Source organism: Amia ocellicauda, unplaced genomic scaffold (assembly GCF_036373705.1).
Source record: "Amia ocellicauda isolate fAmiCal2 unplaced genomic scaffold, fAmiCal2.hap1 HAP1_SCAFFOLD_32, whole genome shotgun sequence".
In the NCBI taxonomy this organism is placed as follows: domain Eukaryota; kingdom Metazoa; phylum Chordata; class Actinopteri; order Amiiformes; family Amiidae; genus Amia; species Amia ocellicauda.
This window is the reverse complement of record NW_027102887.1, coordinates 164,964-235,961: the sequence shown is the minus strand read 5'-3', so window position 1 is coordinate 235,961 and position 70,998 is coordinate 164,964. Positions and strand designations below refer to the sequence as shown.

Below are 70,998 nucleotides of genomic sequence, written 5' to 3'. Positions count from 1 at the left end.
AATTGCATTTTGAAATGGTAATACTTTGACGTTAAGTTGTATCATTTTAGTTCAATGAACAAATGATCTGAGGTTGATGTGTATTGTATCCAAGCAATTGAAAAATGTGCATTTTGATCATCGGGTGTGAGTTTTGTGTCTAGAGTTTTGAAAAATGACATCAAGGTTCTGAAATGAGTGCCAAAGTGATTGTAAAAAAGTGTAATATCAGGGGACAGTGGCTATTACTGATCTGGCCTTCCGTGGCCTCTGTATTAATGTAACAGGTCACATTGTATGTGTACACTGATACTTGATAGTATAATATAGTACAAGTAAAAAACATACATAGGTATCATAGAAGTATTTTGCAGAAATGATTATGGATACTTATCAAAATGGAGAGGAAATGCTAAATCCAGTCTCCCCAGGCTGAGCTTCTATTGCTACACCTGCTAAGTGGCTGCTGGCCCCACTATATGGATAGAGCCACACCAAGTACAAGAGTCTCCCCATTGCTATTTATATCTCCCTATCCAGTCTTCTATACGTGTCAGGTATACAAGTGTGTGTGTGTGTGTGTGTGTGTGTGTGTGTGTGTCTGTCTGTCTGTCTGTGAAAGTGTGTGTGTGTGTGTGTGTGTGTGAAAGTGTGTGTGAGTGTCTGTCTGTCTGTCTGTCATGTAACTTGCACATCTGTTAGGGCACCATTAATGCAGAGATGTACACATATTGTTTATTTTCCATATATATGTATGTATGTATGTATGCATGTCCAATTGCTTTGACAATACAAATGCACTGAATTGAGACAGAGAGAGAGAGAGAGAGAGAGAGAGAGGTGCTAAGGCACATTTGTAACATAAATTAGGGAACATTTGAAACATGCTTAGGGAACATTCATAAGAACATAAGAACATAAGAACATAAGAAAGTTTACAAACGAGAGGAGGCCATTCGACCCATCATGCTCGTTTGGTGTCCATTAATATCTAAGTGATCCATGGATCCTATCCAGTCTATTTTTAAATGTTCCCAAACTTTCAGCTTCTACCACTTTCCATCTTGAATGCCTTGAAGCCCAATTTCCATTTGTTGTCCCCTGGTGCGTGTGTCCCTGCTGATCTGGAAAAGCTCCTCTGGTTTGAGGAACCTTTCATGATTTTGAAGACTTGGATCAAGTCCCCACGTAATCTCCTCTGTTCCAGGGTGAAAAGGTTCAGTTCCCTCAGTCTCTCCGAGTAGGACTTTCCCTTCAGACCTGGAATAAGTCTGGTTGCTCTCCTCTGAACTGTCTCTAAAGCAGCAATATCCTTCTTGAAGTGTGGTGCCCAGAACTGTACACAGTATTCCAGATGAGGTCTAGCGCATTGTACAGTCTTAACATTACTTCCCTTGTTTTAAATTCTACACTTTTGACGATATACCCTAGCATTCTGTATGCCTTTTGTATTGCTTCCTCACATTGTTTGGATGGAGAAAGTGAATCCACATAGATTCCTAGGTCTTTCTCATGCATTACTTCATCTAGATCTGTACCTCCCATAGTGTAATTATAGTGGACATTTTTGTTTCCTGCATGTATTACCTTGCACTTGTCCACATTGAATTTCATTTGCCAGGTGTCAGCCCACAACTGAATTTATCTAAGTTCCTCTGAATAGCATGTGCTGCCAAGATTGTATCTGCTAAGCCACCTATTTTAGTATCATCTGCAAATTTGACAAGGTTGCTAAGTATCCCAGAGTCCAGATCATTAATATAGATTAGAAAAAGCAAAGGCCCTAGTACTGATCCCTGTGGAACTCCACTAACAACCTCACTCCAGTTAGAAGTGACTCCTCTAATCTGTTTCCTATACATCAACCAGTTCATAATCCATCTACTTACATGACCCTGAATGCCTAAAGCTTCCAATTTGAGGATCAGTCTTTGGTGTGGAACCTTATCAAAAGCTTTTTGGAAATCTAAGTATATCATATCATATGCTTTCACGTGATCTACAGCTGCAGTTGCATGTTCAAAAAAATGTATTAAGTTAGTAAGACATGATCTGCCTCGTCTAAACCCATGTTGACTATCTCCAAGAATATGGTTTTCATTGAGATGCTCCTCTATTTTCTGTCTAATCATTTTTTCCAACATTTTACAGGTGATGCAGGTGAGACTGATTGGTCTGTAATTTCCTGGCTCAGTTTTGTCCCCTTTCTTGTGGATTGGTATGAAATTTGCTGTCTTCCAGTCAGTGGGAACATCCCCTGTTCTAAGTGTCATTTGAAATAATCGAGTTAACGGCCTATACATAATTTCCCTCATTTCTTTAAGTACTGTTGGAAATATCCCATCTGGCCCAGGTGATTTGTTTGATTTTAATTCTGCTAGTCCCTTTAGTACCTCCTCCTCATTTATCCTGATCTCTCTTAGGGTTTGACTGGATTGATTGTCAACCTGTGGCATGTCATCTGTTTTTTCTTTTGTACAAACCTCTGTGAAATACTCATTTAGAATATTTGCCACATCTTGTTCGTTTTCCAAGATACCTCCATTTTTGCCCTTTATCTGTTTCACCTCCTCCTTAATTGACCGCTTGCTGTTGTAATTTTGAAAAAAGCTCATTGCATTGGTTGTAGCTCCAAGAGCTATGTTTCTTTCTATTTCCCTCTTTGCTTTCCTGATCCCTCTCTTAAGATCTCTTTGCAGCTCAACATATTCTATGTATTTTGTTTCATCACCATCCCTTTTGTATGTGCTATACAACATTTTCTTCCTCTTTATATTTTTTTGCATGCCTCTGGTTTGTATGTATGTATGTATGTATGTATGTATGTATGTGTGGAAGGAAAGTTAGAAATTCTTTTCTCACAACTGTTTTTCTCTCTTGTATACTTAAGAAAGATAAGGTCAAGCTAGAAGGTCAGGAGGCCATAAGGTAGTTTGATTTGTCTTTGTTATTTACAATGAGAACCTTGGAGACAATGTCAAACAGAATGACCTACGTGCCTGTTCCCTAATACCATGTATAGACCTATGAACTCTGTTCGATAATGATATATGTTCTGCTTAGTTAGCCTTTAAGATAACATAGTAATGACTTTCTAGCATGTATGTATGTATGTATATATATATATATATATATATATGTATGAATGTATGTATGTCCAATTGCTTTTGACAATACAAATGAATTGAGAGGGAGAGAGAGACAGACAGACAGACTGACAAACAGAAAAACAGACACACACACAAACACACACACACACAGAGCCAGCCAGCCCGCCAGCCAGCCAGCCAGCTCAGCGATGACATCACGAGCCTCTCTCAGCTGACTGCTATGACATCACAGAGCACGTACATTCCGTTGCTTGCCGTCTGTCAACCACTCAGTCACTGCCAGCCAGACTGGCTGGCTGGCTGGATGTGGGGGCTGCTTGCTGCTGCTGCGTACCTTAGCAAGCTTATTTGCTTGACCGGCCTTCCTACTCCTCTGCCCACATGCCCACCTATGCCTCTACTCCAAGATACTTATACAATAGAAAAACTATGGTAATAATAATATAGCCCAAGACAAAAAATATTAATCTTTCTAGACTGTATTAAAGTTCAGCACTTCGGAAAAATAGAATTATTTTGTATTTCAATAAAACACACACCCAACCAATGTAAATGTCACGGACGGTGTTAATTAGCTCCTTAATCACCATTACTTATTATATTTATATTTCACTTCACTTTATGCAATATGGCTTGTGTATTTTGTTTGGTTCTATATTGCCATTATTTTGTGTGTTGATTATCTTTCACTTTATTGTTTAATTTGTTATTCACTTAGTATTATTTTGATTGTTTGCACGCGTGCCTTATTATTTTTGTTTCTTCTTTCTTTCACAACTCACCTGGGTCCACCTGCACTCTTCACACGCGTCCCCACTTAATCACCCTGCCCTGGGAGAGGAGAGGATTATCTGCTGTAGTCCACTTTCCAATGTGGGAGGTCTCTGCGGCTCATATCTCATTCAATTATTTATTCATTTATCCTACATCAAGTTTATTTATTTTCCCACGTTTCATTCAATCACCATCAGAAGCTCTCTGTGCTAAAAGTGGCAGCACATTTGTCTCACACACATCAAACTCACCTTTTCCTGCTTCCCAAGCCTTATCAACTTACTCAGACCCTCGTCAACTTACTCAAACCCTCTTCAACTTTGGTTAACATTGCTCTGCATTCTAACAGCTATTCTTTCTCCTATTCTTAATTTCTTACAAGAAATGTATTCAGGTTTTTTTATCAATATGTTTTATTTATATTTATACAGATGTCACTCCATTATTCGTTTATTGAAGTCATATATGTACCTAACAAAATATTAGCCAATAGGCCATTGATCTCAATAATGATTCCCATAATCCTAGGACACCTTCTCTTTTACTCTCCCTTTCCATTCTTACTTTTCTCCTGTAAAGCATTTTATATTACTTGAGCTTACTTATTCTATAGTTGTAATCTTATACTTCTGCGGTATCTTACCCTTTTCCTACATCACTCATCTTAAAACCATGGTCTACTTTGACTTTCATTTCAGGTATTATATGCTAGGCACCAATAACCAAACATTTTCTGAAAGACTGTAACATGTCACCAGACTGTTTACATTCTCCTGCTTTCACAGGCTGTCAGGGCTGCACCAGGCTCTCTTCTAGCCTTTCGTTTCCTTGAATTTGACTTTTGACAGAGCTTGTCCATAACATGATGTTTAACAAACAAATTCTGGTTCTTCTTGTGGAGACACCATGACTATTTATGTATTACTATTATTATCCATCTGTTTATTCAATGTATATTTTGGATTACTTTTCTTATAATAGTCTTTCTTTCTGATTTCTGATGCTTGAGGCACTCTGTATAGAGCCAAAGATCCTCATGAATATGATAAATCTGTTGTTACATTTTTAAATATAATTCTAAAATGATTGCCAAAACATAGACATTTACCTTATATCACCTTCAAACTATACATATACATAAACACACAAAGCACATACACATTGATATCTAAAGATAATTCAGATATCCGATCTGTGGCATGTTTTATTGACCCTGCAGTGTCTCAAACAGCCCTTATAACTTATTATTTAAGCTTATGATTATTTAGAATAAAATGTCAAATAATCCCACTCGATTATTTCATTATTTCACTATCTCAGTTTTCTTGATCCATTGTGAAAAAGTTCTGTTATTTCCTCCTCATCTGTAGAGGCTACATTAGCCCACTCCCCGGTCTGATATTCTCGTAGTAACTGTATCCAAATGTTGGGCGGACATTTAGCCTTCACGATGATGTGTACATCGTGCGGGTGAAGGAGGTGAATAACCATCTTTTCATCTAGAATATCCCAAAAAGTTGTGTTACCCTGGTTTGGTTTTAATTTTGGGAGGGACGCCCATATCATTTCTTTTTCTCCTGGGGAGAAGGGGACATGGGTTTTAGTCGTATAGACTATTGATTGACCTTCCTCTTTACTCTGTCTAGTTTTGACTTGCATGGGTGCAGCTGGGACCGTTTTCAGAGCGGTCAGATCTGGATACAATGTATTATTATAACCAAAATCAGTGATTGATTTATATTCCGGATTATATGGGGGAGGAGCGCTAGCAAAACCTCCTTTTTCATATTCCCATGCTTTGCGATCTAAATCATCCCAATCGGGCCTGTCGTCCTCGGAGTGATCTGTGTCGCGACGCGCTCCTAACACGGCAGCACATCGCGCACCTACACCTTCACCTTTTCTGACCACTTTTCTTGCCCTTCTAATTTGCCTTGTAGTTCTATTAATTCTATCGTATTTTTCACAACTTCTTCTCTCAATTCACATTACTGTTTATGATGATCTTCCATTTCTGTTATTTTCTTTTCTTGATTCTCACCAACCTGACACAATATCACAATTCCTTTCTCTGTCTTATCTGGTTGTTGTTGCTTCCACCAGTCCCGGTGCTCCTTCGGAGACCAGTCTTTCTCCCAACTTCCTTCCAACATTTTCTTCTCTACATTCTGTTTTTTTATTTCTCAAAAAACCAATAATGCTGGTGTCACTCACTGTGACGATTTATCTGAAATATTACATTATTATATATTATATTATGTATATATATTATAATAAAAACAAACACTCCAGTAAGGTACGGACACCCGTACATGACACTGGCTAAGGTAAGGGAACCCATAAACAACCATAAGCACCTAGGACCTAGGACAGACTGTAACTTGCTAAATTGCTAACTGTTTTGTTTGCTTCACATCGTTTGCTGCTAGTTGCATGCCAAATGAGTTCGTTCTGTCCAAAATATAAGCTTTTTTCTTCTAATAAACTCAATAAAAATACAGTGCACTAGCAACTATTTCCCTTTCAAAAGTTGTAGTCCCGTTTCAGTTAAAACAAAATGTGTTCTTCAAACAAAGAAAATACTTGTGTTTCTTTTCCCTCTTTACCTGCTCTTATCACAAAGCTTCTCAACACAATCTCAGGTGCTGGTGCACTCTGCGCTATCCTTTGCCCGAGCTTTGTCCAGGAAAACTCACTGTAGCCATCTTAGTTCAACACGGGCTCTCCTTACCTGCGAGTCACACGGGTCCAGTTCACTTTGCAAGTGAACAGTCTCTTCTCAGAAACAATAAGGAAACTTGGAAAGAAACACAATCCCAGGTCGGTGTTAAAAAAAAGTTCTTTGTTTTCATATTAAAAGAAAACATTTGTATTTTCTCTGCACACTTCACAGCTCCAATTAGCACACTCAACTAATCCCTGCCCCCCTCAGAACCGTCACTAAAGAAAGGTACTCACAGTCATTTTAAATATGACATCCTGTAGTGTTTGTTTTCAAAATATGATCTTATTATCACTTGAACCAAATAAATCCTTTGACCCACTAATACCAAATTACAGTTATGGGGGCCACAGATGTGATTTGAAAATACGATCTTCCATGTCTTTCTGTTGTGTTTTGACCTGGGGATCTGTAATTGTCCAAGTGGCTACTGCACATGTACTTATTTAATATTAAATGTGTTATTTAATTAGGCTTGGTTCTGGTGAGCATGTACAAGACGTCAGCTTTTTAAATAACTGTGTGTATTGGATCATACACATTTTAGAAATACTCTCTCAAACTTCCCGCATTGGTACCTCACCAGGGAGGTAGAAAACAGCAATAGCATTGAAAAAGTGTGATTGTAGTTCTGCTCTTCTGCAATATATTTCTACAATATCTTTAACATCTTCTTTAACATTGTTTTAAAGGCTGGGACCAATATGGTGGAATATCTCCAACACACGGACATTGAGAGACTCGACCCCTTTGTGCTGCTGCTCAGAGACCAACTCTCAGTTGTCTCTGAGTAGGCTATGGATCAACTTCCTTTCCTAATATGAAGGAGACCATGGATACAAAACCTATGAAAAACAGGTGATTATTGTTATTCTTCTCATTATAAACTACTTAATACATCTCTCCCATAAAGTACAACAGGATAGTGGTGACGTCATTCAGGATTGGATTGCCATTGGTCAAAAGCCCTCTGAGAGAAATTGTGTGGCGACACTCCACACTCTTAGAAGAAATTGTTCTGCACAGAACCATAAAGGGTTCCTCGAGTAATCGCTCTGGTGGATCCCTTTATGGTTCTATGTAGAACCCCTTCAAAGGGGTTACATGAAGAACCCCCAAACATAGCGTTCTACACAGAACCATTCGTTTTAAAATGTTATATATAGAACCCATTCAAAAGGGGGACACGTGCTATACCTGAATTTGTTTTCCAAATACAATCTTTAAAAAATGTATGAGTTCATATATACAAACACACATACACAACGTAGAAATCGCACTACTAGTGAAGTAACTTCATTTACATTATATGCCACAACTCCTCAATTTGGAACGCAAAAACAAGACATCTGATGTAAAAGTGTAAACTAATTACGAACAGCACTTTTGATTTTTATCTTCAATTCAGGGGCTACTTATTCGAACAGTAAACTGTATTCTCTCTTCAGAGTGACTGGAATGTTTTTGCCTACATTCAACTTAAATATGAAAGTTTCCAAAAACGGCATAGTTTTCTTTAAGGCTATTCAATGCCAAACACAAAATTCTCTCTGCTTTCAGTGCTTGTCCTTCAGCACAATTACACAGGTTCATGATGTTCTCATTTCAATACATTGTTTTCTTATTTAAACTATTTGACTTTGAGCTTACATTGAGAATAAAATCACTTTTGCAAGTAAAACCTGGCCAAGAAAGGAAGCAGCACTACAATAAAACAATACACAGAATACAAAGCAGTTCCTTCAAAAGTGAAAGTGATAAAGAGTGATGTCTGTCAGTAAATTACGTTGAGATACATATTGGTTATTTTGAATTAGGAGTCCAACTTCAATAACTTCTATTAACAAGCCAAAATACAGATCAGAATTACGGGTAATTGAAAATAATATGTAGCGCCTAGGTAAGCTTGGATGTGTTCAGAGAAACACTAAAAACGGACCTTCCTCACACCCGTCTTGTTGAGGTGGACGTGGTCATACAGGTGATGTGGCTGGATGTCTCAGTGGTGTGCCAGGTGGACGTTGGGGAGGAGGGCACATCTTCGGGATACTTCTGCGTTGATGGCCTGGATGATGTGCAGGGGCACGTCTGTGCGGGGCAGCAGTGTGGAGATGGTGATTTTGGCAGTTTGGAATTCCTCTGTGGCTTTCTTTGCCACCTGTCTCAGGGCTGAGGCCACATCGCCCCTGCGGGCACTCAGGTCGTTAGTGCCGGTGTGGATGAGGATGTGTTTGACCTGGCACAGCCTCCTCTTGGAGAGCAGCTCCAGGGCTCTCTGTGCTGTCGGGCACCAAAGCTTTTTCACTTTTCGCCCAGGGAAGAGGCGCCTCTCATCCAGGAACTTCCCATTGGAGTCGCTCAGAATGACCACCTCTGTGTTGACCTGCCACTCCGGGTTTTGCGTCGGGAGTGGTGGGGGCAGCGGGTGTGTTTTAGGGGAGTGGCGTTTCAGGGGTTTGTGTATTAGTGGCAGGTCTGGTGATAGTGGGGGTGTCAGGAGTGGTGGGGAGTGTGGGTGGATCAGTGGGTGCGTCAGTGGGTGCGTCAGGGGTTGTAGGTGTTGTGGGGTCAGTGCAGTGCAGTCTCTGTGCTCCTCTCTTAGCTTCTCCAGCTGGCTCTGCAGGCTCCTCAGCTGGCTGTGCTGGGGTGTCCTGGTCAGCTCCTCCCTCGCTCTGTGCAGCTCCGTCCTCAGGGTTTGGCTCTGCTCCTCCTGGTCTCTCACTGCTGCTCTCAGCTTATGGATCTCAGCCTTGTGGTGCATCTTTAGTCCCTGAACTCCGCAAACTTCAGCTCCAGCACTGATAGGCATTCCTTTAGTGTTTTAATGTTGCTGGAGAGTTTGGGTAGACAGGGGGGCAGTCTGTGGGAGATGGGGCACTGTCTGGCTCCGTGTGGCTGGGGGCAGACTGCAGGGTGGCTGGCTCTGGCTTGTGTTTCTCTACCTCAGTCTGCTGCTTTGAGGTGTGGAAGCCGAGAGATAATTGGTCCAGGCTGCTCTCGCTGTCCTGCACCATGATGGTCCCGTTGTGGTATACATTAAAAGTGAGCATCACACTGTCTGTGTCTTTCTCTACCAGCACTGAGATCTGCCTGCCTCTGCTAATGCCCCTCTTGTTGTTATTGGGGTATGTCTGGCACAGGGTTTTGTGAAAGGCGGTGTAGAACAGTAGATTGTTCTTGACCCTGTTTTCTCCTTTACCGGTGTAGTCTAGGATGAGGGTCTCAGGAGATGCTCTCATCACAGCTTGTTTGTAGTCCTTCTTAGCCTGTGCAGAGCGAATGTCTTCAGGGTATCGGATTTCAAAAGGCAGCTCTGCAGTCAGACTGCTGTTCGATAGATTTCTATCAGTCTCAGTGGCAGTTGGGCTCTCTCCTACTGTCACTCTATTCAAATCGGAGCTCTGCATTTTCATTGGCTGAGTCAACTACTGAGAATGCTTATTTATTTTATTAATACATATTTTTTTGTTTAATTATTTGTCTCTATAGGTGAAAGGTCTTACCTCCAATTCTTGTCTTCAGCTTTTCTTTTCTGACTTTTCTTCCTGAACTGTCTCTCTGCTTTCTTCTTTTTGTGTTTCTCTTAAAATTATTATTTTTTGAATACTTTTTCTTCTGAATTTCTATTCCATGTCTTCTGTGTATGTTTATAGTGCTATATATTCATTTGTAAATGACAAATTAAATCCGCTTATGTATAAAAACAAATGTTTTTTAGGAGCTCATATTCCTCTCTCTCTCTCTCTCTCTCTCTCTCTTTCTCTCTCTCCCTCTCAATTCAATTCATTTGTATTGTCAAAGCAATTGGACATACATACATATACATACATACATACATACATACATACATACATACATACATACATCTACACGGAAAATAAATAATAGAATTATGAATCACAATAAGATGTAATGAAGTACAGAAAATGAAAATGTAAAAAAATGTGATCTTTAATACATACAAATAAAGAAAATAGGTTTACTATTTCCAGATTCCTTTTTTGAAATACAATGACATGCATAACAAACAAGTATTTACATTATATTTACAGCCGGTGCTCGTGTGTCACTGTGTCCCTCAGGCTGTGGTAGGCGCTGACATATTGGGCAGCCAGGGTGGCTGTGTGTCCCTCCCCCAGGAGGACTGGCGTTTTTCTTTTTTCTCAGTTTTGTCACAGGTTGGGTGGGCATCCATTATGTTGTTACAGAATTTGTCCCTTATTTTGGGCTAAAGCTTTCCGTGGAGGGGAACGTGGATCAGTTCGTACCATTTTTGGGAGAATCTGCCTTGTTGGGGCGGAGCTGTGACCAGGTGAACAGCAGATCGGGCATAGGTGGGCATGTGGGCAGAGGAGTTGGAAGGCCGGTCAAGCAAATAAGCTTGCTAAGGTACGCAGCAGCAGCAAGCATCCCCCACATCCAGCCAGCCAGCCAGTCTGGCTGGCAGTGACTGAGTGGTTGTCAGACGGCAAGCAACGGAATGTACGTGCTCTGTGATGTCATAGCAGTCAGCTGAGAGAGGCTCGTGATGTCATCGCTGAGCTGGCTGGCTGGCTGGCTCTGTGTGTGTGTGTGTATGTCTGTGTGTGTGTGTGTGTGTCTGTTTGTCTGTTTTTCAGTCTGTCTGTCTCTCTCTCTCTCTCTCTCTCTCTCTCTCTCTCTCCCTCTCAATTCAATTCATTTGTATTGTCAAAGCAATTGGACATACATACATGCATACATGCTAGAAAGTCATTACTATGTTATCTTAAAGGCTAACTAAGCAGAACATATATCATTATAGAACAGAGTCCATAGGTCTACACATGGTTTTAGGGAACAGGCACGTAGGTCATACCGTTTGACATTGTTTCCAAGGTTCTCATCGTAAATAACAAACAGAAATCAAACTAGCTTCTGGCCTGACCTTCTAGCTTGACTCTATCTTTCCGCCTTATATACTTGGTGAATAATTGAGGAAGTAGCACCAAGTGACCACATTAGGCTGCCTGAGGGTTTCTGGGGAGTGTAGTTGTCTAGGGTCGGTTTTCTTCCCTAGAGTGCAGACCTTGCAGCAGACCTGGCCTGACATGTCTGCCATGTATGACCCTGCCCCTTGGTTTGTCCCACATCCTCCCCCCCAGCTGCGACCCCATAGGTCGAGCGACAGCCGCAAAAAAGCATGCACCCGGGACAGCCCATCAACATTCCCCATGGCCTTCCCTGGCCTGTGCTGCAGGGTGAAATGAAAATGTTGGAGACTCAAAAACCACCTCATCACACGGGCATTCCTGTCTTTCGAACGATGCATCCAAGTGAGGGGGGCATGGTCAGTGAACAGGGTGAAGTGCCTGCCCAACAAATAGTATCGAAGACTGTCCAAAGCCCACTTCACTGCCAAACATTCTTCTTCAACTACCAAATAATTTATTTCATTGGATTCCAACTTTCTGCTAAGGAACAACACCGGGTGTTCGTGATCACCCATTCTTTGGGACAAAACCACTCCGATCCCCACCTCAGAGGCGTCCGTCTGGACTATAAATTCTTTCTGAAAGTCAGGTACCATTAAAACGGGGTTGCGGCAGAGCGCCTCCTGTAGGCTCCGGAAAGCCCGGTTTGCTGTATCACCCCATCTAACCATATTGGGTTCTGTAGCCTTAGTCATATCAGTCAGAGGGGCCGCTAAGGTAGCATAGTTGGGAATAAACCTCCGGTAATACCCAGTTAACCCTAAAAATGCCCTAACCTGCTTTTTATTGACAGGCCTAGGCCAAGAGTTTATGGCTTCAACCTTGGATATTTGGGGTTTCACCATACCCCTCCCTACTGTATAGCCCAAGTATTTGGCCTCTTCCAACCCCAAATTGCATTTGGTTGGATTAGCCATCAGGCCTGCTGCATGTATTGAATCCAATACCGCTTGGAGCTGAGACAAATGTGATTCCCAATCTGGACTGTGAATGACCACATCATCTAAATATGCTGCCGCATACGTCCTGTGTGGTCTAAGTATGTGGTCCATCAACCTTTGAAAGGTGGCAGGAGCACCATGCAGGCCAAAGGGCATCACTGTGTAGTGAAACAGACCATCTGGGGTTGCAAAGGCTGTTTTTTCTTTGGCACCCGGGGTCAAGGGAATCTGCCAGTAGCCCTTGGCTAAGTCAATAGTTGAAATATAGCGAGCATTCCCAATATTCTCTAACAATTCATCTACTCGGGGCATTGGGTATGCATCAAACTTTGAAATTTCATTAACCTTTCTAAAATCATTACAGAATCTCCAGGAGCCATCAGGTTTGGAAACCATGACTATAGGGCTGGACCACTCACTGTGGGATTCTTCAATAACCCCTGCCTCCAGCATTTCCTTAACCTCATTTCTAATAGTGTTCCTGCGAGCTTCTGGTACCCTGTAAGGCCTCATATTTACCTTCTTTCCTGGGAGAGACACAATGTTGTGAGAGACTAAATGGGTACGCCCCGGTATGCCTGAGAAAACTTCCCTATTACGTATTATCAAGTCGTTCACCTCCTTCAACTGGTCAGGTGACAAGGCAGCTGCAATATTCACCTTCGGTGTCCCTAGTGGCTGAGGGGGGTAAGTCAACATCAACACTTCCCTGTCCTTCCAGGCTTTTATTAAGTTGACATGATATATTTGTTCTGGGGGTCGGCGGCCGGGTTGCTGAACCTTATAGTTCACTTCCCGTATTCGCTCTATAATCTCATAAGGTCCCATCCACGTAGCCAGAAATTTACATTCTACAGTGGGAACCAACACCAACACCCTATCACCAGGCTGGAACACCCTCAGTGTAGCCTGACGATTATAGGCGAATTGTTGGTGTTCCTGTGCCTGCCTTAGGTGCTCTCTCACAATGGGAGTGACTGTGGCTATTCTCTCTTGCATAGCATTGATGTGCTCGACTACACTCCGGAAAGGAGTGGACTCGTGTTCCCACGTTTCACGGGCTATGTCTAATATCCCCCTGGGGTGCCTCCCATATAACAGTTCAAAAGGCGAAAAGCCCAGGGAAGCCTGTGGGACTTCCCTAATGGCAGACATCAAGTAGGGCAGCATGAATTCCCAATTTTTCCCATCCTTATCGATTACCTTTCTTAGCATGGACTTCAGGGTCCTATTAAATCTCTCAACCAACCCATCTGTTTGTGGGTGGTAGACTGATGTTCTCAACTGCTTAACCTGCAACAATTTACACAGATCGGTCATAACCTTAGACATAAAGGGTGTGCCCTGATCTGTTAATATCTCCCTCGGTATCCCCACCCTACTACACATCAACATTAGCTCTTTTGCAATACCTTTTGAAGCCATGGTCCGCAGTGGAATGGCTTCTGGGTACCTGGTGGCATAATCCAAAATAACCAGTATATACTGATGCCCTCTGGCTGATTTTGGGAGAGGTCCCACCACATCCATAGCTATCCTAGCAAAGGGGGTCTCTATGATGGGCAAAGGGACCAGTGGGCTTCTGAAGGCTGGTTTAGGAGCATGTAGTTGACATTCAGGACATGAGCTACAATGTTCTGTCACGTCTGCATGTACGCCTGGCCAGTAAAACCTCCTCAGGAGTCTATCCTTGGTTTTGTCCATCCCCAGATGTCCCCCGAGGATATGCCCATGTGCCAGATTGAGAACTGTTCGTCTGAATGGGGTGGGAACTAGCAATTGCTCCACAATGTCCACCCCTATCTTATTTACACGGTACAATAGGTCATTTTTTACCATAAAATAAGGATAAGCTGTTGGCGGGTCTGCAGTAGTCATAGGGGTCCCATTTACTACCTTCACATTTTCTTTAGCATAGTGTAGAGTGAGATCTCGCACCTGTGCGCTGCCAAAATCAGTGGGGAGTCCCTCTAACACTGACACTTCTACATTGTCAGCTTCAGGGGTCTCTATGAATGGATTCTCACCCACCCTGCTAGTGCTGGGTTCCTCACCCTCCATAGGGTCATCTACGTCACTACATTCCACCCTTATGTTTTCAGTTTAATTTTCCCCAACCAAAACCTTCACTGTCGACTCAACTGGAACCAGGTCTACTTTTAGCTCTAGTTGTGGGATCGAGGCAACTTCTGGCTTACAGTTTTCAGTGTGCATTTCCAATTTACTATGTTTTCTATCTAGTTTTCCAAAATTAGGAAAATATCGTCCCAGTATCACATCATATGGCATGTTGGGTACCACACCGACTTCGTAATCTAGTTTCCCGGCCTCTGTCTGTATGTTTACAAGGGCTGTGGGATAGGGGCGTGTGTCACCATGTGTGCATGTGATACTGAGCTCCTGATGTCTATCCAGCTTGTTGGTCGCTACTAATTTTTCTGTGACCAGTGTAACCATACTGCCAGAGTCGAGTTAGAGCAGCCACTTCTTTCTCATCGACTATCACTGTACACATGTGTTTTGGATTAGGTACTCCGCCTATGAAAACATCCGTCCCAACAGGGCAGGCATAAAATACCGGTTTCTCTTTCCCCATATCACACACATTACATTGCATTGGTTCCTCTCTACCTGGGCAGTGGGCCGGAATATGTCCTACTTTGTCACAATTGTAGCAGACAATTGGTTGTGATGGTGACCCCCTATAACCCTTAGTCTCGGCTTTAGGCCCCACCTTTGCCCCCCCCAGTCTTGCTCTTTTCTTCCAATCCAGCGCGTCATGTTTCCCAGAGTACTTTGGAACCATCTTACCCGGTCCGCTGGTTCGTCATGGCCTGGGGAACGAGTTTTTAACCTCCGGTACATGCTCTGCTGCTCCGGCTGTATAGAACCGCTCTACAATGGCCACCAAGGTGTCAGCGGACAGCACCTCATTCTGGCCAACCCAGCGTCGAACGTCCTTGGGCAAACAGCGTTGGTAGTTGTCAAGGACTATGGCCTCCACCACCTCGGCTGATGAATGGACCTCTGGCTGTAGCCATTTCCTGGCCAGATGGATCAGATCAAACATCTGCGTTCGGATTGGTTGTCCTGGTTGGTAGGCCCACTGCTGAAACCGATGTGCCCTCACTGCGGTGGTCACGCCCAATCGGGTCATTATCTCCGCTTTCAATTTATCATAGTCCTGGGCGTCCTTCAGCTCCAGATCAAAGTACGCTTTCTGTGCATCCCCTGCCAGATAAGGTGCCACAAGCCCTGCCCAGGAATCTTTTGGCCATCCCTCTCTCTGCTGTCCTCTCAAAGGTCATAAGGAAGGCCTCAACATCGTCCTGTTTTGTCATTTTCTGCAGAAAGTGATTGGTGCGGGGAGTGGAATGGGTTGCAGCCCCCTGTGGCCCAATCCTGGTTGCAAGTGCTTCAACACTCTCTTTCAGCTCTTTAGTCACCTTTTCCTGCTCTTCTCTAAACATTTTATTTGTATCATGCTGGACCTGCAGTGCTTCCTGATGCATCCGCATAGCATCCTGGTGAGCCACCTGCTGCACCCTGGTCGCTTCCTGTTGGGCTATTACAGCCTGTAGTTTTTTTTTTTTTGGATAAAAAAATTCACTCAGCCAGTCTGGGTTTCATGAGGTGCTGCCCGCATTCTACACCAAATGTGACAAAACGCCTTGGCTGTACACATGTGCGGGTCTTCTCTGTGATCTTCTTAGGAGTAAAAACCAGTCATGACCCAGGGAGGAGGTTGCAAATACAGGGCTGTGCCTGTATGTTTACTTCAAACAAAACAAATCTGAAAACAAAACCTAACTCACACTGGAGTTGTAACTAATCTTACATAATCATTCTATTTTAAACAAAGTCTGGAATAAATAAGTCTTGGCTTTCTCCTTATGAGCTACCTCTGTTTTCCAGATAACTCACCCTATTGTCTCTCACGTCTCTCTCTCTCAGGCCCGCCTTATATACCTGGTGAATAATTGAGGAAGTAACACCAAGTGACCACATTAGGTGCTAGAATGGCTGCCTGAGGGTTTCTGGGGAGTGTAGTTGCCTAGGGTCGGTATTCTACCCTAGAGTACACACCTTGCAGCAGACCTGGCCTGACATATCTGCCATGTATGACCCTGCCCCTTGGTTTGTCACAATACATACATACATACATATACACGGAAAATAAATAATAGAATTATGAATCACAATAAGATGTAATGAAGTACAGAAAAAGAAAATGTAATAAAATGTGATCTTTAATACATACAAATAAAGAAAATAGGTATACCATTTCCAGATTCCTTTTTTGAAATACAATGACATGCATTACAAACGAGTATTTACATTATATTTACAGCCGGTGCTCGTGTGTCACTGTGTCCCTCAGGCTGTGGTTGGCGCTGACATATTGGGCAGAATGTGTCCCTTATTTTGGGCTAAAGCTTTCTGTGGAGGGGAACGTGGATCAGTTTGTACCATTTTTGGGAGGATCTGCCTTGTTGGGGCGGAGCTGTGATCCAGGTGAACAGCAGATCGGGCATAGGTGGGCATGTGGGCAGAGGAGTAGGAAGGCCGGTCAAGCAAATAAGCTTGCTAAGGTACGCAGCAGCAGCAAGCAGCCCCCCCATCCAGCCAGCCAGCCAGTCTGGCTAGCAGTGACTGAGTGGTTGACAGACGGCAAGCAACGGAATGTTCATGCTCTGTGATGTCATAGCAGTCAGCTGAGAGAGGCTTGTGATGTCATCGCTGAGCTGGCTGGCTGGCTGGCTGGCTGGCTGTGTGTGTGTCTGTGTGTGTGTGTGTGTGTGTGTGTGTGTGTGTGTGTGTGTGTCTGTTTGTGTTTGTCAGTCTGTCTGTCTGTCTGTCTCTCTCTCTCTCTCTCTCTCTCTCTCTCTCTCTCTCTCTCTCTCCCTCTCAATTCAATTCATTTGTATTGTCAAAGCAATTGGACATACATACATACATACATACATGCTAGAAAATCATTACTATGTTATCTTAAAGGCTAACTAAGCAGAACATATTTAATTATAGAACAGAGTTCATAGATCTACACATGGTTTTAAGGAACAGGCACGTAGGTCATACCGTTTGACATTGTCTCCAAGGTTCTCATCGTAAATAACAAACAGAAATCAAACTACCTTATGGCCTCCTGACCTTCTAGCTTGACCTTATCTTTCTTAAGTATACAAGAGAGAAAAACAGGTTTGTGAAAATCATTTCTAACTTTCCTTCCATACAATAATACATACATACATACATACGGAAAATAAATAATAGAATTATGAATCTCAATATAATGTAATGAAGTACAGAAAAAGAAAATGTAATAAAATGTGATCTTTAATACATTCAAATAAAGAAAATAGGTTTACTATTTCCAGATTCCTTTTTGAAATACAATGACATGCATTACAAACGAGGCTTAGGTGGGCATTTGGGCATAGGAGTAGGAAGGCCGGTCAGGCAAATTAGCTTGCTAAGATACGCAGCAGCAGCAAGCAGCCCCCCCATCCAGCCAGCCAGCCAGTCTGGCTGGCAGTGACTGAGTGGTTGACAGACGGCAAGCAACGGAATGTACGTGCTCTGTGATGTCATAGCAGTCAGCTGAGAGAGGCTCGTGATGTCATGGCTGAGCTGGCTGGCTGTCTGGCTGGCTGGCTCTGTGTGTGTGTGTGTGTGTGTGTGTGTGTGTGTGTGCGTGTGTCTGTCTGTCTGTCAATTCATTTCAATTCAATTCAAAGGTGCTTTATTGGCATGATCTATCACAATATTGCCAAAGCAGATACAAATGTTCTATCAATCAAGACAAAACATTGCAATACAAGATTCAGTGGAACAAATATAGTACACATTGAAATAAAATTAAGTAGGATATAAACCATATTTGTTGTTTGTATCAAAATTTGTGTCATGACATCAGAAAAATCACTGTTTTTATTTTGTTTTGCAAATGGATTGCCACAGGCTGGTGTCTACACACTGTCTCGCAGGCTGTGGCAGGTGGATACATATTGCGCTGCTAAGAAGGCAGTGCGCTCCTCCTCTCCCAGCAGGACGGGGAGTTTGCAGCAATCGGGGATCATGCTGAACTCAGGGATATGCATTTTTAATATTTTAAAGTATGTCTCCCTGATTTTTGTGTATTTAGGGCAGGACAGCAGGAAATGCGCCTGTGTTTCGACCTCCCCTAGGTCACACTGGCTGCACAGCCGCTCTTCTCTGGCAACCCAGAATTTTCTGTAGCGGCCTTTTTCAATGGCGAGGCTGTGGTCACTGAGCCTGTATTTAGTTAGATTTTGTCTCTCTTTTATATTTTGGATTTTTAAGTATTCAGCCAATGTAATGTTTCTATTCAGGGCCCGGTAGCATTCCAATTTGTTTTGTAATTCTAATTCGTGTCTCTAATCTTTTGTGTATTTGCTTTTCAGGTACATGTCAATTTTCCCAATTGTAGTTGTTTTGGTCATTGTGTGTTCGGGCTCTGTGAGCCTCAGAGCCGTGGGGGCGTTTCTGTGTACGTGTAAGATGTTTTTATTAAATTCTAGGTGGAATATTTCCATGGGGCTTTTGTCCCAATTGCTGTTATTGAGGTTCATGAGGGGACCCCACACTTCGCTCCCATATAGCAGGATTGGTTGGATGATGGAGTTTAATATTTTAATCCAAATAGTTATTGGTATTGTTGTTTTCCCAAATTGTGTCTTTATGGCATAAAATGCCCGGCGTGCCTTGTCTTTTAATGCGTTTATAGCCAGGCTGAAGCTCCCTGACGCACTGATGGTCAGGCCAAGGTAGTTGTATCTGGTGCAGTGCTCTAATCCAGTGCTGCCCAGAGTGAAGCGGTACCTGTTTCCCTGAGATGGGGCTTTTTTCTGGAAAACCATAACTCTGGTCTTGTCCAGATTGACTGCCAGGGCCCATTTCTGACAGTACTGCTCTAGCAGCGCCAGGTTCTGCTGAAGCCCCTGCTCTGTGGGCGACAGCAGCACCAGGTCGTCTGCATAGAGCAGGAACTTGATCTCTGTGTCATGGAGAGTTAGGCTGCGGGCGTCAGACTGCTCCAACACTGTGGCCAACTCGATGATGTAGATGTTGAACAGTGTTGGACTCAGACTGCAGCCCTGTCTCACTCCCCGCCCCTGAGTGAAGAACTCTGTTCTTGAGTTGCCAATTTGAACTCCGCATTTGTTTTCAGAATACATTGATTTAATGATGTCATAAACTTTACCCCCTACACCACTCTGTAGAAGTTTATAAAATAATCCCTTGTGCCAGATTGAGTCAAATGCCTTTCTAAAGTCTACAAAACAGGCAAATATTTTTCCTTTATTGTTTTGGGTATATTTATTTATGAGGGTGTGTAGAGTGTAAATATGATCGGTTGTGCTGTGTTTTGGTAGGAAGCCAATCTGACTCTTATTCAGGACACTGTGCTTGGTAAGGAAGGCCAGTATCTGGGCGTTGATGATACTGCAGAACACCTTCCCCAGGTTACTGCTCACACAGCTGCCCCAGTAGTTATTGGGGTCTAATTTGTCTCCACTTTTAAAAATCGGGGTGATCAATCCTTGATTCCCGACCTCAGGGAAACACCCGGCTCTCAGCACCAGGTTAAAGAGTTTGAGCAGAGCCTCCTGCAGCTGCGGGCTGCTGTGCTTCAGCATCTCAGGGCTGATGCTGTCGGGGCCGCTGGCTTTCCTGGGTTTGAGGATTTTGAGTTGATGTTTTAGTTCCTGTATTGTAAATGGGTTATCTAAGGGATTTTGGTTATTCTTAATGATTTCTTCCAATTTATTTAGGTTTTTTAATATTTTAACCTGTTCTGGCTTTGGATTGTTTTCAACATTTTGGTAAAGTTTTTCAAAGTGTGTTTTCCAGATTTCTCCATTTTGAATTGGTATTTCATTTTTTGTTTTTGGGGTATTTATTCTGCCCATATAGTGGTCTTTTTTCTTACTGAGGAGTTGCTTGTAGTGCCGCAGGGCCTGGCAGTAGCTGAGGCGAGCCTCCTGGTTGTCGGGCTCTCTGTGTTTAGTGTTGGAGAGATGTCTCAGGTGTTTCCTAGAAGTTTCACACTCCTGGTCACACCACTGTTCTTTTTTTCTTTTAGACGATTTCATATTTTGGTTTTTAATTGTTTTAATGTTTGATTTTAAAGCCAGTCTCTCAAATATTTCATTCAGTGTTTTGGTGGCTGAGTTTATTCCGTTTTGGTTTATTTGATAGTGTGAGGATTGATATCTGTCTAACATGTTTTCAATCTCATCACTATTCAGGGCTCCTGTGTAGTTCTCTGTGCTGGGCTCTGACCATCTCTAACTGGGTGGCAGGGAGACCAGTTTTGTGGGAAGTTTGGCTCTGACTTGTGGCTGCGCTGATCTTTTTAGGTAAAGTGTTATTTGGCTGTGGTCTGATAGTGGAGATTGTTGTCTGACTATAAACGCATTGTTGGCTTGTGGGTCCAGGTCAGTTATGGCGTAGTCCACCACACTGCTGCCCAGAGCCGAGCAGTATGTGAATCTCCCCAGAGAGTACCCCCTGGTCCTGCCATTGATGATATATAGACCCAGGCTTTTACATAGGCGCACTACCTGCTTCCTGCTCTTGTTTACCACGCTGTCGTGGCTGTGTCAGTGTGGAGGTGTGTGTGTGGCACAGCGGGGAGTCTCCGAACAGGTGTGTGTTCCCCTCTGTATTGATGTAGTCCATCTCTCTGCCAGTCCTGGCATTGAGATCGCCACACAGCAGTACAGAGCCCAGGGTCTGGAAGTGGCAGATTTCGTTTTGAAGCTCATGAAAGCCTTCCTCATTATAGTAGGGGGAGTCTGCGGGTGGCATATAAATTGCACATAGGTATATATCTGTGTTATTTTGTAGGGTGTCTTTTCTGATTTTCATCCACAGGTGTGTGTCTCCTCTCTGTACTGGGCATAGGGCTGCTCGGAGCTCCTCCCTGTACCACACGATAATCCCCCACGAGGCCCTGCCACACCTGACTTTGGGTTTTTTATAGGAGGGCACAATCAGCTCCCTGTATCCATTGTATCCATCCAGTGTATAGACATATCTGCACAGCACCAAGTCTCTACAAGAATGAAAACATCTGAACTATTTACAGTGTTGATCAGTTCAGGGCCTGTGCTCTTCATTCCAAAAGTTGAGGAGCGTAAACCCTGCATATTCCAACTGCTTATTTTAAAGGACATGTTCATATATTTTATTATACTTGTCTCTTCTACATAAGAAAGTTTAATTTGTGGTCTACAACTGATATTATATTACTATTAATAATTATATATGGATATACATAATAATCACTCAAAGATTTTATCTTTGCATCAAAATATCAGAATAATTAAATCACATTTTTTCTTACTCTCCATCTCCACAACCATATATATGTGTGTTGAGGCTCAGTTAACTCAGCAGTGTGGTACAGATGACACTGAGGAGTTGCCTTATCTGGGCCAGCTGGGCAGCATCGGGCCTCCAGGCTCTGGAAGCCGCTGCTGCGTGGCTGTGTGGCTGTGCTGGTCCCCGGCTGTCCGCTCTGCTGTGCTGGACGGGCCCTCTGGGGATGGGGGGGTGGGGAATGGGGCCGCGGGGTCTCAGGGGCTGGGGCTGGGGTGGAGCCGGTGGCTGGGGATGTGGCCGGGGGCTGGGGGGTTTGCTCCTGGTCTCGAGGTGGGGGTGTGTGGGGTTTCGGCCCAGGGTTGTGTCCTTGAGGACCTTTGAGATGATCCTCACACCCGTCTTGTTGAGGTGGACGTGGTCATACAGGTGATGTGGCTGGATGTCTCAGTGGTGTGCCAGGTGGACGTTGGGGAGGAGGGCACATCTTCGGGACACTTCTGCGTTGATGGCCTGGATGATGTGCAGGGGCACGTCTGTGCGGGGCAGCAGTGTGGAGATGGAAATTTTGGCAGTTGGGAATTCCTCTGTGGCTTTCGTTGCTACCTGTCTCAGGGCTGAGGCCACATCGCCCCTGCGGGCACTCAGGTCGTTAGTGCCGGTGTGGATGAGGATGTGTTTGACTTGGCAAAGCCTCCTCTTGGAGAGCAGCTCCAGGGCTCTCTGTGCTGTGGAGCACCAAAGCTTTTTCACTTTTCGCCCAGGGAAGAGGCGCCTCTCAACCAGGAACTTCCCATTGGATTCGCTCAGAATGACCACCTCTGCGTTGACCTGCCACTCCGGGTTTGCGTCGGGAGTGGTGGGGGCAGCGGGTGTGTTTTGGGGGAGTGGCGTTTCAGGGGGTTGTGTATTAGTGGCAGGTCTGGTGATAGTGGGTGTGTCAGGAGTGGTGGGGAGTGTGGGTGGATCAGTGGGTGCGTCAGGGGTTGGAGGTGTTGTGGGGTCAGTGCAGTGCAGTCTCTGTGCTCCAGTGATGTGTAGCTCCTCTCTTAGCTCCTCCAGCTGGCTCTGCAGGCTCCTTAGCTGGCTGTGCTGGGGTGTCCTGGTCAGCTCCTCCCTCGCTCTGCGCAGCTCCGTCCTCAGGGTTTGGCTCTGCTCCTCCAGGTCTCTCACTGCTGCTCTCAGCTCATGGATCTCAGCCTTGTGCTGCATCTTTAGTCTGTGCATCTCATCCCGGAGCTGATCGCACAAGGAGGTCTGGGCCAGGGTGCTCAAGGTCTGCTCCCTGAACTCCGCAAACTCCAGCTCCAGCACTGATAGGCATTCCTTTAGTGTTTTAATGTTGCTGGAGAGTTTTGGGGAGACAGGGGGGCAGTCTGTGGGAGATGGGGCACTGTCTGGCTCCGTGTGGCTGGGGGCAGACTGCAGGGTGGCCGGCTCTGGCTCTTGTTTCTCTACCTCAGTCTGCTGCTTTGAGGTGTGGAAGCCGAGAGCTAATTGGTCCAGGCTGCTCTCGCTGCCCTGCACCATGATGGTCCCGTTGTGGTATACATTAAAAGTGAGCATCACACTGTCTGTGTCTTTCTCTACCAGCACTGAGATCTGCCTGCCTCTGCTAATGCCCCTCTTGTTGTTATTGGGGTATGTCTGGCACAGGGTTTTGTGAAAGGCGGTGTAGAACAGTAGATTGTTCTTGACCCTGTTTTCTCCTTTACCGGTGTAGTCTAGAATGAGGGTCTCAGGAGATGCTCTCATCACAGCTTGTTTGTAGTCCTTCTTAGCCTGTGCAGAGCGAATGTCTTCAGGGTATCGGATTTCAAAAGGCAGCTCTGCAGTCAGACTGCTGTTCGATAGATTTCTATCAGTCTCAGTGGCAGTTGGGCTCTCTCCTACTGTCACTCTATTCAAATCGGAGCTCTGCATTTTCATTGGCTGAGTCAACTACTGAGAATGCTTATTTATTTTATTAATACATATTTTTTTGTTTAATTATTTGTCTCTTACCTCCAATTCTTGTCTTCAGCTTTTCTTTTCTGACTTTTCTTCCTGAACTGTCTCTCTGCTTTCTTCTTTTTGTGTTTCTCTTAAAATTATTATTTTTTGAATACTTTTTCTTCTGAATTTCTATTCCATGTCTTCTGTGTATGTTTATAGTGCTATATATTCATTTGTAAATCACAAATTAAATCCGCTTATGTATAAAAACAAATGTTTTTTAGGAGCTCATATTCCTCTCTCTCTCTCTCTCTCTCTCTTTCTCTCTCTCCCTCTCAATTCAATTCATTTGTATTGTCAAAGCAATTGGACATACATACATATACATACATACATACATACATACATACATACATACATACATCTACACGGAAAATAAATAATAGAATTATGAATCACAATAAGATGTAATGAAGTACAGAAAATTAAAATGTAAAAAAATGTGATCTTTAATACATACAAATAAAGAAAATAGGTTTACTATTTCCAGATTCCTTTTTTGAAATACAATGACATGCATAACAAACAAGTATTTACATTATATTTACAGCCGGTGCTCGTGTGTCACTGTGTCCCTCAGGCTGTGGTAGGTGCTGACATATTGGGCAGCCAGGGTGGCTGTGTGTCCCTCCCCCAGGAGGACTGGTGTTTTTCTTTTTTCTCAGTTTTGTCACAGGTTGGGTGGGCATCCATTATGTTGTTACAGAATTTGTCCCTTATTTTGGGCTAAAGCTTTCCGTGGAGGGGAACGTGGATCAGTTTGTACCATTTTTGGGAGAATCTGCCTTGTTGGGGCGGAGCTGTGACCAGGTGAACAGCAGATCGGGCATAGGTGGGCATGTGGGCAGAGGAGTTGGAAGGCCGGTCAAGCAAATAAGCTTGCTAAGGTACGCAGCAGCAGCAAGCATCCCCCACATCCAGCCAGCCAGCCAGTCTGGCTGGCAGTGACTGAGTGGTTGTCAGACGGCAAGCAACGGAATGTACGTGCTCTGTGATGTCATAGCAGTCAGCTGAGAGAGGCTCGTGATGTCATCGCTGAGCTGGCTGGCTGGCTGGCTCTGTGTGTGTGTGTGTATGTCTGTGTGTGTGTGTGTGTGTCTGTTTGTCTGTTTTTCAGTCTGTCTGTCTCTCTCTCTCTCTCTCTCTCTCTCTCTCTCTCTCCCTCTCAATTCAATTCATTTCTATTGTCAAAGCAATTGGACATACATACATTCATACATACATATATATATATATATATATATATATATATATATATATATATATATATATATATATATATATATATATACATACATACATGCATACATGCTAGAAAGTTATTACTATGTTGTCTTAAAGGCTAACTAAGCAGAACATATATCATTATAGAACAGAGTCCATAGGTCTACACATGGTTTTAGGGAACAGGCACGTAGGTCATACCGTTTGACATTGTTTCCAAGGTTCTCATCGTAAATAACAAACAGAAATCAAACTAGCTTCTGGCCTGACCTTCTAGCTTGACTCTATCTTTCCGCCTTATATACTTGGTGAATAATTGAGGAAGTAGCACCAAGTGACCACATTAGGCTGCCTGAGGGTTTCTGGGGAGTGTAGTTGTCTAGGGTCGGTTTTCTTCCCTAGAGTGCAGACCTTGCAGCAGACCTGGCCTGACATGTCTGCCATGTATGACCCTGCCCCTTGGTTTGTCCCACATCCTCCCCCCCAGCTGCGACCCCATAGGTCGAGCGACAGCCGCAAAAAAGCATGCACCCGGGACAGCCCATCAACATTCCCCATGGCCTTCCCTGGCCTGTGCTGCAGGGTGAAATGAAAATGTTGGAGACTCAAAAACCACCTCATCACACGGGCATTCCTGTCTTTCGAACGATGCATCCAAGTGAGGGGGGCATGGTCAGTGATCAGGGTGAAGTGCCTGCCCAACAAATAGTATCGAAGACTGTCCAAAGCCCACTTCACTGCCAAACATTCTTCTTCAACTACCAAATAATTTATTTCATTGGATTCCAACTTTCTGCTAAGGAACAACACCGGGTGTTCATGATCACCCATTCTTTGGGACAAAACCACTCCGATCCCCACCTCAGAGGCGTCCGTCTGGACTATAAATTCTTTCTGAAAGTCAGGTACCATTAAAACGGGGTTGCGGCAGAGCGCCTCCTGTAGGCTCCGGAAAGCCCGGTTTGCTGTATCACCCCATCTAACCATATTGGGTTCTGTAGCCTTAGTCATATCAGTCAGAGGGGCCGCTAAGGTAGCATAGTTGGGAATAAACCTCCGGTAATACCCAGTTAACCCTAAAAATGCCCTAACCTGCTTTTTATTGACAGGCCTAGGCCAAGAGTTTATGGCTTCAACCTTGGATATTTGGGGTTTCACCATACCCCTCCCTACTGTATAGCCCAAGTATTTGGCCTCTTCCAACCCCAAATTGCATTTGGTTGGATTAGCCATCAGGCCTGCTGCATGTATTGAATCCAATACCGCTTGGAGCTGAGACAAATGTGATTCCCAATCTGGACTGTGAATGACCACATCATCTAAATATGCTGCCGCATACGTCCTGTGTGGTCTAAGTATGTGGTCCATCAACCTTTGAAAGGTGGCAGGAGCACCATGCAGGCCAAAGGGCATCACTGTGTAGTGAAACAGACCATCTGGGGTTGCAAAGGCTGTTTTTTCTTTGGCACCCGGGGTCAAGGGAATCTGCCAGTAGCCCTTGGCTAAGTCAATAGTTGAAATATAGCGAGCATTCCCAATATTCTCTAACAATTCATCTACTTGGGGCATTGGGTATGCATCAAACTTTGAAATTTCATTAACCTTTCTAAAATCATTACAGAATCTCCAGGAGCCATCAGGTTTGGAAACCATGACTATAGGGCTGGACCACTCACTGTGGGATTCTTCAATAACCCCTGCCTCCAGCATTTCCTTAACCTCATTTCTAATAGTGTTCCTGCGAGCTTCTGGTACCCTGTAAGGCCTCATATTTACCTTCTTTCCTGGGAGAGACACAATGTTGTGAGAGACTAAATGGGTACGCCCCGGTATGCCTGAGAAAACTTCCCTATTACGTATTATCAAGTCGTTCACCTCCTTCAACTGGTCAGGTGACAAGGCAGCTGCAATATTCACCTTCGGTGTCCCTAGTGGCTGAGGGGGGTAAGTCAACATCAACACTTCCCTGTCCTTCCAGGCTTTTATTAAGTTGACATGATATATTTGTTCTGGGGGTCGGCGGCCGGGTTGCTGAACCTTATAGTTCACTTCCCGTATTCGCTCTATAATCTCATAAGGTCCCATCCACGTAGCCAGAAATTTACATTCTACAGTGGGAACCAACACCAACACCCTATCACCAGGCTGGAACACCCTCAGTGTAGCCTGACGATTATAGGCGAATTGTTGGTGTTCCTGTGCCTGCCTTAGGTGCTCTCTCACAATGGGAGTGACTGTGGCTATTCTCTCTTGCATAGCATTGATGTGCTCGACTACACTCCGGAAAGGAGTGGACTCGTGTTCCCACGTTTCACGGGCTATGTCTAATATCCCCCTGGGGTGCCTCCCATATAACAGTTCAAAAGGCGAAAAGCCCAGGGAAGCCTGTGGGACTTCCCTAATGGCAGACATCAAGTAGGGCAGCATGAATTCCCAATTTTTCCCATCCTTATCGATTACCTTTCTTAGCATGGACTTCAGGGTCCTATTAAATCTCTCAACCAACCCATCTGTTTGTGGGTGGTAGACTGATGTTCTCAACTGCTTAACCTGCAACAATTTACACAGATCGGTCATAACCTTAGACATAAAGGGTGTGCCCTGATCTGTTAATATCTCCCTCGGTATCCCCACCCTACTACACATCAACATTAGCTCTTTTGCAATACCTTTTGAAGCCATGGTCCGCAGTGGAATGGCTTCTGGGTACCTGGTGGCATAATCCAAAATAACCAGTATATACTGATGCCCTCTGGCTGATTTCGGGAGAGGTCCCACCACATCCATAGCTATCCTAGCAAAGGGGGTCTCTATGATGGGCAAAGGGACCAGTGGGCTTCTGAAGGCTGGTTTAGGAGCATGTAGTTGACATTCAGGACATGAGCTACAATGTTCTGTCACGTCTGCATGTACGCCTGGCCAGTAAAACCTCCTCAGGAGTCTATCCTTGGTTTTGTCCATCCCCAGATGTCCCCCCAGGATATGCCCATGTGCCAGACTGAGAACTGTTCGTCTGAATGGGGTGGGAACTAGCAATTGCTCCACAATGTCCACCCCTATCTTATTTACACGGTACAATAGGTCATTTTTTACCATAAAATAAGGATAAGCTGTTGGCGGGTCTGCAGTAGTCATAGGGGTCCCATTTACTACCTTCACATTTTCTTTAGCATAGTGTAGAGTGAGATCTCGCACCTGTGCGCTGCCAAAATCAGTGGGGAGTCCCTCTAACACTGACACTTCTACATTGTCAGCTTCAGGGGTCTCTATGAATGGATTCTCACCCACCCTGCTAGTGCTGGGTTCCTCACCCTCCATAGGGTCATCTACGTCACTACATTCCACCCCTATGTTTTCAGTTTAATTTTCCCCAACCAAAACCTTCACTGTCGACTCAACTGGAACCAGGTCTAGTTTTAGCTCTAGTTGTGGGATCGAGGCAACTTCTGGCTTACAGTTTTCAGTGTGCATTTCCAATTTACTATGTTTTCTATCTAGTTTTCCAAAATTAGGAAAATATCGTCCCAGTATCACATCATATGGCATGTTGGGTACCACACCGACTTCGTAATCTAGTTTCCCGGCCTCTGTCTGTATGTTTACAAGGGCTGTGGGATAGGGGCGTGTGTCACCATGTGTGCATGTGATACTGAGCTCCTGATGTCTATCCAGCTTGTTGGTCGCTACTAATTTTTCTGTGACCAGTGTAACCATACTGCCAGAGTCGAGTAGAGCAGCCACTTCTTTCTCATCGACTATCACTGTACACATGTGTTTTGGATTAGGTACTCCGCCTATGAAAACATCCGTCCCAACAGGGCAGGCATAAAATACCGGTTTCTCTTTCCCCATATCACACACATTACATTGCATTGGTTCCTCTCTACCTGGGCAGTGGGCCGCAATATGTCCTACTTTGTCACAATTGTAGCAGACAATTGGTTGTGATGGTGACCCCCTATAACCCTTAGTCTCGGCTTTAGGCCCCACCTTTGCCCCCCCCAGTCTTGCTCTTTTCTTCCAGTCCAGCGCGTCATGTTTCCCAGAGTACTTTGGAACCATCTTACCCGGTCCGCTGGTTCGTCATGGCCTGGGGAACGAGTTTTTAACCTCCGGTACATGCTCTGCTGCTCCGGCTGTATAGAACCGCTCTACAATGGCCACCAAGGTGTCAGCGGACAGCACCTCATTCTGGCCAACCCAGCGTCGAACGTCCTTGGGCAAACAGCGTTGGTAGTTGTCAAGGACTATGGCCTCCACCACCTCGGCTGATGAATGGACCTCTGGCTGTAGCCATTTCCTGGCCAGATGGATCAGATCAAACATCTGCGTTCGGATTGGTTGTCCTGGTTGGTAGGCCCACTGCTGAAACCGATGTGCCCTCACTGCGGTGGTCACGCCCAATCGGGTCATTATCTCCGCTTTCAATTTATCATAGTCCTGGGCGTCCTTCAGCTCCAGATCAAAGTACGCTTTCTGTGCATCCCCTGCCAGATAAGGTGCCACAAGCCCTGCCCAGGAATCTTTTGGCCATCCCTCTCTCTGCTGTCCTCTCAAAGGTCATAAGGAAGGCCTCAACATTGTCCTGTTTTGTCATTTTCTGCAGAAAGTGATTGGTGCGGGGAGTGGAATGGGTTGCAGCCCCCTGTGGCCCAATCCTGGTTGCAAGTGCTTCAACACTCTCTTTCAGCTCTTTAGTCACCTTTTCCTGCTCTTCTCTAAACATTTTATTTGTATCATGCTGGACCTGTAGTGCTTCCTGATGCATCCGCATAGCATCCTGGTGAGCCACCTGCTGCACCCTGGTCGCTTCCTGTTGGGCTATTACAGCCTGTAGTTTTTTTTTTTTTGGATAAAAAAATTCACTCAGCCAGTCTGGGTTTCATGAGGTGCTGCCCGCATTCTACACCAAATGTGACAAAACGCCTTGGCTGTACACATGTGCGGGTCTTCTCTGTGATCTTCTTAGGAGTAAAAACCAGTCATGACCCAGGGAGGAGGTTGCAAATACAGGGCTGTGCCTGTATGTTTACTTCAAACAAAACAAATCTGAAAACAAAACCTAACTCACACTGGAGTTGTAACTAATCTTACATAATCATTCTATTTTAAACAAAGTCTGGAATAAATAAGTCTTGGCTTTCTCCTTATGAGCTACCTCTGTTTTCCAGATAACTCACCCTATTGTCTCTCACTTCTCTCTCTCTCAGGCCCGCCTTATATACCTGGTGAATAATTGAGGAAGTAACACCAAGTGACCACATTAGGTGCTAGAATGGCTGCCTGAGGGTTTCTGGGGAGTGTAGTTGCCTAGGGTCGGTATTCTACCCTAGAGTACACACCTTGCAGCAGACCTGGCCTGACATATCTGCCATGTATGACCCTGCCCCTTGGTTTGTCACAATACATACATACATACATATACACGGAAAATAAATAATAGAATTATGAATCACAATAAGATGTAATGAAGTACAGAAAAAGAAAATGTAATAAAATGTGATCTTTAATACATACAAATAAAGAAAATAGGTATACCATTTCCAGATTCCTTTTTTGAAATACAATGACATGCATTACAAACGAGTATTTACATTATATTTACAGCCGGTGCTCGTGTGTCACTGTGTCCCTCAGGCTGTGGTTGGCGCTGACATATTGGGCAGAATGTGTCCCTTATTTTGGGCTAAAGCTTTCTGTGGAGGGGAACGTGGATCATTTTGTACCATTTTTGGGAGGATCTGCCTTGTTGGGGCAGAGCTGTGATCCAGGTGAACAGCAGATCGGGCATAGGTGGGCATGTGGGCAGAGGAGTAGGAAGGCCGGTCAAGCAAATAAGCTTGCTAAGGTACACAGCAGCAGCAAGCAGCCCCCACATCCAGCCAGCCAGCCAGTCTGGCTAGCAGTGACTGAGTGGTTGACAGACGGCAAGCAACGGAATGTTCATGCTCTGTGATGTCATAGCAGTCAGCTGAGAGAGGCTTGTGATGTCATCGCTGAGCTGGCTGGCTGGCTGGCTGGCTGGCTGTGTGTGTGTCTGTGTGTGTGTGTGTGTGTGTGTGTGTGTCTGTTTGTGTTTGTCAGTCTGTCTGTCTGTCTGTCTCTCTCTCTCTCTCTCTCTCTCTCTCTCTCTCTCTCTCTCTCCCTCTCAATTCAATTCATTTGTATTGTCAAAGCAATTGGACATACATACATACATACATACATGCTAGAAAATCATTACTATGTTATCTTAAAGGCTAACTAAGCAGAACATATTTCATTATAGAACAGAGTTCATAGATCTACACATGGTTTTAAGGAACAGGCACGTAGGTCATACCGTTTGACATTGTCTCCAAGGTTCTCATCGTAAATAACAAACAGAAATCAAACTACCTTATGGCCTCCTGACCTTCTAGCTTGACCTTATCTTTCTTAAGTATACAAGAGAGAAAAACAGGTTTGAGAAAATCATTTCTAACTTTCCTTCCATACAATAATACATACATACATACATACGGAAAATAAATAATAGAATTATGAATCTCAATATAATGTAATGAAGTACAGAAAAAGAAAATGTAATAAAATGTGATCTTTAATACATTCAAATAAAGAAAATAGGTTTACTATTTCCAGATTCCTTTTTGAAATACAATGACATGCATTACAAACGAGGCTTAGGTGGGCATTTGGGCATAGGAGTAGGAAGGCCGGTCAGGCAAATTAGCTTGCTAAGATACGCAGCAGCAGCAAGCAGCCCCCCTATCCAGCCAGCCAGCCAGTCTGGCTGGCAGTGACTGAGTGGTTGACAGACGGCAAGCAACGGAATGTACGTGCTCTGTGATGTCATAGCAGTCAGCTGAGAGAGGCTCGTGATGTCATGGCTGAGCTGGCTGGCTGTCTGGCTGGCTGGCTCTGTGTGTGTGTGTGTGTGTGTGTGTGTGTGTGTGTGTGTGTGTGTGCGTGTGTCTGTCTGTCTGTCTGTCAATTCATTTCAATTCAATTCAAAGGTGCTTTATTGGCATGATCTATCACAATATTGCCAAAGCAGATACAAATGTTCTATCAATCAAGACAAAACATTGCAATACAAGATTCAGTGGAACAAATATAGTACACATTGAAATAAAATTAAGTAGGATATAAACCATATTTGTTGTTTGTATCAAAATTTGTGTCATGACATCAGAAAAATCACTGTTTTTATTTTGTTTTGCAAATGGAGTGCCACAGGCTGGTGTCTACACACTGTCTCGCAGGCTGTGGCAGGTGGATACATATTGCGCTGCTAAGAAGGCAGTGCGCTCCTCCTCTCCCAGCAGGACGGGGAGTTTGCAGCAATCGGGGATCATGCTGAACTCAGGGATATGCATTTTTAATATTTTAAAGTATGTCTCCCTGATTTTTGTGTATTTAGGGCAGGACAGCAGGAAATGCGCCTGTGTTTCGACCTCCCCTAGGTCACACTGGCTGCACAGCCGCTCTTCTCTGGCAACCCAGAATTTTCTGTAGCGGCCTTTTTCAATGGCGAGGCTGTGGTCACTGAGCCTGTATTTAGTTAGATTTTGTCTCTCTTTTATATTTTGGATTTTTAAGTATTCAGCCAATGTAATGTTTCTATTCAGGGCCCGGTAGCATTCCAATTTGTTTTGTAATTCTAATTCGTGTCTCTAATCTTTTGTGTATTTGCTTTTCAGGTACATGTCAATTTTCCCAATTGTAGTTGTTTTGGTCATTGTGTGTTCGGGCTCTGTGAGCCTCAGAGCCGTGGGGGCGTTTCTGTGTACGTGTAAGATGTTTTTATTAAATTCTAGGTGGAATATTTCCATGGGGCTTTTGTCCCAATTGCTGTTATTGAGGTTCATGAGGGGACCCCACACTTCGCTCCCATATAGCAGGATTGGTTGGATGATGGAGTTTAATATTTTAATCCAAATAGTTATTGGTATTGTTGTTTTCCCAAATTGTGTCTTTATGGCATAAAATGCCCGGCGTGCCTTGTCTTTTAATGCGTTTATAGCCAGGCTGAAGCTCCCTGACGCACTGATGGTCAGGCCAAGGTAGTTGTATCTGGTGCAGTGCTCTAATCCAGTGCTGCCCAGAGTGAAGCGGTACCTGTTTCCCTGAGATGGGGCTTTTTTCTGGAAAACCATAACTCTGGTCTTGTCCAGATTGACTGCCAGGGCCCATTTCTGACAGTACTGCTCTAGCAGCGCCAGGTTCTGCTGAAGCCCCTGCTCTGTGGGCGACAGCAGCACCAGGTCGTCTGCGTAGAGCAGGAACTTGATCTCTGTGTCATGGAGAGTTAGGCTGCGGGCGTCAGACTGCTCCAACACTGTGGCCAACTCGATGATGTAGATGTTGAACAGTGTTGGACTCAGACTGCAGCCCTGTCTCACTCCCCGCCCCTGAGTGAAGAACTCTGTTCTTGAGTTGCCAATTTGAACTCCGCATTTGTTTTCAGAATACATTGATTTAATGATGTCATAAACTTTACCCCCTACACCACTCTGTAGAAGTTTATAAAATAATCCCTTGTGCCAGATTGAGTCAAATGCCTTTCTAAAGTCTACAAAACAGGCAAATATTTTTCCTTTATTGTTTTGGGTATATTTATTTATGAGGGTGTGTAGAGTGTAAATATGATCGGTTGTGCTGTGTTTTGGTAGGAAGCCAATCTGACTCTTATTCAGGACACTGTGCTTGGTAAGGAAGGCCAGTATCTGGGCGTTGATGATACTGCAGAACACCTTCCCCAGGTTACTGCTCACACAGCTGCCCCAGTAGTTATTGGGGTCTAATTTGTCTCCACTTTTAAAAATCGGGGTGATCAATCCTTGATTCCCGACCTCAGGGAAACACCCGGCTCTCAGCACCAGGTTAAAGAGTTTGAGCAGAGCCTCCTGCAGCTGCGGGCTGCTGTGCTTCAGCATCTCAGGGCTGATGCTGTCGGGGCCGCTGGCTTTCCTGGGTTTGAGGATTTTGAGTTGATGTTTTAGTTCCTGTATTGTAAATGGGTTATCTAAGGGATTTTGGTTATTCTTAATGATTTCTTCCAATTTATTTAGGTTTTTTAATATTTTAACCTGTTCTGGCTTTGGATTGTTTTCAACATTTTGGTAAAGTTTTTCAAAGTGTGTTTTCCAGATTTCTCCATTTTGAATTGGTATTTCATTTTTTGTTTTTGGGGTATTTATTCTGCCCATATAGTGGTCTTTTTTCTTACTGAGGAGTTGCTTGTAGTGCCGCAGGGCCTGGCAGTAGCTGAGGCGAGCCTCCTGGTTGTCGGGCTCTCTGTGTTTAGTGTTGGAGAGATGTCTCAGGTGTTTCCTAGAAGTTTCACACTCCTGGTCACACCACTGTTCTTTTTTTCTTTTAGACGATTTCATATTTTGGTTTTTAATTGTTTTAATGTTTGATTTTAAAGCCAGTCTCTCAAATATTTCATTCAGTGTTTTGGTGGCTGAGTTTATTCCGTTTTGGTTTATTTGATAGTGTGAGGATTGATATCTGTCTAACATGTTTTCAATCTCATCACTATTCAGGGCTCTTGTGTAGTTCTCTGTGCTGGGCTCTGACCATCTCTAACTGGGTGGCAGGGAGACCAGTTTTGTGGGAAGTTTGGCTCTGACTTGTGGCTGCGCTGATCTTTTTAGGTAAAGTGTTATTTGGCTGTGGTCTGATAGTGGAGATTGTTGTCTGACTATAAACGCATTGTTGGCTTGTGGGTCCAGGTCAGTTATGGCGTAGTCCACCACACTGCTGCCCAGAGCCGAGCAGTATGTGAATCTCCCCAGAGAGTACCCCCTGGTCCTGCCATTGATGATATATAGACCCAGGCTTTTACATAGGCGCACTACCTGCTTCCTGCTCTTGTTTACCACGCTGTCGTGGCTGTGTCAGTGTGGAGGTGTGTGTGTGGCACAGCGGGGAGTCTCCGAACAGGTGTGTGTTCCCCTCTGTATTGATGTAGTCCATCTCTCTGCCAGTCCTGGCATTGAGATCGCCACACAGCAGTACAGAGCCCAGGGTCTGGAAGTGGCAGATTTCGTTTTGAAGCTCATGAAAGCCTTCCTCATTATAGTAGGGGGAGTCTGCGGGTGGCATATAAATTGCACATAGGTATATATCTGTGTTATTTTGTAGGGTGTCTTTTCTGATTTTCATCCACAGGTGTGTGTCTCCTCTCTGTACTGGGCATAGGGCTGCTCGGAGCTCCTCCCTGTACCACACGATAATCCCCCACGAGGCCCTGCCACACCTGACTTTGGGTTTTTTATAGGAGGGCACAATCAGCTCCCTGTATCCATTGTATCCATCCAGTGTATAGACATATCTGCACAGCACCAAGTCTCTACAAGAATGAAAACATCTGAACTATTTACAGTGTTGATCAGTTCAGGGCCTGTGCTCTTCATTCCAAAAGTTGAGGAGCGTAAACCCTGCATATTCCAACTGCTTATTTTAAAGGACATGTTCATATATTTTATTATACTTGTCTCTTCTACATAAGAAAGTTTAATTTGTGGTCTACAACTGATATTATATTACTATTAATAATTATATATGGATATACATAATAATCACTCAAAGATTTTATCTTTGCATCAAAATATCAGAATAATTAAATCACATTTTTTCTTACTCTCCATCTCCACAACCATATATATGTGTGTTGAGGCTCAGTTAACTCAGCAGTGTGGTACAGATGACACTGAGGAGTTGCCTTATCTGGGCCAGCTGGGCAGCATCGGGCCTCCAGGCTCTGGAAGCCGCTGCTGCGTGGCTGTGTGGCTGTGCTGGTCCCCGGCTGTCCGCTCTGCTGTGCTGGACGGGCCCTCTGGGGATGGGGGGGTGGGGAATGGGGCCGCGGGGTCTCAGGGGCTGGGGCTGGGGTGGAGCCGGTGGCTGGGGATGTGGCCGGGGGCTGGGGGGTTTGCTCCTGGTCTCGAGGTGGGGGTGTGTGGGGTTTCGGCCCAGGGTTGTGTCCTTGAGGACCTTTGAGATGATCCTCACACCCGTCTTGTTGAGGTGGACGTGGTCATACAGGTGATGTGGCTGGATGTCTCAGTGGTGTGCCAGGTGGACGTTGGGGAGGAGGGCACATCTTCGGGACACTTCTGCGTTGATGGCCTGGATGATGTGCAGGGGCACGTCTGTGCGGGGCAGCAGTGTGGAGATGGAAATTTTGGCAGTTGGGAATTCCTCTGTGGCTTTCGTTGCTACCTGTCTCAGGGCTGAGGCCACATCGCCCCTGCGGGCACTCAGGTCGTTAGTGCCGGTGTGGATGAGGATGTGTTTGACTTGGCAAAGCCTCCTCTTGGAGAGCAGCTCCAGGGCTCTCTGTGCTGTGGAGCACCAAAGCTTTTTCACTTTTCGCCCAGGGAAGAGGCGCCTCTCAACCAGGAACTTCCCATTGGATTCGCTCAGAATGACCACCTCTGCGTTGACCTGCCACTCCGGGTTTGCGTCGGGAGTGGTGGGGGCAGCGGGTGTGTTTTGGGGGAGTGGCGTTTCAGGGGGTTGTGTATTAGTGGCAGGTCTGGTGATAGTGGGTGTGTCAGGAGTGGTGGGGAGTGTGGGTGGATCAGTGGGTGCGTCAGGGGTTGGAGGTGTTGTGGGGTCAGTGCAGTGCAGTCTCTGTGCTCCAGTGATGTGTAGCTCCTCTCTTAGCTCCTCCAGCTGGCTCTGCAGGCTCCTTAGCTGGCTGTGCTGGGGTGTCCTGGTCAGCTCCTCCCTCGCTCTGCGCAGCTCCGTCCTCAGGGTTTGGCTCTGCTCCTCCAGGTCTCTCACTGCTGCTCTCAGCTCATGGATCTCAGCCTTGTGCTGCATCTTTAGTCTGTGCATCTCATCCCGGAGCTGATCGCACAAGGAGGTCTGGGCCAGGGTGCTCAAGGTCTGCTCCCTGAACTCCGCAAACTCCAGCTCCAGCACTGATAGGCATTCCTTTAGTGTTTTAATGTTGCTGGAGAGTTTTGGGGAGACAGGGGGGCAGTCTGTGGGAGATGGGGCACTGTCTGGCTCCGTGTGGCTGGGGGCAGACTGCAGGGTGGCCGGCTCTGGCTCTTGTTTCTCTACCTCAGTCTGCTGCTTTGAGGTGTGGAAGCCGAGAGCTAATTGGTCCAGGCTGCTCTCGCTGCCCTGCACCATGATGGTCCCGTTGTGGTATACATTAAAAGTGAGCATCACACTGTCTGTGTCTTTCTCTACCAGCACTGAGATCTGCCTGCCTCTGCTAATGCCCCTCTTGTTGTTATTGGGGTATGTCTGGCACAGGGTTTTGTGAAAGGCGGTGTAGAACAGTAGATTGTTCTTGACCCTGTTTTCTCCTTTACCGGTGTAGTCTAGGATGAGGGTCTCAGGAGATGCTCTCATCACAGCTTGTTTGTAGTCCTTCTTAGCCTGTGCAGAGCGAATGTCTTCAGGGTATCGGATTTCAAAAGGCAGCTCTGCAGTCAGACTGCTGTTCGATAGATTTCTATCAGTCTCAGTGGCAGTTGGGCTCTCTCCTACTGTCACTCTATTCAAATCGGAGCTCTGCATTTTCATTGGCTGAGTCAACTACTGAGAATGCTTATTTATTTTATTAATACATATTTTTTTGTTTAATTATTTGTCTCTTACCTCCAATTCTTGTCTTCAGCTTTTCTTTTCTGACTTTTCTTCCTGAACTGTCTCTCTGCTTTCTTCTTTTTGTGTTTCTCTTAAAATTATTATTTTTTGAATACTTTTTCTTCTGAATTTCTATTCCATGTCTTCTGTGTATGTTTATAGTGCTATATATTCATTTGTAAATCACAAATTAAATCCGCTTATGTATAAAAACAAATGTTTTTTAGGAGCTCATATTCCTCTCTCTCTCTCTCTCTCTCTCTCAATTCATTTCATTTGTATTGTCAAAGCAATTGGACATACATAAACATACATACATATACACTCACCTAAAGGATTATTAGGAACACCTGTTCAATTTCTCATTAATGCAATTATCTAATCAACCAATCACATGGCAGTTGCTTCAATGCATTTAGGGGTGTGGTCCTGGTCAAGACAATCTCCTGAACTCCAAACTGAATGTCTGAATGGGAATGAAAGGTGATTTAAGCAATTTTGAGCGTGGCATGGTTGTTGGTGCCAGACGGGCCGGTCTGAGTATTTCACAATCTGCTCAGTTACTGGGATTTTCACGCACAACCATTTCTAGGGTTTACAAAGAATGGTGTGAAAAGGGAAAAACATCCAGTATGCGGCAGTCCTGTGGGCGAAAATGCCTTGTTGATGCTAGAGGTCAGAGGAGAATGGGCCGACTGATTCAAGCTGATAGAAGAGCAACTTTGACTGAAATAACCACTCGCTACAACCGAGGTATGCAGCAAAGCATTTGTGAAGCCACAACACGTACAACCTTGAGGCGGATGGGCTACAACAGCAGAAGACCCCACCGGGTACCACTCATCTCCACTACAAATAGGAAAAAGAGGTGAGACATTCAGATGGTAGAGTCAGAATTTGGCGTAAACAGAATGAGAACATGGATCCATCATGTCTTGTTACCACTGTGCAGGCTGGTGGTGGTGGTGTAATGGTGTGGGGGATGTCTTCTTGGCACACTTTAGGCCCCTTAGTGCCAATTGGGCATCGTTTAAATGCTACGGCCTACCTGAGCATTGTTTCTGACCATGTCCATCCCTTTTTGACCACCATGTACCCATCCTCTGATGGCTACTTCCAGCAGGATAATGCACCATGTCACAAAGGTCGAATCATTTCAAATTGGTTTCTTGAACATGACAATGAGTTCACTGTACTAAACTGGCCCCCACAGTCACCAGATCTCAACCCAATAGAGCATCTTTGGGATGTGGTGGAACGGGAGCTTCGTGCCCTGGATGTGCATCCCACAAATCTCCATCAACTGCAAGATGCTATCCTATCAATATGGGCCAACATTTCTAAAGAATGCTTTCAGCACCTTGTTGAATCAATGCCATGTAGAATTAAAGCAGTTCTGAAGGCGAAAGAGGGTCAAACACAGTATTAGTATGGTGTTCCTAATAATCCTTTAGGTGAGTTCATCGTAGCTCTTAATACTCTCTTTCTGTCTGGAGGAGATATAATTGAAGTATTGTACACGTACCCGGCTACTTTCAACACCCATTGCTGCACTGATATTTTTCCCTCCATTTTTCTTTATCCATTTTTTTTTTGCTGGAAGTTCCGTCAATACCCGTCAGCCTTTAAGAGACATCATGCAGCCAGGCCTCTTGGCTTGCGGCCACACCGTCCTGAACGCGCCCAATCTCATCAGATCTCGGAAGCTAAACGGGGCAAGGGTTCGTCAGTACTTGGATGGGTGACCTCCTGGAGATATCAGGTGCTGCAAGTTATTTCGTCTCCTGGGTAACTTTATCGTAGCTCTAAATACTCTCTTTCTGTCTGGAGGAGATATAATTGAAGAATTGTACACATACCCGGCTACTTTCAACACCCTTTGCTGCACTGATATTTTTCCCTCCATTTTTCTTTTTTCTTTTTTATTTTGCTGGAAGTTCCGTCAATAACCTCCAGCCTTTAAGAGACATCATGCAGCCAGGCCTCTTGGCTTGAGGCCACACCGGCCTGAACGCGCCCGATCTCGTCAGATCTCGGAAGCTAAACGGGGCAGGGCCTGGTCAGTACTTTGATGGGAGACCTCCTGGAAATACCAGGTGCTGCTAGCTTTTTCGTCTCCTGGGTAACTTCATCGTAGCTCTTAATACTCTCTTTCAGTCTGCAGGAGATATAATTGAAGAATTGTACATGTACCCGGCTACTTTCAACACCCTTTGCTGCACTGATATTTTTCCATCCATTTTTCTTTTTTTTTTTTTTGCTGGAAGTTCCGTCAATACCCGCCAACCTTTAAGAGACATCATGCAGCCAGGCCTCTCGGCTTGCGGACACAAAGTCCTGAACGCGCCCGATCTCGTCAGATCTCGGAAACTAAACGGGGCAGGGCCTGGTCAGTACTTCGATGGGAGATCTCCTGGAAATACCAGGTGCTGCCAGCTTTTTACGTCTCCTGGGGAACTTCATCGTAGCTCTTAATACTCTCTTTCTGTCTGGAGAAGACATAATTGAAGAATTGTACACGTACCCGGCTACTTTCAACACCCTTTCCTGCACTGATATTTTTCCCTCCATTTTTCTATTTTTTTTTTTTTTTTTTTGCTGGAAATTCCGTCAATACCCGCCAGCCTTTAAGAGACATCATGCAGCCAGGCATCTCGGCTTGCGGCCACACCATCCTGAACGCGCCCGATCTCGTCAGATCTCGGAAGCTAAACGGGGCAGGACCTGGTCAGTACATGAATGTGAGACCTCCTGGAAATACCTGGTGCTGCAAGCTTTTACGTCTCCTGGGTAACTTTATCGTAGCTCTTAATACTCTCTATCTGTCTGGAGGAGATATAATTGAAGTATTGTACACGTACCCAGCTACTGTCAACACCATTTGCTGCACTGATATTTTTCCATCCATTTTTCTTTTTTTTTTTTTTTTTTTGCTGGAAGTTCCGTCAATACCCGCCAACCTTTAAGAGACATCATGCAGCCAGGCCTCTTGGCTTGTGGCCACACCGTCCTGAATGCGTCCGATCTCGTCAGATCTCGGAAGCTAAATGGGGCAGGGCCTGGTCAGTACTTGGATGGGAGACCTCCTAGAAATACCAGGTGCTGCAAGCTTTTTACGTCTCCTGGGTAACTTCATCGTAGCTCTTAATACTCTCTTTCTGTCTCCAGGAGATATAATTGAAGAATTGTACACGTACCCGGCTACTTTCAACACCCTTTGCTGCACTGGTATATTTCCCTCTATTGTTCCTTTTTTTTTTGGTGGCAGTTCCGTCAATACCCGCCAGCCTTTAAGAGACATCATGCAGCCAGGCATCTCGGCTTGCGGCCACACCATCCTGAACGAGCCCGATCTCGTCAGATCTCGGAAGCTAAACGGGGCAGGACCTGGTCAGTACATGAAAGTGAGACCTCCTGGAAATACCTAGTGCTGCAAGCTTTTACGTCTCCTGGGTAACTTTATCGTAGCTCTCAATACTCTCTCTCTGTCTGGAGGAGATATAATTGAAGTATTGTACACGTATCCAGCTACTGTCAACACCCTTTGCTGCACTGATATTTTTCCATCCATTTTTCTTTTTTCTTTTTTTCTTTTTTTTTTTTGCTGGAAGTTCCGTCAATACCCGCCAACCTTTAAGAGACATCATGCAGCCAGGCCTTTCGGCTTGTGGCCACACCGTCCTGAATGCGCCCGATCTCGTAAGATCTCGGAAGCTAAACGGGGCAGGACCTGGTCAGTACTTGGATGGGAGACCTCCTGGAAATACCTGGTGCTGCAAGATTTTACGTCTCCTGGGTAACTTTATCGTAGCTCTTAGTTCTTTCTTTCTGTCTAGAGGAGATATAATTGAAGAATTGTACACGTACCCAGCTACTGTCAACACCCTTTGCTGCACTGATATTTTTCCATCCATTTTTCTTTTTTTTTTTTTTTTTTTTTTTTTTGCTGGAAGTTCTGTCAATACCCGCCAACCTTTAAGAGACATCATGCAGCCAGGCCTTTCGGCTTGTGGCCACACCGTCCTGAATGCGCCCGATCTCGTCAGATCTCGGAAGCTAAACGGGGCAGGGCCTGGTCAGTACTTGGATGGGAGACCTCCTAGAAATACCAGGTGCTTAAAGCTTTTTACGTCTCCTGGGTAACTTCATCGTAGCTCTTAATACTCTCTTTCTGTCTCCAGGAGATATAATTGAAGAATTGTACACGTACCCGGCTACTTTCAACACCCTTTCCTGCACTGATATTTTTCCCTCCAGTTTTCTATTTTTTTTTTTTTTTTTTTGCTGGAAGTTCCGTCAATACCCGCCAGCCTTTAAGAGACATCATGCAGCCAGGCATCTCGACTTGCGGCCACACCATCCTGAACTCGCCCGATCTCGTCAGATCTTGGAAGCTAAACGGGGCAGGACCTGGTCAGTACATGAATGTGAGACCTCCTGGAAATACCTGGTGCTGCAAGCTTTTACGTCTCCTGGGTAACTTTATCGTAGCTCTTAATACTCTCTATCTGTCTGGAGGAGATATATTTGAAGAATTGTACACGTACCCGGCTACTTTCAACACCCTTTCCTGCACTGATATTTTTCCATCCATTTTTCTTTTTTTTTTTTTTTTTTGCTGGAAATTCCGTCAATACACGCCAGCCTTTAAGAGACATCATGCAGCCAGACATCTCGGCTTGCGGCCACACCGTCCTGAACGCGCCCGATCTCGTCAGATCTCGGAAGCTAAACGGGGCAGGACCTGGTCAGTACTTGAATGTGAGACCTCCTGGAAATACCTGGTGCTGCAAGCTTTTACGTCTCCTGGGTAACTTTATCGTAGCTCTTAATACTCTCTATCTGTCTGGAGGAGATATAATTGAAGAATTGTACACGTACCCGGCTACCTTCAACACGCTTTGCTGCACTGATATTTTTCCCTCCATTTTTCTTTTTTCTTTTGTTTCTTGCTGGAAGTTCCATCAATACCCTCCAGCCTTTAAGAGACATCATGCAGCCAGGCCTCTTGGCTTGAGGCCACACCGTCCTGAAGACGCAAGATCTCGTCAGATCTCGGAAGAAAAACTGGGCAGGGCCTGGTCAGTAATTGGATGGTTGACCTCCTGGAAATACCAGGTGCTGAAAGCTTTTTACATCTCCTGGGTAACTTCAGCGTAGCTCTTAATACTCTCATTCAGTCTGGAGGAGATATAATTGAAGAATTGTACATGTACCCGGCTACTTTCAACACCCTGTCCTGCACTGATATTTTTCTTTCCATTTTTCTATTTATTTATTTTTTATTTTTTGCTGGAAGTTCCGTCAATACCCGCCAGCCTTTAAGAGACATCATGCAGCCAGGCCTCTTGGCTTGCGGCCACACCGTCCTGAACACGCCCGATCTCATCAGATCTCGGAAGCTAAGCGGGGCAGGGCCTGGTCAGTACTTGGATGGGTGACCTCCTGGAAATACCAGGTGCTGCAAGCTTTTTACGTCTCCTGGGTAACTTCATCATAGCTCTTAATACTCTCTTCCAGTCTGTAGGAGATATTATTGAAGAATTGTACACGTACCCGGCTACTTTCAAAACCCTTTGCTGCACTGATATTTTTCCCTCCATTTTTCTTTTTTCTTTTTTTTTTTGCTGGAAGTTCCGTCAATACCCGCCAGCCTTAAAGAGACATCACGCAGCCGGGCCTCTCGGCTTTCGGCCACACCGTCCTGAATGCGCATGATATCGTCAGATCTCGGAAGCTAAACGGGGCAGGACCTGGTCAGTACTTGAATGTGAGACCTCCTGGAAATACCAGGTGCTGCAAGCTTTTACGTCTCCTGGGTAACTTTATCGTAGCTCTTAATACTCTCTCTCAGTCTGCAGGAGATATAATTGAAGAATTGTACACGTACCCGGCTACTTTCAACACCCTTTCCTGCACTGATATTTTTCCCTCCATTTTTCTATTTTTTTTTTTTTTTTCTTTTGCTGGAAGTTCCGTCAATACCCGCCAACCTTTAAGAGACATCATGCAGCCAGGCCTTTCGGCTTGTGGCCACACCGTCCTGAATGCGCCCGATCTCGTCAGATCTCGGAAGCTGAACGGGGCAGGGTCTGGTCAGTACTTGGATGGGAGACCTCCTAGAAATACCAGTGCTGCAAGCTTTTTACGTCTCCTGGGTAACTTCATCGTAGCTCTTAATACTCTCTTTCTGTCTCCAGGAGATATAATTGAAGAATTGTACACGTACCCGGCTACTTTCAACACCCTTTGCTGCACTGGTACATTTCCCTGTATTTTTCTTTTTTTTTTTGCTGGCAGTTCCGTCAATACCCGCCAGCCTTTAAGAGACATCATGTAGCCAGGCATCTCGGCTTGCGGCCACACCATCCTGAACGCGCCCGATCTCGTCAGATCTCGGAAGCTAAACGGGGCAGGACCTGGTCAGTACATGAATGTGAGACCTCCTGGAAATACCTAGTGCTGCAAGCTTTTACGTCTCCTGGGTAACTTTATCGTAGCTCTTAATACTCTCTCTCTGTCTGGTGGAGATATAATTGAAGTATTGTACACGTATCCAGCTACTGTCAACACCCTTTGCTGCACTGATATTTTTCCATCCATTTTTATTTTTTATTTTTTTATTTTTATTTTTTGCTGGAAGTTCCGTCAATACCCGCCAACCTTTAAGAGACATCATGCAGCCAGGCCTTTCGGCTTGTGGCCACACCGTCCTGAATGCGCCCGATCGCGTAAGATCTCGGAAGCTGAACGGGGCAGGGTCTGGTCAGTACTTGGATGGGAGACCTCCTAGAAATACCAGGTGCTGCAAGCTTTTTACGTCTCCTGGGTAACTTCATCGTAGCTCTTAATACTCTCTTTCAGTCTGTAGGAGATATTATTGAAGAATTGTACACGTACCCGGCTACTTTCAAAACCCTTTGCTGCACTGATATTTTTCCCTCCATTTTTCTTTTTTCTTTTTTTTTTTGCTGGAAGTTCCGTCAATACCCGCCAGCCTTAAAGAGACATCATGCAGCCGGGCCTCTCGGCTTTCGGCCACACCGTCCTGAATGCGCATGATATCGTCAGATCTCGGAAGCTAAACGGGGCAGGACCTGGTCAGTACTTGAATGTGAGACCTCCTGGAAATACCAGGTGCTGCAAGCTTTTACGTCTCCTGGGTAACTTTATCGTAGCTCTTAATTCTCTCTTTCTGTCTGCAGGAGATTTAATTGAAGAATTGTACACGTACCCAGCTACTGTCAACACCCTTTGCTGCACTGATATTTTTCCATCCATTTTTCTTTTTTTTTTTTTTGCTGGAAGTTCCGTCAATACCCGCCAACCTTTAAGAGACATCATGCAGCCAGGCCTTTCGGCTTGTGGCCACACCGTCCTGAATGCGCCCGATCTCGTCAGATCTCGGAAGCTAAACGGGGCAGGGCCTGGTCAGTACTTGGATGGGAGACCTCCTAGAAATACCAGGTGCTGCAAGCTTTTTACGTCTCCTGGGTGACTTCATCGTAGCTCTTAATACTCTCTTTCTGTCTCCAGGAGATATAATTGAAGAATTGTACACGTACCCGGCTACTTTCAACACCCTTTGCTGCACTGGTATATTTCCCTCTATTTTTCTTTTTTTTTTTTGCTGGAAGTTCCGTCAATACCCGCCAGCCTTTAAGAGACATCATGCAGCCAGGCATCTCGGCTTGCGGCCACACCATCCTGAACGCGCCCGATCTCGTCAGATCTCGGAAGCTAAACGGGGCAGGACCTGGTCAGTACATGAATGTGAGACCTCCTGGAAATACCTAGTGCTGCAAGCTTTTACGTCTCCTGGGTAACTTTATCGTAGCTCTTAATACTCTCTCTCTGTCTGGAGGAGATTTAATTGAAGAATTGTACACCTACTAGGCTACTTTCAACACCCTTTGCTGCACTGATATTTTTCCCTCCATTTTTCTTTTTATTTTATTTTTTTGCTGGAAGTTCCGTCAATATCCGCCAGCCTTTAAGAGACATCATGCAGCCAGGCCTCTTGGCTTGTAGTCACACCGTCCTGAATGCGCCCGATCATATCAGATTTCGGAAGCTAAACGGGGCAGGGCCTGGTCAGTACATGGATGTGTGACCTCCTGGAAATACCAGGTGCTGCAAGCTTTTTACGTCTCCTGGGTAACTTCATCGTAGCTCTTAATACTCTCTTTCTGTCTCCAGGAGATATAATTGAAGAATTGTACACGTACCCGGCTACTTTCAACACCCTTTGCTGCACTGGTATATTTCCCTTTATTTTTCTTTTTTTTTTTTGCTGTCAGTTCCGTCAATACCCGCCAGCCTTTAAGAGACATCATGCAGCCAGGCATCTCGGCTTGCGGCCACACCATCCTGAACGCGCCCGATCTTGTCAGATCTCGGAAGCTAAACGGGGCAGGGCCTGGTCAGTACTTGGATGGGAGACCTCCTAGAAATACCAGGTGCTGCAAGCTTTTTACGTCTCCTGGGTAACTTCAACGTAGCTCTTAATACTCTCTTTCTGTCTCCAGGAGATATAATTGAAGAATTGTACACGTACCCGGCTACTTTCAACACCCTTTGCTGCACTGGTATATTTCCCTCTATTTTTCTTTTTTTTTTTTGCTGGCAGTTCCGTCAATACCCGCCAGCCTTTAAGAGACATCATGCAGCCAGGCATCTCGGCTTGCGGCCACACCATCCTGAACGTGCCCGATCTCGTCAGATCTCGGAAGCTAAACGGGGCAGGACCTGGTCAGTACATGAATGTGAGACCTCCTGGAAGTACCTGGTGCTGCTAGCTTTTACGTCTCCTGGGTAACTTTATCGTAGCTCTTAATACTCTCTATCTGTCTGGAGGAGATATAATTGAAGTATTGTACACGTACCCAGCTACTGTCAACACCCTTTGCTGCACTGATATTTTTCCATCCATTTTTCTTTTTTTTTTTTTTTTTTTTTTTTGCTGGAAGTTCCGTCAATACCCGCCAACCTTTAAGAGACATCATTCAGCCAGGCCTCTCGGCTTGCGGCCACACCGTCCTGAATGCGCCCAATCTCGTCAGATCTCGGAAGCTAAACGGGGCAGGGCCTGGTCAGTACTTGGATGGGAGACCTCCTAGAAATACCAGGTGCTGCAAGCCTTTTACGTCTCCTGGGTAACTTCATCGTAGCTCTTAATACTCTCTTTCTGTCTCCAGGAGATATAATTGAAGAATTGTACACGTACTAGGCTACTTTCAACACCCTTTGCTGCACTGATATTTTTCCCTCCATTTTTCTTTTTATTTTATTTTTTTGCTGGAAGTTCCGTCAATATCCGCCAGCCTTTAAGAGACATCATGCAGCCAGGCCTCTTGGCTTGTAGTCACACCGTCCTGAATGTGCCCGATCATATCAGATTTCGGAAGCTAAACGGGGCAGGGCCTGGTCAGTACATGGATGTGTGACCTCCTGGAAATACCAGGTGCTGCAAGCTTTTTACGTCTCCTGGGTAACTTCATCGTAGCTCTTAATACTCTCTTTCTGTCTCCAGGAGATATAATTGAAGAATTGTACACGTACACGGCTACTTTCAACACCCTTTGCTGCACTGATATTTTTCCCTCCATTTTTCTATTTTTTTTTTTTTTTTTTTTTGCTGGACGTTCCGTCAATACCCGCCAGCCTTTAAGAGACATCATGCAGCCAGGCATCTCGGCTTGCGGCCACACCATCCTGAACGCGCCCGATCTCGTCAGATCTCGGAAGCTAAACGGGGCAGGACCTGGTCAGTACATGAATGTGAGACCTCCTGGAAATACCTAGTGCTGCAAGCTTTTACGTCTCCTGGGTAACTTTATCGTAGCTCTTAATACTCTCTCTCTGTCTGGAGGAGATATAATTGAAGTATTGTACACGTACCCGGCTACTTTTAACACCCTTTGCTGCACTGATATTTTTCCCTCCATTTTTCTTTTTTCATTTTTTTTTGCTGGAAGTTCTGTCAATATCCTCCAGCCATTTAGAGACATCATGCAGCCAGGCCTCTTGGCTTGCGGCCACACCGTCCTGAACGCGCCCGATCTCGTCAGACCTTGGAAACTAAACGGGCCAGGGCCTGGTTAGTACTTGGATGGGTGACCTCCTGGAAATACCAGGTGATGCAAGCTTTTTACGTATCCTGTGTAACTTCATCGTAGCTCTTAATACTCTCTTTCAGTCTGGAGGAGATATAATTGAAGAATTGTACACGTACCCGGCTACTTTCAACACCCTTTGCTGCACTGATATTTTTCCCTCCGTTTTTCTTTTTTTTTTTTTTTTTGCTGGAAGTTCCATCAATACCCTCCAGCCTTTAAGAGACATCATACAGCCAGGCCTCTTGGCTTGCAACCACACCGTCCTGAACGCGCCCCATCTCGTCAGATCTCGGAAGCTAAACGGGGCAGGGCCTGGTCATTACTTGAATGTGGGACCTCCTGGAAATACCTGGTTCTGCAAGCTTTTTACGTCTCCTGGGTAACTATATCGTAGCTCTTAATACTCTCTTTCTGTCTGGAGGAGATATAATTGAAGTATTGTACACGTACCTGGCTACTTTCAACATCCTTTGCTGCACTGATATTTTTCCCTCCGTTTTTCTTTTTTTTTTTTTTGCTGGAAGTTCCGTCAATACCCGCCAACCATTAAGAGACATCATGCAACCAGGCCTCTCGGCTTGTGTCCGCACCGTCCTGAACGCGCTCGATCTCGTCAGATCGCGTAAGCTGAACGGGGCAGGTCCTGGTCAGTACTTGGATGGGTGACCTCCTGGAAATACCAGGTGCTGCAAGCTTTATACGTCTCTTGGGTAACTTCATCGTAGCTCGTAATACTCTCTTTCAGTCTGGAGGAGATATAATTGAAGAATTGTACACATACCCGGCTACTTTCAACACCCTTTGCTGCACTGATATTTTTTCCTCCATTTTTCTTTTTTCTTTTTTTTTTTGCCGGAAGTTCCGTCAATACCCTCCAGCCTTTAAGAGACATCATGCAGCCAGGCTGCTTGGCTTGCGGCCACACCGTCCTGAACGCGGTCGATCTCATCACATCTCGGAAGCTAAACGGTGCAGGGCCTCGTCAGTACTTGGATGGGTGACCTCCTGGAAATACCAGGTGCTGCAAGCTTTTTCGTCTCCTGGGTAACTTCATCGTTGCTTTTAATACTCTATTTCTGTCTGGAGGAGATATAATTGAAGAATTGTACACGTACCCGGCTACTTTCAACACCCTTTGCTGCACTGATATTTTTCCCGCCATTTTTCTTTTTATTTTGTCTTTTTTCTGGAAGTTCCATCAATATCCGCCAGCCTTTAAGAGACATCATGCAACCAGGCATCTCGGCTTGCGGACACACAGACCTGAACGCGCCCGATCTCGTCAGATCTCGGAAACGAAACGGGGCAGGACCTGGTCAGTACTTGGATGGGAGATCTCCTGGAAATACCAGGTGCTGCCAGCTTTTTACGTCTGCTGGGTAACTTTATCGTAGCTCTTAATACTCTCTTTCTGTCTGGAGGAGATATAATTGAAGTATTGTACACTTTGTCTTAGGGACAGTCTGGCTAGCAGTGACTGAGTGGTTGACAGACGACAAGCATCGGAATGTACGTGCTCTGTGATGTCATAGCAGTCAGCTGAGAGAGGCTCGTGATGTCATCGCTGAGCTGTCTGTCTGTCTGTCTGTCTGTCTCTCTCTCTCTCTTTCTCTCTCTCTCTCTCTCTCTCTCTTCCTCTCAATTCAATTCATTTGTATTGTCAAAGCAATTGGACATACATACATACATATATATATATATATATATATATATATATATATATATATATACATACATATATACATCTATACATGCTAGAAAGTCATTACAATGTTATCTTAAAGGCTAACTAAGCAGAACATATATCATTATAGAACAGAGTTCATAGGTCAACACATGGTTTTAGGGAACAGGCACGTAGGTCATACCGTTTGACAATGTCTCCAAGGTTCTCATCGTAAATAACAAACAGAAATCAAACTATCTTCTGGGCTGACCTTCTAGCTTGACCGTATCTTTCTTAAGTATACAAGAGAGAAAAACAGGTGTAAGAAAATAATTTCTAATTTTCCTTCTACACATATATACATACATACATACATATGTAGCGTTATGTTGGGTGTATTTTGATAAGAGCATTTGGGCTCTGAGCTGAAGCACTGATCTAAAGAAGACCTCTCCCCCCCCAAAGTTATCAGATTTCCTTAGCTCATCAGCTTGGAACTGGTTTGCATCAAAGTGACAGTTTTGGGGAGGATGGCACCGAGAAGAGGCCAAATAGTTTGGAATTCTGCTATGAGATGTCTGGAGAAAGGGGCCTGTAGGTGATAAAAACTCTTTGAAGTGGATGAGAGCCGAAATCCCGACATAGAGCTACGAACCCAGGCCAACCGGCATTTCCAAAAGATGGCATGGATTGACATCAGTCATAAATAAAGCCTCCCTCCAATAGGACACTTGGGGCTGAAACCGAAATCCAATCTCAAGAACTCAGGGACCAATCACCTACTGATCTGACAGACTATAAGGAACAGCGGACAGTCTTTCTCTCTCTCTCTCTCTCACCTGAACCAGAATCTCGCTGCCACAGCTCAACCTGTAGCTCTGTTGCCAGAACCGGAATCAGAAACCAACCAAGTCTTTGCCGGCAACAGAAGAGTTAAACTGGGAGAAGGAGATTGAGCGAAGAATTATTTTAAAGGACTTTATTAAATAAATAACTTCACAGACCCACCTGATCAGTGGAGTTTTACAGCTGGACAATTGACTAAGTCGACTGAATACGAAAGTGTCAGTCACTTAAATAGCTATTTGAGTCTTAAGAAACTTGACCCTTGGAATAAACAGGGCCCTGCTTTCCTCAAAGACTTTGTCTTCAAGTAACTACGGTGGAACCCTGCTTACAAAGAAGATTTTGTGCACTACCTTGGAGCCTTCAAACCAGTGGAAAATCTGTTTGGAAAAGACTCTACATTCGCGAAACCCCAACTTCCAGGTGCATCGACTGAGTGGAAGTTCTTGGACAAAGCCGAACCGGACTGCCTTTGTTCCAAACCACACGGACCTCGTGCCGTGTGCTGTTATCTGAGCCCGAAGCCAGAGAGGCCTCTCTGCGACGAAGTTCACATAAGTTTAACAGTTTGGAGTTCATGATTCATGACATTTGAGAAATCAATTAGAAATGTTAATCTGTGATTCATAACTCTAGAATGTGTAATATCATTTAGTTTTCTTAAATATAAATGTGTGTTGCATTCAACTGTTTTGTTGATAATTTTAGAAATAAAATCTGACAACGCCGAGAAATATCTTCTCATTCCTGTTTAACTGTTTAGTCTGAAATTGACACAAGTTAATAGACACCAGATTATAGGTGGCCCTGCCTATCCTTAATCATTGAATAATAATCAGTTAAGGGAAATTGTGGTAACAAGTAATGATAGGATCTTTCTCTCCACCTAAACGTTAATGAGACTGATATATATATAACGAGAAGTTACCTGACATAAATACTAACCTGCGTAGTTATTGAATGTCTGACTAACAATACTAATGAGAGACTCACCTTCGTCTTACTAACCGGTATTGTAGTCAATGTGTTTATAACCTTTTTTGTTTAATGATTTGTGTGTTATCATATGCGATCCCATGGTCTTTGATTTGGTCACGGAAGTGATTTGTCTTTGATTTGTTGATCTAGAGTTGAATTTTAATTAGTTTTTCCCTTTTGTATAATTAGTGTAGTGCTACATTTAGTCTTTGTTTTTGAATAAATTTGACAATTTATATCTTTGGAATTGGTGTCTGCATCCAATTATTACAGAAAATGAGTTCTACAAGATTCCAGGATTCGTGATAAGGTGATACTATAAATTCACTTCTTTCATTGAATTTTATAAGTGTACCTTACGCTACACCTTTGACCACCACGTCTTCCTCCTCCCACTGCTTGACCTCTATTGTGACCTGGATCACCTGCCGGCTCCATGTTATCGCTGTGTTGTTAAGGTGGATAGCACGCATTTCACTCGATACTCGTACCACAATGTGAAATCAATCATCAATAACCAGTTGGCAGTATTGGAAAAGCAATTACAAGGGCCTGCATACATACAGTAATGTCAAATCTGATGTGGAAGAACAATTCCTTTATCCCTCTGTTCTCCACCAGGGTTGTGCTGATCGCCTCGATTGGCAAGTTTGCAGTGTGAGGAGTGGATCCATGTCGTCGTTCCTAGGCACTTCACAGCTGTGTGGGTGGTCAGGAGCACCTGGTAGGGCCCTGTCCACCTGGGCTGTTGGGAGGACTTTCTCTTGTGTGCTTTGATATACACAGTCATCTTGCTGGAAGGGGTGGTAAACCTGCTGGGATGGTTCAGTCTGGGCGGCTTTCATCTGTGAATGGACAGCTTCGAAAGCACGTGTTAGTCCCATACAAAGAGACAACATAGCATCATCCATCAAGTGGATGTCCATTTCCCTTACAGACAATGGAGGAGTGATGGAGAGTCTCATAAGTCATCCCATAATAATCTCACACGGAGAAAGACCTGTTTTTCTCAATTTGCTGACGATTTCATTGTCATTAGGACTATAGGAAGGGGATCTGGACGTTTGAGTCCTGTTTGTTTGCATATATTAGACAGCTTATTCTTTAATATCCCATTTTGTTTCTCCACTGCTCCAGCTGACTGAGCCTGATGGGGCAGTGAAAATGTTGTTTACCTCGCAGGGCTTTGCATAGTTCCTGCACTATTGTCCCAGTGAAGTGAGTGTTCCTATCACTGGAAATTTCCCTGGAATGCGAAATCTACATATAACATCCCTTAACTGTATTTTTGCTACTTTTACTACTTCAGCCTTCCTACGGGATAGGCTTCAACCCATTTAGAACACCTATATATTATTACAAGTATATATTCATATCCACAACATTTAAGCTTTTGAACACAATCTATTTGCATATTGCAGGATTATGAGCTTGACAAATGTGGCAAGTTCTACAATATTGCTAAGCTGTTACTATAAAACCTGGGGCAAACCAATTTAAAAGACTGATGCACACATCCCCCCTTTGCCCGTGTGGCCAACACCATGCGCCACATGGGCAAACCAGGGAAAGAGTGCCTGTGAGGCAACCAATGCATTAGCAAATGTTTGAGCTCTCTTATGGAAGGTGCAGTGGCCAGTTGCAATTTCCTGGAGCTTTTACAGTGCATCTCAAATTAAATTTCATCCAGCCCCAGGTCATAAAAGTCAAACCCTAGTTACGACATACATAACACATACATTTTGTTGCTTCAAAGAGAATACAAAAGTCAGCAAAACATTCTTTTTTACAAATTCAGTTTGTAAACTGTATTGTACATATATTTGTTGCGTTTTGATTTATAAACATTATACATTGTACAAATCTTAAGTGAAGGGCAATGGACTGATTCTGACTTCATGGCTGTCATTCTATTCATTTGAATAATGTGACATCTCCACTAATAGTACATTATAAATTAAACTATCAATAGAAGAATATGTGCTACTGCGGACGTCATCTGAGCAGTTTCACAATATATTGTAGATTCCTATAATCTGGAAAACCTTTAATTATAGTATTTTAACTTATTTCTCCACTGAGTCAAGCATCACTTCAGCGTAGTGGACCTCAGCATTGGTCTGTTCAAGTTGCTGTGAGGCTGTCTTTAAAGCCGCGCCCTCGGCCTACTGTGTCTCAACAAGAACACCAGCATCTTCTCCATATGGGTCAGACATCGGTTCCTTCAGGACACGATTCATAATATGCATATCTGCCATGTGGAATAAATCAGTCTGAAGACACAATGTGTGGTTCACACAACATCAGAGATCGTCCTTATAAAAGGCATCTCTATCACATTAGTTGACATTCGCACAATCTATAAGGTTTCTAGTAAAGGGACAATTCAAAATAATAATAATCTTGATTCCAATTTATCTCATTTATCAAATTATTTCTGTACAGCACTCAGCTGTCGTCAGCAGCATCATATCTCCTGTGTTTATTGAATCAGCTTTACTTCCTAGTGTAGATACTCTTTTTGTGTGGAGTTGTCAAAGTTTCAAAACAATGTGCTTATCTTTGTCCTTTTATCTAACTTAAATACCTGAGAACATTACAATAACTATTACAGCAGCTCCTTCAACACCATAGTTAATAGTAGTTGGGTAAATGATGGCAGTTATTAATCTTTGTTTCTCAATTCATTTTTTACCAATAAACCATAATTTGAAATTATTTCCATACTCCTATTATTCCTATTTTCATTATTATTAGTTTTATGCGGTTGTCATCTAGTATGTGATGTATTCGTCTGTATCAACATCAATATTATTATCATTATTAATACAAGCAGTGTAAATTACCATTCATTACACTCTTGCTCTGTTTGTAATAAGTTATGAACCCTTACACGTACTTACAGTCTCTGCCTTGTCTCTGACTTCTCTCTCTCTCTCTCTCTCTCTCTCTCTCTCTCTCTCTCTCTCTCTCTCTCATCTCAGGCTGCTTGTCTGCTCAGGCGAACAGGGGGAGCAGAGGAGCACATACGGCCCTTGCCCCCTGCCCCCCTCTTCCTAATTGATAGGGTATTTCTGTTTGTGAAAGGACTATTTCCAAACAGTTTTATAACTTGCCATGACTATGTTTCATTAAATTAGTTATGTTACACCTTTAGTTATACCTGTAGTAACTTCATTATTTTCCCTCATATTCCACTCAATCACCATCAGAGTCTCTCGTGGCAGTACATTTGTCTCACACAGAACAAACTCTCCTTTCTCAACCGCTTTCAATTTTGGATAACATCGCACTGCATCCCAACAGCTGTTCTTTCTCCTATTCCTAATTTCTTACAAGAAAATGCAAGTTATATTTGATTGATTTGTATTATTACTATTTATATACATTTCACTACATTATTGTAGTTAATGAATGTATTTAATCTTTGGAAAATAAGCCTTTTCATTGATCTCAATAATGATGTCCAGGTACTTCAGGAAAGCACATTTTCAAAAAATGTGTCCAGTCAATGATTTCCCCAACTAAGAACCTGCGTGGGCACTAAGACTGTCCTCCTGCGCGGCTCATGTCTTTATTGTGTCACTTCCTCCTATTGAAGTCCAATCTACACCAGTACAGGTTCAGAAGAACTGTTCCCGAATCCAGATTGAACTGATCAATAGTTAATTTCTTACCTACACATTGTATTTAGGGATCTATTACTAGGGATTTAAAAACTCTTCATTGTGGAACTCATAGCTTCCAAATGAGCACATCGTTAATTTCCTGGAGTATCTGGTTATCTATTTATCAATATGTAAGAAACCTTCACCGAATGTTTGTGGTTGCCTCGGATTCCTATTTCTAAATTTGGCTCTAATTCCATTTCTAACATGTTACTTTTAACTTCTGTATTCGTAAGACCTATTTAAATAACTTAATTTTGTATTATTATTTCTGTTTGCAATAGCATTCTGTGTACAGTTAAATGCTGACTTTCTTGTAGGTCTGTTATTACAACATATTTAACTGGCGTTTTTTAGCTATCATTCTGTAACTATTTGTGACTTATGACTCTCTTAGTCATATTCTGGACTATACAGTACATGAAAAAGTCAAAATATGGACATTTACCTTGCGCAAACTGAAAACGTACAAACATACAAAGAGACACATATTAATTTATATCCATAGTAAATTCAGATACCATGGTTTTGGTTGGCATGTCATATTGACCTGCAGTGTCTCAAACTACCCTTATTTATTACTTATCTAGTAATTTTCCTTCAGTATCTTGAGGACTGTCATTTATACTGAAAAACATATATATATATATATTTTTAATTTGTCTTCGGGGCATTCAGATTGAATTATGCCTGTTGTCTTTTCTTTCTTTTCTCTAACAAATGTTTTAAGATAGCTAGCTTTGGTTTCTCATTTCTTAATGCTTTGTATTCCTATTTTGCAGAACCGTTTTTAGGTGCTCAAGTCTATCTGAATCAAAAGTCCCATCTTCTGGAAACCTTAATTTTCTGTCACCTATTGTCCAGTCAAACGCACCGCTTCACTCCATAGTTATCATACATGTACCTTACATGTGTACCTTTAAGTGGCGGGTCGCCCGTCTTACTAGAGCTGTTCCCACACAGTAACACGTTTTCCCATTTTCTATGTATCGTTTTGTACACAACAACCAAGGCGTGCAAGCCCGCAAAATAACAATAAACGACAGGGGAGAAAACATAGCAAAAAACAAGAAAACACAAATAATACTAAATCCTATATAGGAATAACAACAAACATGCTTTTCAATGTTTGCATTTATAGAACTTGTATATAACTTAATGACTTTTCTTCATTTACCATAAACACTATAAACTTCTATGAACTATAAACACGTTATTTTATATTATCACCGGCGTATCAGATATTGAACAATTAATTAGCGCTCCTTTTTTTTTTTTTTTTTTCTAATAGTAGGTCAAACCCACTTAAGCCTGCGGGAACCCAGACAGGAAAACACAGTCCTGTTCCTTCACAAACAAGAAGACACAGTCAAGTCTATGGTAACCCTAAGAAACCATGCTCCTCGGTTATTGGTGTCAATGGATCTCATTATCCTGAAACTTTTATGATCGAAACATGGAATACTGTTTGTCAGTTTCCATAAAACTATGCATTAAGAGTAATGCAACAGTCACTTATCATTTTGAGCAGCTGTATCAATTGATAGTTAGATCTCTGTAATGAAATGAATAGACAGTGATCTCAGATGTAATGTGTGAATTGCATTTTGAAATGGTAATACTTTGATGTAAGTTGTGTCATTTTAGTTCAATGAACAAATGATCTGAGGTTGATGTGTATTGTATCCAAGCAATTGTAAAAAAGTGTTAGAGTTTTGAAAAATGTGCATTTTGATCATCGGGTGTGAGTTTAGTGTCTAGAGTTTTGAAAAATGACATCAAGGTTCTGAAATGAGTGCCAAAGTGATTGTGAAAAAGTGTAATATCAGGGGACAGTGGCTATTAGTGATCTGGCCTTCCGTGGCCTCTGTATTAATGTAACAGGTCAAATTGTATGTGTACACTGATACTTGATAGTATAATATAGTACAAGTAAAAAACATACATAGGTATCATAGAAGTATTTTGCAGAAATGATTATGGATAGTTATCAAAATGGAGAGGAAATGCTAAATCCAGTCTCCCCAGGCTGAGCTTCTATTGCTACACCTGCTAAGTGGCTGCTGGCCCCACTATATGGATAGAGCCACACCAAGAACAAGAGTCTCCCCATTGCTATTTATATCTCCCTATCCAGTCTTCTGTAAGTGTCAGGGTGGGGTGCCTATTCCCCTGCATGCTTTGAAACCTATAGCACCTGGGACGCACACTTGGGATCCGGTTCCTCTGCCCCTCACATACACATGAGGAATCCCAGGTGCTCAATACGTCATACTGTCTCTTTCATCTCATGTGTAAACTATGGACAAATACATGACTAAACGTGTTTAGTTGCTTTTCCCAGAATGCTTTGCGCCACGATATGCAAATAACGGGGACTATGATTGGCTCCCTGACATTACCCACACTGCGACTGATGCTACCCATTTCACTACCCAACAAAGACCCATAATATGCGTGTGTCTGTCTGTCTGTCTGTCTGTCTGTGTGTGAAAGTGTGTGTGTGTCTGTCTGTCTGTCTGTCATGTAACTTGCACATCTGTGAGGGCACCACTAATGCCGAAAGAGATGTACACATATTGTTTATTTTCCATATATATGTATGTATGTATGTATGCATGTCCAATTGCTTTGACAATACAAATGAATTGAATTGAGAGGGAGAGAGAGAGAGAGAGAGACAGACAGACAGACAGACAGAGAGACACACATACACACACACACACACACACACACACACAGAGAGCCAGCCAGCCAGCCAGCCAGCTCAGCGATGACATGACGAGCCTCTCTCAGCTTACTGCTATGACAGCACAGAGCACGTACATTCCGTTTAACAAATCGTTAAACAAAAAAGGTTATAAACACATTGACTACAATACCGGTTAGTAAGACGAAGGTGAGTCTCTCGTTAGTATTATTAGTCAGACATTAAATAACTACGCAGGTTAGTTTTTATGTCGGGTAACTTCTCGTTATATATATATCAGTCTCATTTACGTTTAGGTGCCGAGAAAGATCCTATTTGTTACCACAATTTCCCTTAACTGATTATTATTCAATGATTAAGGATAGGCAGGGCCACCAATAATCTAATGTCTATTAACTTGTGTCAATTTCAGACTAAACAGTTAAACAGGAATGAGAAGATATTTCTCGGGGTTGACAGATTTTATTTCTAAAATTATCAACAAAACAGTTTAATGCAACACACATTTATATTTAAGAAAACTAAATGATATTACACATTCTAGAGTTATGAATCACAGATTAACATTTCTAATTGATTTCTCAAATGTCATGAATCACAAACTCCAAACTGTTAAACTTATGTGAACTTCGTCGCAGAGAGGCCTCTCTGCCTTCGGGCTCAGATAACAGCACTCGGCACGAGGTCTGTGTGGTTTGGAACAAAGGCAGTCTGGTTCGGCTTTGTCCAAGAACTTCCACTCAGTCGATGCACCTGTAAGTTGGGGTTTCGGGAATGTAGAGTCTTTTCCAAACAGATTTTCCACTGGTTTGAATGCTCCAAGGTTGTGCACAAAATCTTCTTTGTAAGCAGGGTTCCACCGTAGTTACTTGAAGACAAAGTCTTTGAGGAAAGCAGGGCCCTGTTTATTCCAAGGGTCAAGTTTCTTAAGACTCAAATAGCTATTTAAGTGACTGACACTTTCGTATTCAGTCGACTTAGTCAATTGTCCAGCTGTAAAACTCCACTGATCAGGTGGGTCTGTAAAGTTATTTATTTAATAAAGTCCTTTAAAAGAATTCTTCGTACGGCTCAATCTCCTTCTCCCAGTTTAACTCTTCTGTTGCCGGCAAAGACTTGGTTGGTTTCTGATTCCGGTTCTGGCAACAGAGCTACAGGTTGAGCTGTGGCAGCGAGTTTCTGGTTCAGGTGAGAGAAAGAGAGAGAGAAAGACTGTCCGCTGTTCCTTAAAGTCTGTCAGATCAGTAGGTGATTGGTCCCTGAGTTCTTGAGATTGGATTTCGGTTTCAGCCCCCAGTGTCCTATTGGAGGGGGGCTTGATTTATGACTGATGTCAATCCATGCCATCTTTTGGAAATGCCGGTTGGCCCGGGTTCGTAGCTCTATGTCGGGATTTCGGCTCTCATCCACTTCAAAGAGTTTTTATCACCTACAGGCCCCTTTCTCCAGACATCTCATAGCAGAATTCCAAACTATTTGGCCTCTTCTCGGTGCCATCCTCCCCAAAACTGTCACTTTGATGCAAACCAGTTCCAAGCTGATGAGCTAAGGAAATCTGATAACTTTGGGGGGGGGAGAGGTCTTCTTTAGATCCGTGCTTCAGCTCAGAGCCCAAATGCTCTTATCCAAATACACCCAACATAACGCTACATATGTATGTATGTATGTATATATGTGTAGAAGGAAAATTAGAAATTATTTTCTTACACCTGTTTTTCTCTCTTGTATACTTAAGAAAGATACGGTCAAACTAGAAGATCAGCCCAGAAGATAGTTTGATTTCTGTTTGTTATTTACGATGAGAACCTTGGAGACAATGTCAAACGGTATGACCTACGAGCCTGTTCCCTAAAACCATGTGTTGACCTATGAACTCTGTTCTATAATGATATATGTTCTGCTTAGTTAGCCTTTAAGATAACATAGTAATGACTTTCTAGCATGTATGGATGTTTGTATGTATGTATATATATATATATATATATATATATATATATATATATATATATATATATATACACTCAGCTAAAGGATTATTAGGAACACCATACTAATACTGTGTTTGACCCCCTTTCGCCTTCAGAACTGCCTTAATTCTACGTGGCATTGATTCAACAAGGTGCTGAAAGCATTCTTTAGAAATGTTGGCCCATATTGATAGGATAGCATCTTGCAGTTGATGGAGATTTGTGGGATGCACATCCAGGGCACGAAGTTCCCGTTCCACCACATCCCAAAGATGCTCTATTGGGTTGAGATCTGGTGACTGTGGGGGCCAGTTTAGTACAGTGAACTCATTGTCATGTTCAAGAAACCAATTTGAAATGATTCGACCTTTGTGACATGGTGCATTATCCTGCTGGAAGTAGCCATCAGAGGATGGGTACATGGTGGTCATAAAGGGATGGACATGGTCAGAAACAATGCTCAGGTAGGCTGTGGCATTTAAACAATGCCCAGTTGGCACTAAGGGGCCTAAAGTGTGCCAAGAAAACATCCCCCACACCATTACACCACCACCACCAGCCTGCACAGTGGTAACAAGGCATGATGGATCCATGTTCTCATTCTGTTTACGCCAAATTCTGACTCTACCATCTGAATGTCTCAACAGAAATCGAGACTCATCAGACCAGGCAACATTTTTCCAGTCTTCAACTGTCCAATTTTGGTGAGCTTGTGCAAATTGTAGCCTCTTTTTCCTATTTGTAGTGGAGATGAGTGGTACCCGGTGGGGTCTTCTGCTGTTGTAGCCCATCCGCCTCAAGGTTGTACGTGTTGTGGCTTCACAAATGCTTTGCTGCATACCTCGGTTGTAACGAGTGGTTATTTCAGTCAAAGTTGCTCTTCTATCAGGTTGAATCAGTCGGCCCATTCTCCTCTGACCTCTAGCATCAACAAGGCATTTTCGCCCACAGGACTGCCGCATTCTGGATGTTTTTCCCTTTTCATACCATTCTTTGTAAACCCTAGAAATGGTTGTGCGTGAAAATCCCAGTAACTGAGCAGATTGTGAAATACTCAGACCGGCCCGTCTGGCACCAACAACCATGCCACGCTCAAAATTGCTTAAATCACCTTTCTTTCCCATTCAGACATTCAGTTTGGAGTTCAGGAGATTGTCTTGACCAGGACCACACCCCTAAATGCATTGAAGCAACTGCCATGTGATTGGTTGGTTAGATAATTGCATTCATGAAAAATTGAACAGGTGTTCCTAATAATCCTTTAGGTGAGTGTATATATATATATATATATATATGTATGTATGTATGTATGTATGTATGTCCAATTGCTTTGACAATACAAATGAATTGAATTGAGAGGAAGAGAGAGAGAGAGAGAGAGAGAGAGAGAGAGAGACAGACAGACAGACAGACAGCTCAGCGATGACATCACGAGCCTCTCTCAGCTGACTGCTATGACATCACAGAGCACGTACATTCCGTTGCTTGCCGTCTGTCAACCACTCAGTCACTGCTAGCCAGACTGGCTGGCTGGCTGGATGGGGGGGCTGCTTGCTGCTGCTGCGTACCTTAGCAAGCTTATTTGCTTGACCGGCCTTCCTACTCCTCTGCCCACATGCCCACCTATGCCCGATCTGCTGTTCACCTGGATCACAGCTCCGCCCCAACAAGGCAGATCTTCCCAAAAATGGTACAAACTGATCCACGTTCCCCTCCACGGAAAGCTTTAGCCCAAAATAAGGGACACATTCTGTAACAACATAATGGATGCCCACCCAACCTGTGACAAAACTTAGAAAAAAGAAAAACGGTCAGTCCTCCTGGGGGAGGGACACACAGCCACCCTGGCTGCCCAATATGTCAGCGCCTACCACAGCCTGAGGGACACAGTGACACACGAGCACCGGCTGTAAATATAATGTAAATACTCATTTGTAATGCATGTCATTGTATTTCAAAAAAGGAATCTGGAAATAGTAAACCAATTTTCTTTATTTGTATGTATTTAAGATCACATTTTATTACATTTTCTTTTTCTGTACTTGATAACATCTTATTGTGATTCAAAATTCTATTATTTATTTTCCGTATGTATGTATGTATGTATGTATGTATGTATGTATGTATGTATGGAAGGAAAGTTAGAAATTCTTTTCTCACACCTGTTTTTCTCTCTTGTATACTTAAGAAAGATTAGGTCAAGCTAGAAGGTCAGGCCAGAAGGTAGTTTGAATTTTGTTTGTTATTCACGATGAGAACCTTGGAGACAATGTCAAACGGTATGATGGCAGCATCACTTACAATTTTGACAGCCGGAAGTCCCGCCCTCCCTACGTACCATAGACCGGAAGGCCCACCTCACCTTCCGGTTACCCCCACCTTTGAACCGGAACTTCTCTCTCCTTCCCATCACCCCCAGGGTTACCCTTTTACCCTCCCTTGTCAGCCATCTTGGATGATATCGGCCATATTGGATGTCAGCCATTTGTAAGGTCATAGGTCATCTGGTAAGATGGGAGCCATTTTGTTACCATTTGTAAGGTCATAGGTCATTTGGTAAGATGGTAGCCATTTTGCTAGGGTGACATCCATCATGGTGAGGGTCCGAGTGTACCTCACCCTGCTTGTGTGGAGGTGTAATGTTTTATAGCATAAACTGTGTTTTTAAGGTTATATTGTCTTATGATACTGTTTTAGTAAATTAAAAAATACAAGTTTTAAATACACACATATATATTGGACTTGGTCATGATAGGGATGGTGTTTCCAAAAGAACTCTGGAGAACTTTTTGAACAGCTGTAAAAGCAGGTACACCAGGACGTGGATCTTTATACAGCATTCTCTTGAGCATGTTGGGGAGGGCATCCACTGTTTTCACAATATCCTCAACCAGCAATGTCACATTAGGATTACCAGTGTCATCACAAATCACCAAACTTGTGAGCTATTAGAGTGAGGATGGCATCTTCAAGCAGAGATTCCTCAAACATACGTATACATAAACCCACGGCAGCAGGAGTTTTCTTTCTCTGGAAAAAATATATATAATGTCTTATTGCAAAACAAATTTGTAAAACATCTTATAAGGCTTGTTATTTATAACCTTCTCAATTAATTGTATCACTTACTCATCTACACTTTCCAACAAGTCACTTAACCATCTCAAAGGTAGAGTGCATGTTTCTAAGCTATGCAAAAGAGATTTCACTTCTTTCTCAGTCTGTCTGGTGATGCATAGCCCACATAGGGCACGTGCAACACATAACACAACATTTAGAAAGTGGGTGACACTTATTTTGTTACATATAAGAGCGACACTACTCCAGACACTCCCTTGCTCGTGATCTAAAGTTAGACAGAGATGCTGTGCTTGGCTGGGGTCACCTATCAGACAGGCCTCACACTTATCAACTAATTCACGGCCAATACAATGTTGTAACACTAGCGCAATAATGCCCTTTATGGTGTGTGTCATCACTAGTGTTACATGATCATCATAGTTTTTACAATTATATCTCGGAACTTCCCTGTCTGAATCAAAACTCTTGTGGGTTCTAGCAAGGCAAGAACAGAAGCATGCAATGTTCAATCTTGTTCGGGGTCTTAAAGAGTTGACAGAGGAATCCATATCACTGGTGTCTGGTACTCCACTATTCTAATGAAGAGAAAAGAAAATAACACTTAAAACTGTAATGTGTGTCGGTCAGTAAAGAAGTACACAACTATACACAGTTGTAGGACCTCTATATTTACCTCTCTTTCCATTGATGGTCCAACTCCATCATCAGTGTCTGAGGTTTTATCCTCCCTGCCATGTTCATGGTCCTTGTCATCATCTTCAGACTCATCACCAGTGTTGACACCTTCGTCTTCATCAGACATTGGGAGAGCATCCCTGGGGCTCGGAGGAGGAGCGCTGACACTATTCTTTTGATAAACATACAAAGAAGAAAACATGCATTTAAATTCACTTTGCATTGAAATTTATATATACACACATACGGCCTAACAGCATGTAAACACCGGCATACGTTTAAAATTAATAATAATATTCTAAACACGTTTTTAAAGTAAAATAAAGTGTTACCTCTTTTGGGTCCCTGTCTTCCGACCATCTTAATTTTGTGTTAGGTGCCCCCGCATCTTCATCAGCAGCGTGGTCGCTATGGGGTGTCTTCTTAGCTGGTGTAGCCATAGTGCGCTATGGGGGTTTCCACCAGTTACCGCAGACCTGTTCTGTCCCGAACGGGTGACATGTTTTCTGTGTTTACCAGCATGCTCTTTATACTGTAAATGGTGGCCGGCGGCTCTACAGAGGAGGCGGGGTGTGGGTGGGGTTGGGGGCGTGTGTGGGGACACGTGGGTAAATGGGGGGCAGTGGCTCTACAGAGGAGGAGGAGTGTGGGCGGAGTTGGGTGCGTGTATGGGTGCCACGTGGGTACAGTCATTTGTACCCATTAGGCTCGTGTCCATAACAAATATGTGATAACAATTTATCTCTCCAAATGGTCACCTCACCCAGTGTGTACACGTTGTTTTGAACGTGAGACCATGACCATAGCACGCATAGATACAGATGTCTGTTGGAGATCAACTTTATCGGAGTGAAATAGACACCCCAACATACCGCCCCAACTGAATTCTGTAATAAGAACAACATTTTTGGCGGTTTCCTGGTATGTTATGTGGAATACAATTTTGTGTGATTCTTAGAAAAATTATGAAATACCATTTTGCCCCCCCATAAATAAGCCGCTCCAAGCAGTTAATTTTACACATCCAATATAATATATGAAGGGACACACTCTTCATAATGGCATCTGACTGGGGTCCATTTGATGAGGAAGAGCTAGTAAATGCGTTGTCATGTATTGATGGTAAGAATGTTTTTTATAGTAATAGAGTTGGGTTTAAAAGTGTTAGTATATCATGCATAGTTCATGGTTTGTATAATTTAAGGTGAGAGAGAACCGAGATATTACAGCACAGAATAACAGAGCCGAGACTGTCGGGCCGAGCACCCCGCAGGGGACCACGGAGAGTGGAACTCGCAACCCCCAACGCCTACGTCCCGAACAGCGCCTTCCAAACCGCAGGAGACACGTGTTCTGAAGGTGGGCCAAAGCAATGTGTTTAATGGCCAGTTTTATTCAGATTTCATGGTATGCCATAGAACAAGTTGTTACATATTATGAATTAATTACATCTTCTAAAACATAATATCGTGTACATTTATGTGACCAATGTTTGTTTTTTGATTTGACAGTTGTTTAACCCACATAACTACACACTCCCCCACCCACCCCAAGTCACAGAGCAAACTTTGAATGGAGGTGTGTAACATTCACCGTTTTTACCAATGTTATTAATAATAATAATAATAATAATAATAATAATAATAATATTATATTTTGTATTTGTTCGAAATGTAGTGAAAAGTCACTGTATAAAGTGTAATTGACATGTTTGTTTTATTATAGCTAAAAATGCGGCACAGCCTGCATTGCCCTGCTTGAGAGGCGTGTCAAGTGGAAAACAGCTGAAGAGATCCGATCGTGCTGATAAAGGGAGGTCCGTTCTACAGCGGGGGAGACAGCCACCAGTCACACAAAGGGGAAACACAGCGCCCAGAAAAGCCCTGAGTAAGACAAACCGGGTGGCACACGACACCACCGATGTGGGGGTGCAATGTGTGAAAGTGAACCGACCGAGCTCCGCTACTGTAAAAAGAGGTAAACGGGGTAAAAGCACAGTTAAAGCCACCACTAGTGGGGATACTGAGATGAAATGTGATCAATCACCCTGTGTTGACATACAGACCCCTGGTGATTGTAGGGCCCTGGTGTTTAGCAAGATATGCAGTCAGCTTGTGGAGGCGTTAAACACCGCTCAGTGCAAAATACATGTTTTGACAAATTTGTTAAAACAAATAGGGAATTGACCCGTTTCTGATGAGAGTTTGATGAATCTGTAATTCACACTGTGAATCAATCAGTCTCTGCAAGATCGAGAAGGGTTGTTACAAAAAACAACCAATTCTGAAAACAACAATTGACAAACAATGAAAAAGGAGAAGCACAAAAACTGTCAGTCTGCTTGTGTAATTAGGGGGGTAATGCGAAATAAAATTAATGCTGCGAAAAGAATGCTGCGTAGGCTTAAATTTAGAACAAATGTGTCACAATTAGCACGGTCACAGACACTGTTGCACACTCTCCAGACGGGAGGCCATCCGGTAAACTTGGAAATTCAGGAATATATAGATCAGGATGTATCTAAGGAACTAGCATCGGTAGCTAATAACAATGATAATCAGTTCGGGGGTGGTGATGCTGCAATGTTAGAGATGAATAATGAAAATGATGAACAAATGGCTGAGGGTGGCGTTGGCGGGGACCCTCCTCGGGGGTTTTTGGAGATTATTCGTCGCTATGACCGAGAAATTAATAGGTTTCGGGCTATGGAGTTTTATGAAGAATTCAGGTTTGTGAACCTGGATCTGGTACAATCTTATATGAATGCTGTCCGTATTGTGCATGGAGCTGTGCAAGGATTGCTAAATGAAATATCACACAATGTGGGTCCTAATGATTTTGTACAGCTGAGACCGAGCTCGGGGTCATTAAATAATCCTTTCTAATCGAGGAGGCGAAATGTGGGGGAGCTGGACGCTGCAGATTTCTTAGAGAGCATAGCTAATTTACTACAAAGTCACAACAAAATTCTATCACATGTGAGTTTGCGAATAACGGTCACTGTGATTAGAAATATGCAAGGTGGTGGTGGTGTGCGGAGGCGCTTAAAAGGTATATTATTTAGTAAAATAATAGACATAAACCAAGGTAACAATTTATGTTTTGCTGCCAGTGTGTACCGCCTGTGGAAGGGTAAAGAATGCACAGATTCCGAAATGTTATATGGTGCCAAACGAATGCATAGCCAGCTGGGGTTTTCAATTCAGAAAAAAAAATGTTTATCAGATATTCAGGCATTTGAAAGACTATTGGGGGTCATTATCAAAGTATTGTACCATGAAAACGGATGGGAATATTTTACTACGGGGCCTACACCTATAAATTCTAAGTATCCATTGCTCTTATCCTGTATCAAGTGTTGCTCATTGCTTCGCTGTCCTCGTCCTGTACCCTCAGTGTTTTCAGAGCCCGTTCTTGATCTTGTAGAAATATATTGCAGAAGAGCAGAACTACAATCACACTTTTTCAATGCTATTGCTGTTTTCTACCTCCCTGGTGAGGTACCAATGCGGGAAGTTTGTGAGAGTATTTCTAAAATGTGTATGATCCAATACACACAGTTATTTAAAAAGCTGACGTCTTGTACATGCTCACCAGAACCAAGCCTAATTAAATAACACATTTAATATTAAATAAGTACATGTGCAGTAGCCACTTGGACAATTACAGATCCCCAGGTCAAAACACAACAGAAAGACATGGAAGATCGTATTTTCAAATCACACCTGTGGCCCCCCTAACTGTAATTTGGTATTAGTGGGTCAAAGGATTTATTTAGTTCAAGTCATAATAAGATTATATTTTGAAAGGAAACACTACAGGATGTAATATTTAAAATGACTGTGAGTACCTTTCATTAACATTGTTTTAAAGGCTGGGACCAATATGGTGGAATATCTCCAACACACGGACATTGAGAGACTCGACCCCTTTGTGCTGCTGCTCAGAGACCAACTCTCAGTTGTCTCTGAGTAGGCTATGGATCAACTTCCTTTCCTAATATGAAGGAGACAATGGATACAAAACCTATAGGCAACTATGAAAAACAGGTGATTATTGTTATTCTTCTCATTATAAACTACTTAATACATCTCTCGCATAAAGTACAACAGGATAGTGGTGACGTCATTCAGGATTGGATTGCCATTGGTCAAAAGCCCTCTGAGAGAAATTGTGTGGCGACACTCCACACTCTTAGAAGAAATTGTTCTGCACAGAACCATAAAGGGTTCCTCGAGTAATCGCTCTGGTGGATCCCTTTATGGTTCTATGTAGAACCCCTTCAAAGGGGTTACATGAAGAACCCCCAAACATAGCGTTCTATACAGAACCATTCGTTTTAAAATGTTATATATAGAACCCATTCAAAAGGGGGACACGTGCTATACCTGAATTTGTTTTCCAAATACAATCTTTAAAAAATGTATGAGTTCATATATACAAACACACATACACAACGTAGAAATCGCACTACTAGTGAACTAACTTCATTTACATTATATGCCACAACTCCTCAATTTGGAACACAAAAACAAGACATCTGATGTAAAAGTGTAAACTAATTACGAACAGCACTTTTGATTTTTATCTTCAATTCAGGGGCTACTTATTCGAACAGTAAACTGTATTCTCTCTTCAGAGTGACTGGAATGTTTTTGCCTACATTCAACTTAAATATGAAAGTTTCCAAAAACGGCATAGTTTTCTTTAAGGCTATTCAATGCCAAACACAAAATTCTCTCTGCTTTCAGTGCTTGTCCTTCAGCACAATTACACAGGTTCATGATGTTCTCATTTCAATACATTGTTTTCTTATTTAAACTATTTGACTTTGAGCTTACATTGAGAATAAAATCACGTTTGCAAGTAAAACCTGGCCAAGAAAGGAAGCAGCACTACAATAAAACAATACACAGAATACAAAGCAGTTCCTTCAAAAGTGAAAGTGATAAAGAGTGATGTCTGTCAGTAAATTACGTTGAGATCTATTGCATAATCTACAACACCTTATACATCAAACCCAATTTACTAATATTATTGTTATGCATTAATTTGTCACATCTGCCTTTGTTGGTTAGGATAACAGTACAGGATCATCAATATGTACTGAAACGAAACCTGTCCTAGTAAGGTCGTGTCCTAACTGGATTTGACAGAGGAGCATGTAGCTGCCACCACCTTTGGTTTACCGGACGGTCCGGTCGAATAACCCTGGAAGCTAAAATTAGTGATGTTAAAGGGAGAGTGAAAAGCCAAGAGGAAGTATATAACCAAGTCTTTTTAATAACCAATTTAATACGCTGGGTACACAATGTGCAATTTAGGCAAATAGAATAACAATCACAGTATCACTAAACAATCCATAAAAAGTCAATATCCATTAAACAGTTAAGTTAATTTCTCCCTCAAATACATACGACCAATTATTATAATAAAACCGCAATTGACCTTCATTAAAGAAATACTAAAATAAACCATACAATAAACACCAATGTAAGTGAAAAGAAACCACAGTATAAACATCAGATAAACCATACAATAAACACACCAATATAAGTTACCACAATTACAACAGCAATTTCAACTATAAAAGCACACAATACAAACTCTTCAATGTAAAGCCAAAATTCACAACAAGCCAAAAAAAAAAAAAAAAACGGGTTAATTGCTGTTTTAGATCAATTGATTGGAATATAGCTAATAGGATCAGCAAAATCCAATCAATCAATCACTCACTTGGCCCTGTTACACAGACTGATTAATAGCAGTATGTTTAAGTCTAACCATAAATTCATAAATTAAAGCAAAGACATTGTTACTATGGGCAAGGACTTGTATAAAACCAAGTTTAAACAATGAAAACATGTAATCAAATACACATAATCCCACAAACAAACACATATAGATTTAAAATAGAGTCAGAGAGCTCCCGTCAACTGAACAGCTCCCCAGTGGCTCCAGAGGTTCAGCTCCAGGCTGGATCTAAACATTTAACTGTATATAGAGTGCATATAGAGTGCATAAGGCATCACAAATTATAAATAAATTATATATTCTATTATGAGAATAATGTTAAAGTAATACACAATATACACTAAATAATAAAAATAAAGTAATAATAAAGTAAATAAATAGTAATGGTGTCGTCTAAGACCCAGAAGGACAAGGGTTTGTTTGTTAAAAATCATATTATGGACAAATTCTATAAAGTCAAATTAAAGGGAAATGAAAGGCTGACATCCACAGGAGCAGCACTCTGGTGCAGCCCTGACAGCCTGATGTAAAATCCAGGCAGGAGAATGTAAACAGAATAGTGATATATTATAGTCTTATTTTCAGAAAATGTTTGGGGCCAGCATAAAATACCTGAAATAAATTAGACCTTGGATTTAAGATGAGTGAAGTAGTCAAAGGGTACGAATTTGAAGGATACTATAGAAATATAAAATGACAAGCATTGAAGAAGTGAGCTAAATTAACATTGAACCATTTAAAGGAGAAAATAAAAATAAAATACTATTTTACAACCCAGAAATACAAAATAAAATGTTGAAAATTGAATTTGAGCTAATTTCTGAAATGGGAATCTGAGGAAACAGTAAAATATGGTGAAGATATGAATACATAGATGTAGAACCGTCTCGGAAATCAGTGGAGAAATCGTGGAGATAAAGCAAATAGAACTTTAATCGAGCCGCTCGGAAGCCCCACGTCAGGAATAATTCCTTCAGTGAGAACTTAATGTTTACCAACATGAGTGCAGCTTTATAGGAAAATGACGTAACATCTTATGGCCGTTCATCCAATCAGAAGATACAGGTCCGGGTCCGTTTTATGATCTGTCCTCCCGTGAAGAGGTGATGGATCCAAAGCAGATGTCCGTCTTTGATGTGCACTAGGAAGATGCGATCCCACGGTCGTCATTTACCTAGTGTCAATCGCTCGTTAACAGAAACAATTCCTGCCTATCTGGAGAAACGATTAAGTCATAAACAAATTCTCAGCAGACATCTGTAGGCTATTTCGGCACTGGGTGATCTTTCATTTCTGACAGGAGTTTCTAACAAATCAACCTTGTTGACCCTTTACTTGTGCTGCTAAATCTAATCTGCTCAGTCTGTATACAAACTACTTCTAATGCTAGTATTAATATAAAACATTATATAATTATCACAAAACACTTTCTTCAACTTCCTATACAGAGTCTTCAATAGATAACCAGATACTCCAGGAAATTAAAGGGTCGTTTGGTAGCTGTGAGTTCCACAATGAAGAGTTTTTGAAATTCCCAGATATAAGATCCCTAAATACAATGTGTAGGTAAGAAATTAACTATTGATCAGTTCAACCTAGTTTCGGGAACAGTTCTTCTGAACATGTACCGGTGTAGATTGGACTTCAATAGGAGGAAGTTGACACAATAAGGACATATGAGCCGCGCAGGTGGACAGTCTTAGTGCCCACGCAAACTCTTCATTGGGGAAATCATTGACTGGACACATTTTTTGAAACTTTGTTTTCCTGAGGTACCTGGGAATCATTATTGAAATCAATTAAAAGGCTTATTTTCTAAAAGATATTTTGTTAAGTAAATATTTTAGTTAAAATAATGGAGTGAAATGTGTGTATAAATAGTAATAATAC

General features: G+C 43.2%; 4 non-coding genes and 26 pseudogenes across 4 annotated transcripts; all 30 read left to right on the top strand.

Moving 5' to 3' along the window:
* Positions 1-39,300: 39,300 nt before the first annotated feature.
* Positions 39,301-39,419, top strand: LOC136730507 (uncharacterized; annotated as a pseudogene).
* A 215-nt stretch (positions 39,420-39,634) lies between these two features.
* On the top strand, positions 39,635-39,753 carry LOC136730785 (uncharacterized; annotated as a pseudogene).
* A 211-nt stretch (positions 39,754-39,964) lies between these two features.
* LOC136730504 (uncharacterized) lies at positions 39,965-40,083 on the top strand (annotated as a pseudogene).
* A 219-nt stretch (positions 40,084-40,302) lies between these two features.
* Positions 40,303-40,421, top strand: LOC136730829 (uncharacterized; annotated as a pseudogene).
* Positions 40,422-40,637: 216 nt separating this feature from the next.
* Positions 40,638-40,756, top strand: LOC136730707 (uncharacterized; annotated as a pseudogene).
* A 209-nt stretch (positions 40,757-40,965) lies between these two features.
* Positions 40,966-41,084, top strand: LOC136730487 (uncharacterized; annotated as a pseudogene).
* Positions 41,085-41,308: 224 nt separating this feature from the next.
* Positions 41,309-41,427, top strand: LOC136730676 (uncharacterized; annotated as a pseudogene).
* A 223-nt stretch (positions 41,428-41,650) lies between these two features.
* Positions 41,651-41,769, top strand: LOC136730816 (uncharacterized; annotated as a pseudogene).
* Positions 41,770-41,988: 219 nt separating this feature from the next.
* Positions 41,989-42,107, top strand: LOC136731061 (uncharacterized; annotated as a pseudogene).
* Positions 42,108-42,322: 215 nt separating this feature from the next.
* On the top strand, positions 42,323-42,441 carry LOC136730718 (uncharacterized; annotated as a pseudogene).
* Positions 42,442-42,656: 215 nt separating this feature from the next.
* LOC136730524 (uncharacterized) lies at positions 42,657-42,775 on the top strand (annotated as a pseudogene).
* Positions 42,776-42,996: 221 nt separating this feature from the next.
* LOC136730443 (5S ribosomal RNA) lies at positions 42,997-43,115 on the top strand. Its single transcript, XR_010809317.1, has one exon. It is a non-coding gene; the product is annotated as a 5S ribosomal RNA (ribosomal RNA).
* Positions 43,116-43,331: 216 nt separating this feature from the next.
* LOC136730522 (uncharacterized) lies at positions 43,332-43,450 on the top strand (annotated as a pseudogene).
* Positions 43,451-43,670: 220 nt separating this feature from the next.
* On the top strand, positions 43,671-43,788 carry LOC136730978 (uncharacterized; annotated as a pseudogene).
* A 209-nt stretch (positions 43,789-43,997) lies between these two features.
* On the top strand, positions 43,998-44,116 carry LOC136730954 (uncharacterized; annotated as a pseudogene).
* Positions 44,117-44,340: 224 nt separating this feature from the next.
* Positions 44,341-44,459, top strand: LOC136730913 (uncharacterized; annotated as a pseudogene).
* Positions 44,460-44,675: 216 nt separating this feature from the next.
* Positions 44,676-44,794, top strand: LOC136730521 (uncharacterized; annotated as a pseudogene).
* A 211-nt stretch (positions 44,795-45,005) lies between these two features.
* Positions 45,006-45,124, top strand: LOC136730850 (5S ribosomal RNA). Its single transcript, XR_010809460.1, has one exon. It is a non-coding gene; the product is annotated as a 5S ribosomal RNA (ribosomal RNA).
* A 210-nt stretch (positions 45,125-45,334) lies between these two features.
* On the top strand, positions 45,335-45,453 carry LOC136730953 (uncharacterized; annotated as a pseudogene).
* Positions 45,454-45,668: 215 nt separating this feature from the next.
* Positions 45,669-45,787, top strand: LOC136730973 (uncharacterized; annotated as a pseudogene).
* Positions 45,788-45,997: 210 nt separating this feature from the next.
* On the top strand, positions 45,998-46,116 carry LOC136730594 (5S ribosomal RNA). Its single transcript, XR_010809388.1, has one exon. It is a non-coding gene; the product is annotated as a 5S ribosomal RNA (ribosomal RNA).
* Positions 46,117-46,326: 210 nt separating this feature from the next.
* LOC136730997 (uncharacterized) lies at positions 46,327-46,445 on the top strand (annotated as a pseudogene).
* A 221-nt stretch (positions 46,446-46,666) lies between these two features.
* On the top strand, positions 46,667-46,785 carry LOC136730610 (5S ribosomal RNA). Its single transcript, XR_010809403.1, has one exon. It is a non-coding gene; the product is annotated as a 5S ribosomal RNA (ribosomal RNA).
* Positions 46,786-47,001: 216 nt separating this feature from the next.
* LOC136731044 (uncharacterized) lies at positions 47,002-47,120 on the top strand (annotated as a pseudogene).
* Positions 47,121-47,341: 221 nt separating this feature from the next.
* Positions 47,342-47,460, top strand: LOC136730952 (uncharacterized; annotated as a pseudogene).
* A 214-nt stretch (positions 47,461-47,674) lies between these two features.
* Positions 47,675-47,793, top strand: LOC136730809 (uncharacterized; annotated as a pseudogene).
* Positions 47,794-48,008: 215 nt separating this feature from the next.
* On the top strand, positions 48,009-48,127 carry LOC136730514 (uncharacterized; annotated as a pseudogene).
* A 212-nt stretch (positions 48,128-48,339) lies between these two features.
* LOC136730491 (uncharacterized) lies at positions 48,340-48,458 on the top strand (annotated as a pseudogene).
* A 216-nt stretch (positions 48,459-48,674) lies between these two features.
* LOC136730459 (uncharacterized) lies at positions 48,675-48,793 on the top strand (annotated as a pseudogene).
* A 215-nt stretch (positions 48,794-49,008) lies between these two features.
* On the top strand, positions 49,009-49,127 carry LOC136730498 (uncharacterized; annotated as a pseudogene).
* The last annotated feature ends 21,871 nt before the right edge of the window (positions 49,128-70,998 follow it).